This window comes from Dreissena polymorpha, chromosome 2 (assembly GCF_020536995.1).
Source record: "Dreissena polymorpha isolate Duluth1 chromosome 2, UMN_Dpol_1.0, whole genome shotgun sequence".
Taxonomy (NCBI): Eukaryota; Metazoa; Mollusca; class Bivalvia; order Myida; family Dreissenidae; genus Dreissena; species Dreissena polymorpha.
Window position 1 is genome coordinate 132,020,920 of NC_068356.1, and position 60,948 is coordinate 132,081,867.

Genomic DNA, 60,948 nt, shown 5'->3' on the forward strand with positions numbered 1-60,948 from the left:
TTCAATGTTTTTTTTAATGAATTAACTCACCGTACAATAGAACATACGTCATAAGGTTAACAGTGTTATAGAGTAGTTTGCATCAAGTACTGTGCAAGTTAATGCAGACAGTCTGAACCATAAATGCAACTCAAAACACAAGCTGCTGCGTGTGTTGGGAGGAAGCCCGGCATTATGATGGTACAAAAGTTCAACAAAACTATCCATTCAAAATTAAAGGAGTTCCAAGAGTTTTTCAGTTCAACTTCAAAAGAAAGTTCCGGATGAAGCACTTCGCAACATCAACTTTATAATTGGATAGGAGATTTCTACGGTTAACTCTTTCGCAGAAGACATGCAATGTGCGGCTCTGATGCTCGGATTTGTCTTGCCTTCTGCTGTATTTTTATGCCGTTTAATCTATTTCCGTATTGGTTAAAGTCTTTGTTATGACTTATTATGTTATGGTAGTATGTTTGTTTTCTTAAATAAAATGTATTTAATAATTGTTAGATGTGATTTGCATAGACGTGTTTGCCCTATTGTTGATTTTCATTTTGCCATGTTTTATATTTTTAAATGTACCTAATGTTATGTCTTTATTATTGTTTTAGAATACCCTATATAATTGTGTATGCTGACTGCAGGTTAATATTTTTTGTCTAAATAAAAATAGCTTGTATGTAATAAGTAGCTTTTTTAAAAGATTACTCAATTTAAAGAGTTCCGCTACACATATAATATTCACTTTATCTTTGAACAAATCATGAATTAGTTGCGACTATTTGTATCATTCGTTTTTATGTGCTCATTACTGAACAGAATTTTAAATTTTCAGCTTATGATCATTTAAAGTATAAGAACAACGTTCTAGTGCATTTTTCTAATATTACAAATTTAAAGCAATATTAAACTGGTACTGACTTATACATGAAAATATTTAAATACCGCTGCGATCGCTACTTTTTCCATATTGAAAGCGATTAAAATATATTGAACCTTTCCTAAATAAACTTGTTGATCCCGCGAAGAAATGTTGTAACGAGTAAAGTCGAGATATGGAGCGAATATTAATACGAAACAAACGCTAATACCTTTCTTGCTGATATGGCTGGAGTGTAAGAGATATTAAAACATTTATTAAAGTAATAAATGGTATGATACGGCAATTTTTTTTACCTGTCTCGGCATGTACGTCGCCATCGTGACTATCGTGATTAGCCCCTTGACTATTTTTCTTCCGCTTTTGAATAAAGACGAGATGCAATTGATACTGGTGTTGGTGTTATTTCATTTCGCTTCAGTAAGTTCAGTTCTTGTTCTCTGGTCTGTATATGACCATTGAGTAGTAAAAAATATTTTTGAAAACTATTCACTTTAATTTCTATTTAAATTGAATTGTGATTATATGATGATTATTTTATGTACACATGTACACTTATATGTCTGATGAATAATTCTGGTCCAAGTGTTAAGTTTGAAGCTCCTTAAAACCGCTTAACCACTCCCAGTGCTTTTGCAATGACCGTTCAAAGGTGGTTACCCCAGTTTTGTTCATGTTTGTGCTTTTGTTATGTGTGTTTTGTCTGGTGCATTTGTTTGTGTCTTGCTGTTTGGCAATTTGTTCCTTGACTTAAATAAAGGACTGCATTGTATAACAAAGGTTTTCTCTCCAGCTGGTTCATCCGAAGTTTCACGTTATGTGTATGAGAGTACATATGAAGCATAATGAAACGTGTTAACAGTGAAAAAACTTAGCCCCCAAAAATGGTTCAGGTTAAATTCGACTTAACATTTTGCACAAGTTTGAACGTGCTTTGGTGAATAGATGATAGATGCATTCCTACGAAATTCAATTGAATAACATGTTTATTTTTAAGAAATATTTGAAAAGAAATACAGCAACCTTTTAACTTTATTGCAGCTTTATAAGTTATCAAAAGAACCACTACAACCATCGTAATCCTCGCCAGTCATCAGCAGTATTTACTCCTTTAGTTTAATACAATTTTGGAGGCATTCCTATCTGCATACAAAATTAACAGGAAGTTTAAAGATTATTTATAAGAGATATCTTAAATGTGCACTTTATCATCTCCACATATTTACAGAACAAATACCGTTAAGCTTGCAGCGATAAGCATTTGTGTCCCACTGCTGATTGAATTGTGTCGTTTTCGTTTTTTTCGAGTTTGTGAAAGAATAAAAATATGCTTGCAAGTGGAATGGACAGATTAATGGTGCATTCTTTTTTCCTAGAATAGTAGCTTTCAAGTAATGTCATTTGCATATGAGAATGATGTATATAATTTAACATCCAAATTCAAATAATTAATAATAGTTTTTTTGCTGAAGACGAAACATTATTTTGATATATTCTGAGGTAAAATGCGTTGTTACTTAAACAACATCTTTGACGAATTCGTGTCACACAAATATGATAAACCCAACGTATATAATTACGTTATCTTGTGAATTGGTTCATAGAGAAAAGTGTTCTGACACGATGAGCGCCTTATGCCACATGCGGTCAGCTAATGATACCACGAAACCATGCTCGACTTTGAAGTCGAAATGGTAGCTCTTGCCAGACTGGCTGAATGCGTAAGCTGGACTGGAGATTCGTTGGCTTCGTATGGCATAAGACCCTCTTTTGCATGACGTGGCTGATACTAGTTAAAACAAATGCTATCAAAATCGGGACTGACTTTGGGTGTCATTTTGTCATAGGAAGAAGCCATGATGTTTGCTGATCACTTCAATTAAGAGGAAATGGAAACCAATAAAAGTGACACTACAGTATGCAGCGCTCATCAACAGTCTTTCGTTGCTGTGTGTTTCACACACAAAAAGCTGTTGTGCACAGACTGTCTTATCGAGGAAACCCACTCCGGAAATTGCCAAAAGAAATCGTTTTCAAAACAATTTACAGATAATGAACAATATTTCATTGACGCTTTGAAAATAATCCAAAAAGTTGACTGCAACCTTTCTAGGGTAGACCGCCACGTAAATGAAATACGAAGACAAAGGCAAGTAGTGAAGGGCAAGATCAATGAAAGTATGAATGCTATGATACATAAATTAAATGAATCTGCTCGAAACTCGATCCAGATGGTCGACACACAAGCAGATATTAAAGAAAGTACGTACAATAATTTTATCAAATAGGTAAAGGCTTCAAAGTCAAAACTTGAGACAAACTTAGATTTAGCGACACAGTATCGATATGCGGAGTCAGATTTTCAGAATATTGTCAAATTACTGTATGACAAAGATCATCATATGAATGTCAACATGTTGGAATGCGAATTTACCGTCACAGACGTCAAAGAACGTATAGATGAGTTGAAGGAAATCGGAAAAGTAATTTTTGGAGAATTTGAATATTATGAGGCAATTAGCCATTTTGAGGTGCCAACCAGTAACACAGAAAAACATAGCAACCTATCTGTAGCTACAAAGATGCCGAAGGTTAACACGGGTACACAGTCCAAAATTTCTGCAAATACCGAAGTGCAAAGAGCTGACACAGGCACACATACCAACGTTCCTGTCGTCACAGACGAAAAAAGAAATATATCTCTTTCGATTCGTCCAGATAAAAAGAGGTCAATGTGTTGTTCATGTTTTGGAAGCAAATATGCAAGGGAAGACCAGACAGTTGAGTCTGCCGATTATGAAAGTCCATTAGAAGCAGCTAGTGCCGAAGGGTATGAAATAATACACAACCCAAAGATAAACGATATACAAGAACAAATACATAAGAACACAAAAATACAAAATCCATCATTTAGTTCAGAAGTGGATGACAATTTGGATGTTTATAGCGATGTAACATTCACAACTCTTGAAATCCCAAACAATAAAACAACTCTTGTTTTGTATAAAAACAATGACTTTCAACAGAAAGTGTCTTTCAAGTGGGTTACGGATGTAAAGAACGGAATCATAGTTTATGATGAATTTGAACAGACGCTTGTTCTAACGGGCACAGACGGATGCGTTAAAGTCGTCCACCAAATCAAAGAACAGCCTCTGGCACTGATTAGGGTTTCGTCAGAACGGGTGACAACATTGTTTGTCGAAGGAAAAGCGTGCAAAATGAGGTGTTATTTTATAAGTGATACGGCAATAAATTTAAAGTACGCCGAAGCATTGCCAAACGAAATTCAGAATCAGTTCTTAGGTGCCTGGTATGACATTTTAAACGATAAATACGCCGTGGCATGTAATGGTACACTTTATGTACTGACTGCAGCTGGAAAGATAGAATCCAAGCATGAATTTAAAAAACGTGATGGGAACTGGGAAGGCATTCGCGCAGCATACGACTTCCATAAACGTCTGCTTTTCGTATTAGACTCGCGCAAAAAGCAATTGGAATGTCAGAGCATCGATAAAAAGGAAGTGGTCTGGGAAAAAACAAATGATGGTGAGGAATTTCGTCCGACGAACGTGTGCCTAACAAAAGACACACTATATATTATAAGCGGAGATCAGCTTATTCCCGTATCATGTGAGGATGGGACGCATACGGGAGACCCAATTGAGTTAGAAGATTTGGATGAGAACATTTTGGCCTGCCATTTTGTGGAGGGCAAAAATGCTATGATTCTTACCACAACATCTCGTACAGTTGGATTTCTTAAATTGGATCGCAATCAGCAAGTAAGAGTGGTAAAGGAAAGCGCGGATGTCAATTTGACGGACATTAACATCACACAATTTTGATCTGTTACCTGCAAATGTAGCGTAATGAGTTTTGAACGAACTGACAACGTCTCTTGTTTCACGAAAGCATAGGAGATTTGTTTATCAAAGTAGTATCACTTTTTACTGCGTTGTTTGGAGCTGTGATATAAAATAACCAAGAAATATCTTTAAAAAAGATATACGGCGTAAATAGTTTAATGAATGAGATCAAGGATAGCGAATGTCTTTTTCTGTGCAGTTCTTAGCTGCATCACACGCAGTACGGGATGTTACGGGGAGTTTTCGCGGCTTATTTTACATTATAACATATTGCTGGTCATAAACCTATAGATACAAAACAGAAAACCAAAAGAAGAATGGAAGTGAAATTTAAACATATGAGTCAACCGGCCACACGAGAACAAACCTGTTTTAGTGGTCTGTCGGGCATTGCTATTTGATTCGATTATTAACAGTATCGAGAATCATCGTGCTCATGCTTAAAGTGATATTATGGGCATTTTGCACTGTTGAATTGAGCTGAAAAGAATTAATAGGTCAAAATAGTTAGTTAAAATGTGGCTACTGATCAATTATCTGCAACTCACCTTGCTACCAGTTGTTTATAAAAATATATTTTATATTCGATATTCTTACGTGACCCACCCAGTCCTGTAAGCCGAAATGATCCGTAAAACAATATTGTGTCTTTGTGTCGTATGAACAAATCTGCACTAAAACTAAATTTAGGTTCAACTCGTAAACGCATGATCAGTTGTCAAACGAAAGTACGGTTAATATTCAAATGCATTATTTTTCTCTTTCTGGTATATTGTTTTAGTATGTTGATGCTGCATTAATTACTATAAGTGTATATGAAGTAGAAACATCAAAAATAATCAACGGTTGCGATAGACACCTATAAACTGTTACATGCTCATAATATCACTTTAGTACATTAGGCAATATGGTGGAATAATTATTGTTAAATTTATTAAAAATAATATTTATCATTGTATTGTTGAAAACACATTAAGAATCTATTATTGACATACCATAATTATATTGCTGAATATCTTCTTTTAAAGCGAGTATATACGATCTTGTCAAATATTTATTAATTAATATAAAATGTGTTAAAAACTTATTATACATATATTTCAATATAAACTAAAATAAAAGTTAAGAAGAACATGTGTCGAAAAATGCTGAATAAGCCAGATATTTAATTCTGAAATCGAAAAAGGCTGTACAGCCGAATTCGCCAGCATGTATATCATGCATGTACGATGTGAGTCTAAATTTAGTTTAACGGTTCATTTGAAATTCCTGCAGCGATATCGATTCATACGACACACGAACACTAAAAAGACGAATGCATCGGTTATTGTAGGAAAATAATTACGAATTATCTTCGTCACAATCGGCTCGGGGCGCTAATTTGTATTTGCTGTATTTTATGAAATTCGTCTTAAATGTATCATTTTTCTTGCATATTGTGTGTTATTATAACATATTTGTATCAATATTTTACAATTCAGCACATATAAAAATCGTATATACCCGCTTTAACATATTATATTTACATGTTAACATGTTGACAGGAATATGAAAGTAAGTACTAAATATGAGAACATAGCCTTTTAAGTATAAACGCTTTTGCGCTGGTAATACTCTGAAAATAAAAGGTGTACGCACAAACTGTATTGATGTCGAGAATTGAGTGTAAAACTATTCTATCTATTAAGCCTTTTCATTAGAGATAAAATTGTTTCATACAGTAAAACAGTGTTACAAAGACGCGGATATGTTTCCAATGTTCTGGTGGTATACTCAAATCAGCCAATGGAATAAATGAAGTGTATTCATTCGTACCTAGCCGCGGGAAATTTTATTTGAATTTTATTGGACACTTACAAAGGTCAAGTCAGGGTGAAAAGCTGGCTTATGCAGCTTACGCCGAAAAAACAGTCGAAAGGGCTAGTGATGTTGTTAATCTTAATGCACTAGTACATGTAGTTTAAATATCGATTTGTTAAGTATAACCACCAATTTTGTAAAACTGTCACATGAACATTAGTTTTGTCTTCATGTTTAAAAAGTTTTGTGATTTGAGAAATAAAGCACATAGACAATCTCAATATTTTATATAATATTGGCAATTGTTAATTATGTAAGTACAATTTCATTTTTTCAAATTAAACTTTACACATTACAAATGTTTACACGATAACCATTTAAACTAAGTAAAAATAGAGTATCATTTGCATTTCGTAAAAATCTTAATACATGTACGTGTATATAATACTCTAAAACAAAAGAAAAACGTTCTTCTGAATTTAATAAGTTTTTGGATTTCATATTTCAATCCTTATCGCAATATTTTACGAAATCATTCAATACTTATTTGTTTTACAATCTAAACGGACATGGTAAAGGGCAGCATGTACTCTCGAAGTTTGATAAATTGAAAACATCAGACATGCACTTGTTGAGATGATTTTATTACATCTTAAACGTTAGATTCTCTGCTTGACGTTTGATAAATATTGACTGTCTGTGTAGCGCGGTGCATTGATTAGGTTTAAAGATAACTGTGAAAGGTGAAATAAATACAGTATTTGTATACGAGAGCTTTCTTTATTTTAATGCATTTATCAATGTTGCCCTATTCCTTGAAAAAAAGAAGTCGATATGCTGTGAAATATTATCTCGAGCAATCGGTCTCACTGTACCTTTGATGGGTTCGCATTTCGGTTTACCGACTATTGGTTTACACTCAAAATCAAGACGAATCGATATTTAACATTAAAATAATTGTCTAATGAAGAAGGAAGTGAATTTGGTAGTCCATAATTGTGCTGTTAAGGACTCGATTTGTTGCGGGTACCCAGTTTGTCCTTGGGTCTATTGGTTAACATTTACTTTTTCAGAACATCCGAAAAGTTGTCATCTGTCACTTTACTTTGAAATAATATTAAAATTGCTCATCCTTTTTTTTTAATTCCCTGAGCATAACCCAAGATATCAAGAGGAATTAGCTCGAACCTTTGTAAGTGGACAGAGTATCATTAACGAAAGTAAAACTCGCACTAAGTTACTATGCTCTTCATAATTTTGAAATCATGTGCATATCAATTTGTTTATTTTTATCGTTTCACTCGTGTGCATAAATTCCATGTCGTGGTATTAAAATATCAAGTCACTTGTTCTTTAAGATATTGCTCTCTAACTCGAGAACAAAATGATATAGTTAAATGAATATTTACACCTTGATACCTTTTAAAAAAACTTGTAAGGGATTGCTCAAGAGGTGGATGGTGAAATTATCAAAGTCTTCATTACTAAAAGTTGAAAACATTGTCATTGAAACGACTTGTGAATGTTTGAATGGACTTCACAACTTCAGATTGGAGCTCGATCATTTTCTTCATTAAGTAACAAAGCCATTCCGCTTTTAAATAGTATTTATTAAATTTTCTGTATATTTATTAACATTCGTCCTATTTAACTATGGTTATGACATCAACAATGACAATATGGCTTGATTGTACTTTATACATTTAATCACATGCTACACCTTGTTTTATATGCAATATAACCAAGAACAATATGTTTATTTTAGAGATGTGTAATAAAGCTTTTAGAGTCTTTTCATTGGCTTTTCTTTGACTGACCAATCGTGTTAGGTATTTTTCCTGAAATGAGATTGCAAAATCAAGTGACGTCACTCAAAGCAACTTTCTGGTTTTAGCACGTTTGCGTAAATATTCAAAGCATGCGACAAAGTGAGAAACTTGTCATTTTATAGAGCTCAAATCCAAACATAAATTATTCAACCCCATGTTGCGTCCATATGTATGCCCACCAAAGGCGATTTTAATACACGTACTTTTCATCATTGAAAAATCGTGTAAAAAATAACTTTTATAGTGAAAACATGACACAGAAACCATTGACATTACTGTGATTTACTAACACAATCAGATTCCATTCAAATTAATTTCTAAATTGTTAACATAAAATTTCTCTACATATTTGTATCAGACAAGTATGCTTAAGTGTAATTAACAATAGTTTTTTTTCTTGAAAAACTTATGCATTTCATAATTCAAACATATATGTCATATTAGTAAAACAATAATAGATAGTTTTAATTGGAAAACATTTAAAATAATAATCTTAACAAGAAATTTACAAAACTAAAACATGATAAAATTAATTTTTAAAGCAAGCATGACAGCAAGTGAATTAATTTAAAGGGGCCTTTTCACAGATTTTGGCATTTTTTAACTTATTCATTAAATGCTTTATATTGATAAATGTAAACATTGGATCGTAAAAGCTCCAGTAAAGAATCAAGAAAAAAATTTAAAATAGGAAAAGAACATTGCCCGGAGCAGGTTTCGAACCAGTGACCCCTGGAGTCCTGCCAGAGTCCTGAAGTAAAAACGCTATAGCCTACTGAGCTATTCTGCCGAGTACACATACTCGACGTATTTTATACCTTATATAAGCAATCTTCGTAGTTTCACAAAATTTAACGACAAAAACAGAACTCTCCAAATTATTCAATCGTTTCGCGTTGCAACGCTTTATAATTTTTAGGTTTTAAAATTGTCAAAGGATGCATATAATGGCTATATTAGACCATGGTAAATGTTCAGTATTACTGTTTCCTCACAAATATCATAACTAAAACGAAAATGTGCGAATCTGAAACAACTTTTTTCAATTTTGTCAATTTACCAAAGCGTGAAAAGATCCCTTTAAGATAAAAGTCATTATCATATTTATACAGCAGTATACACATACCAGTTTTTCTACATATGCATATCAATGTAGGTTTCTTCTTAAGAACTATACAAAACTAGTCCTCAACATCTGATCGCAATGAATTAGAAACTGTTAAATGTTTTTAGACACAGAACACTTAATCAAGGTATATTTTATAAAAAGCCTTAAAGGCTCTATAAAGTTGAAGATACGTAATTATTTACAGATTTTTAAATATTTTTTTCATATTTTATTTATAAAGGTTATAAAAAAACAATATATATATGCTATTGGACATAATAATAACTTGTTTTGAGCTCAAAATAAAGTGTCCTCCAAGTCAATTGTGTTTACAAACAATCAGTTTATTTACATCGCTGTTTACTCGCGAAAGAGAAAGTGAAAGTGACTAAGGTCACCAAAAATATAACGATGACTTTTAACGTTTTCCGGTATCACTCACAAAGTAGGTCTCTTCTAAATGGTTAAAACGTTTGTAGTGATCTAATAAGAAACTTTCTGCTGGTAAAAAGTTGTTAAAATAGAATTAAAATTGAATTTTCTTTCGGCTGTTTTTAGCATATGTCAACGCTCTGAGGCTACACATCACGTAAGTTGCAAAAATGTAAACATTTCTTCCAATTATGAAACGGGTTTATCTTCCATAATTCTTGACAATGTTGCACCTGAGCTGTGTTATTAGCAGTTTTTATGCAAGAGTAATTGTATTCCGGTAAAAATTAGACCAGTTGATATGCATAATAATTGGATTTGTGACCTTTATAGAGCCTTTAAGGATAATAATTCTCTTCACGATGCAGCTTTTCCATGTTTTTGTTATGTTTTCTTCTATTAAGTTCCCTTTTCCTGTGATATTGACATGAGAAGCATATTTCATCCCACATCATATCTTCGTTTGAATTAACGTTCTCTTCTTTGTACCATTCTCTAGTGACAGTCAATTTTTGTTCAAGTTAGCATCATGCTGACATTCAAATGAAAAAGATTGTATTCAAGTGAAATTACCACCGTATTCAAGTGAGAATCACTCTGTATTCAAGTGCAAGTCACGCTATATTCCTCTACCGGTTGAACTTCAAACAAACACAGACTGTCCAACACCCATTCTCGCGTCACTGTTACCAGTCCGAACCGGCGCTTGAGTTCTGAAATATATGTGCCTCACTCTGTGAAAAGGGGTTTAATGCATGTGCGTAAAGTGTTGTTCCAGATTAGCCTGTGCAGTAAAACACATGCTATCCAGGGCCACTACTTTTTGCCAACACTGGATTTTGCAAAAAATATCATGAAAGCGGAAAGTGTTGTCCCTGTTAGCCTGTACGGACTGCTATTTGTATAAGCCCATAGGCTTATCTGGGATACACTTTACACTTTACGCACATGCATTTAACCCCGTTTTCTCAGAGATCTTCAATTCTGCAATACATAAAAACATGCATTTGAAAATCGTAAAACTCATGAAGAGTACAAACACTGTCATTTCAATCAATTTACAGTTATTCAGTTCAATATTTCATGCGCACTTGTTGTCACTGTGTAACAGTAAAATTGTGGCCCTGAGAAAAATGGGATTAACTGCTGAACTTAGTCTGCATTTATGTTAAAACAGTGTGTTTTTTAATTTGTCATTTGAATCAACTACGATTAATTTGTCCATTTTGCAAAGTAATAATCACTTTTTCAATATCTACATGCATTTATATTTGTACATCTCTTATGTAACTGTGACACTTCAGCAGTTTCATTTTGGTTGGGTACACATGACACATGACAAGTGAGGTCATTTATATTCAAACTGTTAGGATTAGAAATGTCTCTACTTATGCAATTGGTTACTAGCTAATTGATTATCCAATCATTATGGTCGTATGAAAAAACAGACAGAACTAGGAGTAATACATTGTACATCCTATTATGACAGTACTTATGCACAAATGATTTAAAACTGCGGGATATGCTTCATCTGGGGTGTGAGTTTTGTCTCTGTTTCTGTACCACAACAGTTTTACAATTAGTTCTTTACTTTACTTAATCTATTGAAAAGTGGTTTCGTCAAGTAAGTACAGTATCACAAACATAATTAAGTCAATATTCTGAATCAACTTTGCATTTTTTCTTCATTTTTTTTACGAGTTTGACCATCATGCACAATTTGGCATCCACCAAAGCTTTTTTAAGTTTTGAGAGTGACTCAACCATGAGTTTGAGGAAGAATATGTGAATATTCTTAAAGCTGAAATTTGAGATTGTCCGTGACCTGACTGACATTCTCAATACTCGGCTGAGTCAATAATCTCATCGTTTGATGTGAACAAATTTAGAATGAGCTGAGTCAATTATCTCATTGTTTGATGTGAACAAATTGAGAATGAGCTGAGTCAATTATCTCATTGTTTGATGTGAACAAATTGAGAATGAGCCGAGTCAATTATCTCATTGTTTGATGTGAACAAATTGAGAATGAGCTGAGTCAATTATCTAATTGTTTGATGTGAACAAATTGAGAATGAGCTGAGTCAATTATCTCATTGTTTGATGTGAACAAATTGAGAATGAGCTGAGTCAATTATCTCATTGTTTGATGTGAACAAATTGAGAATGAGCTGAGTCAATTATCTCATTGTTTGATGTAAACAAATTGAGAATGAGCTGAGTCAATTATCTCATTGTTTGATGTGAACAAATTGAGAATGAGCTGAGTCAATTATCTCATTGTTTGATGTGAACAAATTGAGAATGAGCTGAGTCAATTATCTCATTGTTTGATGTGAACAAATTGAGAATGAGCTGAGTCAATTATCTCATTGTTTGATGTGAACAAATTGAGAATGAGCTGAGTCAATTATCTCATTGTTTGATGTGAACAAATTGAGAATGAGCTGAGTCAATTATCTCATTGTTTGATGTGAACAAATTGAGAATGAGCTGAGTCAATTATCTCATTGTTTGATGTGAACAAATTGAGAATGAGCTGAGTCAATTATCTCATCGTTTGATGTGAACAAATTGAGAATGAGCTGAGTCAATTATCTAATTGTTTGATGTAAACAAATTGAGAATGAGCTGAGTCAATTATCTCATTGTTTGATGTGAACAAATTGAGAATGAGCTGAGTCAATTATCTCATTGTTTGATGTGAACAAATTGAGAATGAGCTGAGTCAATTATCTCATTGTTTGATGTGAACAAATTGAGAATGAGCTGAGTCAATTATCTCATTGTTTGATGTGAACAAATTGAGAATGAGCTGAGTCAATTATCTCATTGTTTGATGTGAACAAATTGAGAATGAGCTGAGTCAATTATCTCATTGTTTGATGTGAACAAATTGAGAATGAGCTGAGTCAATAATCTCATTGTTTGATGTGAACAAATTGAGAATGTTCATGATACTTGGCCCAGACATTTCCTCCACAAAGATGTTTTCCAAATCACACCCCAATTCTTTTCTTTAAACACATTTATTGTACGCGCAATTCAATCCAAAGCCTAAGGCTTAGTGGAATGCTCTCGGGTCTGTTTGCTGGATAGAACCAGTACTTGGTGTTTTTATGGGAAACCTCAAGAATGCTCCAACTGTGGGAATGAAATCCTTCTGGTCGCTAGGCAGACGCCCTATCTGCTTTTATTCCTCTGCAAATTTATTAAAAGCCCATGTCTCAGTAACAAATATAAACAGTAACTTTGCATCCATGACAATATAAATGCGAGTCTCTACCTGCAGCCTTATGTCTCGTCTGCTGCTGAAGTTCCACAGCCTCGTCGCCCTCTTCATCATCAAAGTCTGTGCAAGCGACGCATATTGACCGTGACCCATGACCTTTCAAGGTCAAATCACTTGGTACGCAACCCCCCGCAGCTAGTATAAGCTCGGTAAGTGACTCTGTAAAAGAACATGACCGAGGTGAGTTATTTTTTTTTCTCTAAAGGCGGTACTGTGTGCCAAATAACTTTGCTGTGGTGCGTTCTGCTTCTTGTAAGTGACTGAATGATGTTCTTCCGGTAAGAAGATTGTGTGACACAATGTAAAACAAGACTAAACAAGATAAGTATTGATGCAAAGCATCAAAGGGCGTTGGGAATTTCAGTGTAAAAGGCACTCAATGAAGTTACATGGAACACTTCTACTGTAAATACTAATATATTGGCCGATTATTTAAAAAAAAATAGAAAAAGATACTGGTATAACCATTATCTATGATTTTGTGTTATAACTCCCAAATAACCATTATTTATGATGTTGTGTTATAACCCCCAAATAACCATTATCTATGATTTTGTGTTGTACCTCCCAAATATTTCATAGTTCATTTTATTTACATTGGTTTCCTGTTTATTACTGGTATCCATGTGCAGTTTTCATTAATGGAACAGAACTGTGTAGGTTTTAAAAAATCTGCTTCGTCTTGTAAGCGCAATTTCATATTTTTCTCAACTTCTAGGGGAGATAATTCTGAACTTATTCTTAAGTTGCTCATTTACGATAGGGGTTGAGTACTCATTAATATGAAAACACTGTAAAAGTTTGAAATTTTTTTTTTGAATGAAAACTGTAATTTGTATAAAGAAGCTGCATTTCACAATACTTTGAAATTCAGTAAAAGATCATAATAGATTTATTGCTCCAATATTCATCATTTTCAATAGGGTTCGAGTAATACTGATATAAAAACACTTAAAAATTTGGAAAGATTCAGACAAAAGTTGTGAAATCTTTTAAACAAGTGGAAAATGTTTATTTTGTCAATTTAATAGAAAAAATTTCTGGACTTATTGTCCCGATGTTTCTCATTTAAAATGAGGTAAAAATGCTCATTGATATGAAGACACTGTAAGTTTGGAAAGAATCTGATGAAAAATGTTGACATAATCACCTAACCAAGCAGTTTTTCACTTTTATTTTTAAATTCAAAGAGACATAATTCTGGACTTATGGTCCAATATTGCTCATATAGAGTTTGGGTTGGGTCCTCATTAATAAAAAAACTGTGAAAGTTTGGGAACAATCGGATGAAAATTTTGGACTTCGAACAAGGATTTCAAAATTTCTCAAATTTTAAGGAAGATAGCTATGAACGTAATGGTCGGATAATGCTAAAGGGCCCATACCACCTGGATAGTAATACGTGTCGCCCTTCACGCTCTATATGTGGTTCTTAAAAAAAAAACTCCTAGGAGTGCTTGACTCTAGGGAAACGGGCTGCTGGGACACAGCTCCTCCTTGATAAGCGACTGCTTCCTTTATCGCAACTCATTGTTACAATCAATAATACGTGTCGGGCTTCGCGCTTTATATGTGGTAGGGATAGGCCTATGATAGACAACCATAAAAATACATGGATAATAAATGTGTTAATTGCATTTATTTGTTAATATAACTGAGGAGCTGCGCCATGAGCGCATGATACGCCCGTCGTTCGCCAATGAAGTAGTAAGGTAATAAATAACCCTTTGAATCATTTTTTTACTTCAGTTTATTTGTATTTGAATACATGGTTTATTTTATAAGTACATGAGCATGGAGCGCCGTCTCCTTGACATTCATACCATATCTTTTTTTGAGTATATGTATGCATTTCTTTAGAGGATATGGAGTTGAAGTAAACCTGTTATAGATATTTTGACCAATAATAAAAGAGAAATGTAGATGGGTAAGTGGTAGTGTACAATCGGAATAGAAAAAAGCTCACCTTGTTCAATTTTTCAGGGATACTAAAAAAAAAAAAAAAAAAAATCCATCGAAGGATATTTGAGCTACAGTAGGACATTCAATGAAATCACGAAATTTTGACGAACAAAGTCCCATAACTCTGGAACGACAATTAAGAATTCCGTCAAAAACGAAAGGGGATCAGGGTTTATCAATATTAAGATTGTGTTAAAATTTGAAGAAAATCTGTCAAAGGATATTTGACGTAGCGTACGACATTAACAGACGGACGGACGGACGGCTACGGTAGGACATTCAATGAAATCACGAAATTTTGACGAACAAAGTCCCATAACTCTGGAACGACAATTCAGAATTCCGTCAAAAACGAAAGGGGATCAGGGTTTATCAATATTAAGATTGTGTTGAAAATTGAAAAAAATCCATCGAAGGATATTTGAGCTACAGTAGGACATTCAATGAAATCACGAAATTTTGACGAACAAAGTCCCATAACTCTGGAACGACAATTCAGAATTCCGTCAAAAACGAAAGGGGATCAGGGTTTATCAATATTAAGATTGTGTTAAAATTTGAAGAAAATCTGTCAAAGGATATTTGACGTAGCGTACGACATTAACAGACGGACGGACGGACGGACAGACGGACGGACGGACGGACAGACAGACGGACGGACGGACGGACAGACGCGGGGTATACCATAATACGTCCCGTCATAGACGGGCGTATAAAAACACGTGTATTTTTTATAAGATATTTAAGTGATGTAAGAAATTTTAATTAACATTGTCACCACGTTGGATCCATTAATTTTTATAAAAATGTCCAATTGTAGTAAAATGGATTTTAAAATGTCTACATAAAATAAAGCTTTATTATATTTATTAACCTGACTGAAAAAAATGTCAACCGCCGAAGTGTTCCGTTCGTGCCGGAACCCGGGATTGAACTGGGGGCCTTTAGATGACTGTTGCGTAAACAACTTCAGTCTAATGCTCTCCTAACTGAGCTATTCTGGCTGACATTCACTTATGTACTTCTATTTGGTGAAGATGTGTATAGTAATCGTTATTATATGTCTATTAATAAACTAATACATTGTACGTTTTCGTACCACTACGCCTTCCAATAAACTTGCTTGCGCGATAGGTCGTCAAATATCGTACTACATTGATTCTCCCCTAAATAAGCAAATTAGAAAAACCACAAAATAAATATATTTTGATTATGTTTTGTTTTTATACAAAACATCATTTGTTTTTATACAAAACCAGAAAGTTTCGCGAATTTGCCCAGTCCCTGTGATCTTTCCCCTGTGATCAGTTGTGGATCAGTTATTAATTAAAACAATTAGCTTTGCATTATTGGCAATAAATGTTGTAATAAATGTAATAGGCAAAAATGCAGTACTTATTTACACTAATTTACACAAAAAATCACCACTATGCAAGATATTCTTAAAACAAAAATATATACATTGATCCGTAAAATAACTTCTCCTCCCATAAGCGAGAAAAAAATGCATTACATACTAGTCCCCCCCACCCAGGGCGATGCCAATGACATATGTGACCAAAGCTGGGAAAATCAGTCTTGTGATCAAAAAATCACATTTTGACTTTTTGGCAATTTTGGATTCTCTGAACATTGTAGTTCACAAAAATGATATAGATTTTTTATTTATCACATTCAAAACTAATTTTATGACCTTCCAAAGTGACCAACCCTACATTTTACCGTCACTAAAAGTTATCATTTAATACAAAAAAAACAAAGAAAATTTTCAAACAACAAGCACATTGTTTTATTAAAACAATAATCTTTCCTTTAGTCAAATACATATTTATAGTGCAATAAACTGACAACAGCATTATGGACATTTAAAATGTACCATTTGTGTTGCTATGGTAACCAATCTACATGTAAATAATCACCAGAGCACACAATCACGCCTTTTATAAATCTACGAATTGTATTTTCAATCAAGTGTTTGTTTAAAGGCAAACACAGCATTAATTTCACTGTTTTGTAACTAGTTAAACGATAACAATCAATAATGTGTGTGTTCCATGAACAATTTCCTTTTTTTATTCAGTTACATGTGTATTTAAGTATAATGTAACCTCAAACACAACAGAATGGAAAAACACAGCATTGAAACGTGTTGGTTGAAAGTACACTTGGATACTAAATGTTTCAGTAAATGAAATAATCATTATTATCATTATTTCTGATAGAGAAAAATAGAAAAAATAAACAATAACTCAAACATAAAAATTGTTTGTTTTTGTTACTATGGAAACAATGTAGCAAACAAACAAAAATATAGGATTTTCATTGTAAAACATAAATAAATACAATATTCACACTGATTTTTTTCCAGTTTTTCTGATAGGCAGTCTGTGTCCATAAGGTGAAAACAATTGCATGGTTAGATCTACATGGAACAAATGATTTTTGTTTTGTAAATATGAGATATAAAAAACTTGAAAACAAGCTTGTGCAATTAAAACAACAAAAGTTTGCATTGAACATTTCAAAACCTGTATCAACTGACACATTTAGCAATCATATACATGTTTTAGCTTTCCTAGGAATAGAGGATTGTTTGCATTGTTTGTGGGAAAATATATCACCCAATACCTTGGCCAAAATAAACACTGATACATGATGTATGTAATTGTTGTGGCACCATCAGAGAAGATCAGATGCGCATCTTAATGCATCTTCTTTTTTGGGGGGGCACAGTCTGTTTTTTGTTGCTCACCAGTAGCGCGTTTCGGACATGTCAAGTTTTTGGTTCATCTATGCGACAGAATTCACGAATTTTTTCAAATAAATACCACTGATGGTCCAGATCAAGCCCTTTCGCAAACATTTCTTATGGCAGGTTGTCACAGCTCACATTAACATTCACTTTCGAGACCTTCCTGAGAGTGATTCTGACTACTGGTGATTCACTCAATTCCCTGCATTCCACAACACCGGGATGCTCCGCTGACACATGGAAATTGATGAAATTTGGTGACATTCTTTATGTGGTGAAACAATGTCGTAAGGCAATCCTTCCTGTCTTAGATAACAGCAGGATTGGAAGAGTCCCCCACAAGCTGGGGGATGTTGTGGCCCGTCCTTGACGATAACCCCACAGACGCAGCGACATCAGACAACATTTCTGCATTGAAGTTTCTGTATCAAGATTACCATTTAATAAAGAAACAATTGCAAAATATAGTTTTCCTATTATCAAATTATTATTTAATTGTTGTTGTTGATGTAATAGAAAACTACAAAGTTTGAAGGATGATTTTGCATGGGATTTTGTTTGCCATATCAAGAATTTCATACCAATAAAACAGCTGAAACCATTAAAATGAATATTTATTTTCCTGTTACAAGACATAAAGTACCTTCACACTATTTTTAATTGATTAATGTTTTATTATTTTTATATTTTTATTAAGGTTTATCAAGAAGGATCATGCAGGTCACATACACCATACTGTGATAAGGAATTTACCTCCACTTTGACTTCCAGATGCCAAAGTGCCAATCCGGTGTAAACTTTGTATGTCTTATCAACATAAAGCTTAGTGTGATGATTCTGTGTAAATCTGAAATGTTAAAAAATAATTATTAAAAAAGGTCAGGCTACAATTTAGAATATGTATTTTGTAGTAATTGACTGACTCAAAAATGTTGACTCATTTTAATATATTATTTTAAGAGAATTTTCCTTTTGGGATTGATACCAGAGTAATTTTTTTGTTAACATATTTACTACATATCAATATGCTTTACCATTTTGCAATTGCATTACTGCAAACAAATATTTTTAACAATAGGTTTAGCTAAATTAATTTCTCAACATTAAAAAAAGCTATCAGAAACACAATAACTAAGGGCTTGTTATTACCTACAAGAACACTCCACAGAAGGTACCAGATGACTATGTTGTTTTTATTTTGGCCGCAACAGTTGTCACACTGAAAGTGAGAATGCTGTTCGCCAAGACCGTAACTTCCCAACCTGTAGAATATCAAATTATTGGTTATTTATCTACATAACACTTTTTTATAATAATAATTATTAATTAAATTTGTGCTTAAACATATTTAAAAAGTCAACCTTAAATTTGTTTTGTTTATCAGCTTCTGCCACATGAAGTTCAGACTTTTCAATTAACGCAGTATCTGATGTTTTTTTGACAGCTTCTATATCAATATCAATATCAGACTCATCATGGTTTGACTCAAGGTCACTTTCATCACAGGAGTTTGAAATTCTATCAATATAGCTAATCTAATGGCTAAATAAAAAAAATTATACTCCTATATAGTATAAAGACTAGTCTTATACTATATTGGGGTATATTTTTTTTCTTAAGCCATTATATTAGCTATATTGATAGAATTTTAAACTCCTGTGCTTTCATAATCATGTACCACATCAAACAAATCTTGAGTAGCGGGGTGAGAAGTTTCAAAATAAAGTTCATTTACATTCGATAAATCATTTAAATTTAAAAACGAAGTGTCCTGGTTTTGTGAAATTTCACATGGAATAGTGTTGGTGTTAATAAATTGAGACATGATATTTTAAAGTCAAATTTAAATCTTCCACCATTTCATGTAAACAATTCAGTTGCTATCGTACAGTTTACTTCCGGGTCAAACTTGCGAGTCGCGAAAATTAATCACAAAGCCAAAATACACATATATATTTCACTTACCTATTTTAAGCATGTGGAAATATCATTTCCGAACCTTCTTCGATTGAAGACATCCATTAGTACACGATGTCATTTTGATTTACAGCGTTTAATAGCCATTGAAAATGAACACTACGAGACAGGTTGCGCTACCTGTGAACTGCACAAACGAAACAGTGTCTTTCAAGGGGAATAATTTGAATTAAATAAGCGGATTACAAACCACCAATTGTGCCAGTGTTTAAAGGACATATTCATGCTATATTGTGGAAATTTTCAAAGCATGTCATAAATTATGAGCCGAGAAATTGTATGAAAAAGACGAAATATCCAGCGCATTTTCGTACAAGATTTTTATCTCGCGATTTCCCGACATAAACGTCAGCGTACACAAGACTGATTTTCGCTGACGACGTCACATATATTTATTGCAATCAAGAATTAGAAGTGTAGAATTTTTATATTAAAAGAATATGGGTTTCACATATACATTTTGTTGATTTATAGTGTTATTGAAATCAATAGTGTTTACTTTTAATGCTGGCCAACAACAGAGAAAAAATTGATAAAAGAAAAACTTGAAAGCTTTCTTTTATGTCCAGGTATCAGTATCGGAAGCATCAAAAAAAGAAAATTTGACAATTTCTTTAGAGCAAAAGGTGTTAAAATAAGTGAGTATTAACATGTTGTACCTTTTGATAGGCTGCTGTTTTCTCCAATAAGCATGAAGTTGATATTTTCAAAGAGGCGTTTCTTGGACTCCCTTGATTTCCTGGGCCCGCTATGCAGACGACCAAGTGCTGTGTCACCCTGGATCTCGTATGGGCCCTAGCATTTATAAACAATTGAGCCTTGTTTTGGAAAAACTGGGCTAAATGCTTGTTTGTAAAGTGTTGTCTTGTTTATATTCTATTTTGGGTTCAAAGGAAGTCTCTTCTTAACCAAAATCCAATTTAGAAAGAAAGTGTTGTCCCTGATGAAATTGTGCAAACTTCACAAGCTAAGCTGGGACGATACTATTTTGCAGATGCATTAAGCCTCATTTTCCCAAAGCAAGGCTCTTTTATAAGCAAAAGCTCTAAGGGGATTAACAGGGAACTGTCCAGATTATTTTAAACATTTTTATGTAGTTTTTTTGTTATTAAACAGTTCATAAGCTAACATAGTAGTTTAATTGGTGTTATGTATGTATGAAAAACAGGTCATATAGGCAGATTATGCAATAAGAATGCATTATTTACACACACATGAAAAAAGTTGTAATTTATCACCTATTAAAACTTAATTCACTGCACAGGGAAAGAAAACCTGTTCACTATGGTACCGGGACTAACTGTCTAGCCCAGTCTTTTTAATTGGCATAGTGGACAACCATATGAGCCTTAGTCTGGAAAAACAGGGCTTAATGCATGTGCATACAGAGTAGTCCCAGATTAGCCTGTGCGGACTGCAGACACAACACTTTTCATTTTAACTGAATTTGGGCTTAGAGACTTCCTTAAAACCAAAAATACCATACAAGGGGAAAGTGTCAAAACTGATTAGCCTGTGCAGACTGCACAGGCTAATCTTGGAAGACACTTCACACACATGCAATAAGCCCCATTTATCCAGCGCGAGTCTCTTATGTAGTTGTACCTAAAACTTGAACATACCTCGTGCAGTAGGCGTCCAAGTTGCAAGGAGTCTGCTACCCAGAAAAAGCTGACAATCCAGCATTTGTGGGCGATACCATGGAAAAACTTTAAAGTTCTCTCACACAGTCGATCATCATCATCCACTGAAAATATACAGTTAAGCCTCGGTCTGGGAAAACAGGGCTTAATGCATGTGCGTGGAGTGCTGTCTTAGATTACTAGTAGTCCGTGGAGTCTTCACAGGGTAATTAGGGACAACACTTTCCGCATAAAACTGGATTTTGGCTATAAAGAGACTACCTTAAAACAAAACAAGAGCACCGCCTTGCGGGTGCAGACCGCTCATCTATTTTCTTTTTAAAGGTGAAGGGACTCTCATTTTCAATCACAAAGGAGGGAGGGGTGGAGTGAAGAGCGGTGCATTGTGTGGGGGTGTGGACATTTATTACATTTTCTTCCAAAAATGCAAAAAAAAGGAAAAAAAAATCGGGGGGGGGGGGGGGGGGGGGGGGGGGAGGGGATATCCTGGGTGCGATGGTTGGACGGTATTTTCAAACATAAAATAATAAAAATAAATATTTGTGTTTTTTTAACAGTCTCATAAAAAAATTGGGGGGGGGGGGGGTGAGGTGGGGGGGTATAGGTTGTGAGGGTTGTGGTGGTTAATTGTGAGATGATCTTAAAAAAAAAAAGGGGGGAGGGTGGGGGGTGGGGGGGGAGGGATTCTTGGGTGCGATGGTTGGACGGTTATTTCAAACATAAAATAATCAAAATAAATAGTTTTTGTTTTTTTATCCGTTTAAAAAAAAATTGGGGAGGGGTGGGGTGGGGGGGGGGGTATAGTGTGAGGGTGTTGTGGGTCATTTGTGAGATGATCTTAAAAAAAAAATAAAAAAAAAATAGGGGGGGGGGGGGGTGGGGGGGGGGGGGCACGGGCGATGGTTTGGGTGGAGTCTATGGTGGTATGTCAGGTAAGAGTAGTTTTGTCAAAGTATCAATCAAATCTAATCATAAATAAAGAAGTTATGGCAATTTTAGAGAAATTTAATAATTTGACCTTGAGAGTCAAGGTCATTCAAAGGTCAAGGTAAAATTCAACTTGCCAGGTAGAGTAACCTCATGATAGCATGAAAGTATTTGAAGTTTGAAAGCAATAGCCTTGATACTTAAGAAGTAAAGTGGATCGAAACACAAAATTTAACCATATATTCAAAGTTACTAAGTCAAAAAAGGGCCATAATTCCGTAAAAATGACATCCAGAGTTATGCAACTTGTCCTTTTACTGTACCCTTATGATAGTTTGCGAGTGTTCCAAGTATGAAAGCAATATCTATGATACTTTAGGGGTAAAGTGGACCAAAACACAAAACTTATCCAAACTTTCAATTTTCTAAGTATAAAGGGCCCATAATTCCGTCCAAATGCCAGTCAGAGTTACATAACTTTGCCTGCACAGTCCCCTTACGGTAGTTAGTAAGTGTTGCAAGTATGAAAGCAATAGCTTTGATACTTAAGGAATAAAATGGACCTTAACACAAAACTTAACCAAAATTTTCAATTTTCTAAGTATAAAAAGGGCACATAATTCTGTCAAAATGCACGCCAGAGTTATCTAACTTTGCCTGCCCAGTCCCCTCATGATAGTAAGTAAGTGTACCAAGTTTGAATGCAATAGCATTGATACTTTCTGAAAAAAGTGGACCTAAACGCAAAACTTAACCAAAATTTTCAATTTTCTAAGTATAAAAAGGGCACATAATTCAGTCAAAATGCACGCCAGAGTTATCTAACTTTGCCTGCCCAGTCCCCTCATGATAGTAAGTAAGTGTACCAAGTTTGAATGCAATAGCATTGATACTTTCTGAGAAAAGTGGACCTAAACGCAAAACTTAACCGGACGCCGACGCCGACGCAGACGCCGACGCAGACGCCGACGCCAAGGTGATGACAATAGCTCATAATTTTTTTTCAAAAAATAGATGAGCTAAAAATCATATGAAAGCTTAAAGTGTCGTCCCTGAAAGAGCCATGCAGGCTGCTATTGCTTCTAAAACAAAATTGTTTTTCTCACAATTGTATTGTATTGCCTTAAGGGGCAGGCATGGAGGACACCAAAAAGGAGCAACACGCTGTTTTTTTGCAGGACATCTTTCGTTCAACCTAAGCATTACCAGTTGAAACAAGAGCACCGCCTTGCGGGTGCAGACCGCTCATCTATTTTCTTTTTAAAGGTGAAGGGACTCTCATTTTCAATCACAAAGGAGGGAGGAGTGGAGTGAAGAGGGGTGTATAGTGTGGGGTTGTGGACATTTATTACATTATCTTCCAAAAAAGCGGAAAAAAAAAATAAAAAAAAAAAAATCGGGGGGCGGGGGGGGGGGGGGGGGGGGGGGGGGGGGGGGGGGGGGGGGGGGGGGGGGGGGGGGGGGGGGGGGGGGGGGTTTGGGTGCTATTGTTGGACTTTATTTCAAACATAACAGTTTTAAAAAAAAAATAGGGAGGAGGGGGGGAGTTATAGTGTAAGTGGGTGGTGGTGTAATTTTGAGATGATCTTAAAAAAAAAAAAAAAAAAAAAAAAAAATTGGGGGGGGGGGGGTGGGGAGGGGGTGGGGGGGTATAGTGTGAGGGTGTGGTGGTCATTTGTGAGATGATCTTAAAAAAAAAAATAAAAAAAAAAAAAAATAAGGGGGGCGGGGGGGAAGGGCGGGGGGAGGGCACGGGGGATGGATGTTGGGTGGAAGTCTATGGTAAATGGTCAGGGAAGAGTCAGTTCACATCAAGTATCAATCAAATCTAATGCATAAATAAAGAAGGTATGGCAATTTTCGCAAATTAATAATTTGACCTTGAGAGTCAAGGTCATTCAAAGGTCAAAGTAAAATTCAAGTTGCCAGGTACAGTAACCTCATGATAGCATGTAAGTATTTGAAGTTTGAAAGCAATAGCCTTGATACTTAAGAAGTAAAGTGGATCGAAACACAAAATTTAACCATATATTAAAAGTTACTAAGTCAAAAAAGGGCCATAATTCCGTAACAATGACAACCAGAGTTATGCAACTTGTCCTTTTACTGTACCCTTATGATAGTTTGTGAGTGTTCCAAGTATGAAAGCAATATCTATGATACTTTAGGGGTAAAGTGGACCAAAACATAAATCTTAACCAAATTTTCAATTTTCTAAGTATAAAGGGCCCATAATTCCGTCCAAATGCCAGTCAGAGTTACATAACTTTGCCTGCACGGTCCCCTTATGATAGTTCATAAATCTTGCAAGTATGAAAGCAATAGCTTTGATACTGTAGGAATAAAGTGGACCTAAACACAAAACTTAATCAAATTTTCAATTTTCTAAGTATAAAAAGGGCACATAATTCTGTCAAAATGCCAGTCAGAGTTACAATACTTTGCCTGCACAGTCCCCTTATGATAGTTAGTCAGTGTTGCAAGTATGAAAGCAATAGCTTTGATGCTTAAGGAATAAAATGGACCTAAACACAAAACTTAACCAAAATTGTCAATTTTCTAAGTATAAAAAGGGCACATAATTGTGTCAAAATGCATGCCAGAGTTATCTAACTTTGCCTGCCCAGTCCCCTCATGATAGTAAGAAAGTGTACCAAGTTTGAATGCAATAGCATTGATACTTTCTGAGAAAAATGGAACTAAACGCAAAACTTAACCAAAATTTTCAATTTTTTAAGTATAAAAAGAGCACATAATTCTGTCAAAATGCACGCCAGAGTTATCTAACTTTGCCTGCCCAGTCCCCTCATGATAGTAAGTAAGTGTACCAAGTTTGAATGCAATAGCATTGATACTTTCTGAGAAAAGTGGACCTAAACGCAAAACTTAACCGGACGCCGACGCAAACGCCAACGCCGACGCCGACGCCAAGGTGATGACAATAGCTCATAATTTTTTTTCAAAAAATAGATGAGCTAAAAAGGGTCTTATTTGCTACAATTTCATATGGCTTCTAAAATTTATGAATAATCTGTAGCCATAAAATGTAAAATATCATAATATGTACATGCTATAGAAATTCTAAGTTGAACAAGAGATGTGTTTGTCAGAAACACAATGCCCCCTTATGTGCCGCTTTGAAGCCATTTATGTGACCTTTGACCTTGAAGGATGACCTTGACCTTTCACCACTCAAAATGTGCAGCTCCATGAGATACACATGCATGCCATGTATCAAGTTGCTATCTTCAATAATGCAAAAGTTATTTTAAAACTTTAACCAAGGTTAAAGTTTTGGGACACACACAATGAATGACGGACAGACAGACCAAAAACAATATACCCCCGATCTTTCGATCCAGGGGCATAAAAAGAAACATCAGGTTTGGTAATTTTAAAAATAGAATAATACAACATGAACATACACAACTTCATGTAATTAAAACAATGTCTGAAATTTTAAATGTTGTCCTTATAAAAAGTGTGGGACAGAGAAGTAAAACCTACAGACTCACCAACAGACTTCCATGGAGAATGTAGAATACCATTCTGCCCTGTTGCAGGAGGTATTTCTGTTAACCCTTCACCCAGTAGATACGTATTTTGACGCATTTGTAGTCCTTTAGAAAGTTGAATTTAGTTAAAGACCTTTCTAACTAGATTCAAGTTTTAAATGCTTCATTTCCAACCCTAAGATACTGATGAGCAGCGAACAGCAACAGCAACTCGCAGGCTGTTCTGGTAACTCGCAATCTGTTCAGGTTTGATGCTGGTTGCAAAAACCATTTTCACTTTGTTTCTTATGAGGGAAAAGGTTAACACAATGTCTGACAAGAGCACCACATAGCGGGTGCCAACGCCTGGCTGCGGGTTCAGTAAAAAAAATATTTTTTTTGGAGGTTACAGTGACCTTGACCTTTGACCTAATGACCCAAAAATGGGTGTGGCATTAACTCATCAAGGTGCAGCTACATTAAAAGTTTCAAGGTTGTAGGTGGAAGCACTTTGATTTTAGAGCCAATGTTAAGGTTTTAGCATGACGCAGACGGCAGACGAGCTGGCTATGACAATACCTCGGGTTTTCTCCGAAAACAGCCGAGCTAAAAATGATATTAAATAATCAGATTGAATTCTTTTCATCAAAACTACATTTTCACCATGGCAGTTATTCAATTGAAACAATTACCTGGCTTGACTACAACGTGAGTAACCGTGTTGTTGAATTTAGTGAAGAACTTTACGTCCATCTGACTGGCCAGCTTCTTGGTCTCTTTCTATGAAAGAAAATAAGAACTGTGTTGTTGAATTTAGTGAAGAACTTCACGTCCATCTGACTGGCCAGCTTCCTGGTCTCTTTCTATGAAAGAAAATAAGAACTGTATTGTTGAATTTAGTGAAGAACTTCACGTCCATCTGACTGGCCAGCTTCCTGGTCTCTTTCTATGAAAGAAAAGAAGAACTGTGTTGTTGAATTTAGTGAAGAACTTCACGTCCATCTGACTGGCCAGCTTCCTGGTCTCTTTCGATGAAAGAAAATAAGAACTGTGTTGTTGAATTTAGTGAAAAACTTAACATCCATCTGACTGGCCAGCTTCCAGGTCTCTTTCTATGAAAGAAAAGAAGAACTGTGTTGTTGAATTTAGTGAAGAACTTCACGTACATCTGACTGGCCAGCTTCCTGGTCTCTTTCTATGAAAGAAAATAAGAACTGTGTTGTTGAATTTAGTGAAGAACTTCACGTCCATCTGACTGGCCAGCTTCCTGGTCTCTTTCTATGAAAGAAAATAAGAACTGTGTTGTTGAATTTAGTGAAGAACTTCACATCCATCTGACTGGCCAGCTTCCTGGTTTCTTTCTATGAAAGAAAATAAGAACTGTGTTGTTGAATTTAGTGAAGAACTTCACGTCCATCTGACTGGCCAGCTTCCTGGTCTCTTTCTATGAAAGAAAATAAGAACTTCACATGGACCTCGCTCTGGGGAAACTGCTTAACCCTTTGCATGCTGGGAAATTTGTTGTCTGCTAAAATGTTGTCTGCTGAATTTCTAAAATTAGCATTTTCTTCGATTTTTTTCAAAGAATAATATCAGGATAGCAAACAGTTTGGATCCTGATGAGACGCCATGTTCTGTGGCGTCTCATCTGGATCCAAACTGTTTGCAAAGGCCTTCAAAATTCGGTTCCCGCACTGAAAGGGTTAAAGCGTCCTCTAAGACTATTGGTTTACAGGAAGTCTCTTATAAATGAAAATCCATTTTAGTTGAAAAGAGTTGCACCTGATTAGCCTGTGTAGCCTGTACAGGCTAATCATGGAAAACACTTTAAGAACATGCATCGAGCCCTGTTTTCAGTATTTTCATCAGTAGCAAAGCTCATATTACATTGAACAAACTGGACATGATGGCCCTTAAGCGCCTACCTGAATTCAAAGACACATGCACTATGCACAACTTTAAATCATAAGGAGCAAGAGGGCCATGATGGCCACTAAACGCTCACCTGAGTTCCAGGACACACGAACCATGCACAACTTCCTATCAAAGGGAAATGCACATGAATGTTGAAAGGTACCTGAGCACGAGTTACTGTCTATGAACAGCAGAAAGCAGGGGTTTTTACCTGATTTTGGGGAAAGGGCCCTGGCCTTTTTTGAGGGGAAAAAGATCGCGCGAAACGCCAGAATTTGGGGGAAAAAATCACACGAAACGCCGGATTTTGGGGAAAATAAGGAAAGTCTTAAATAATCAATTAAGCATATTTTACTGTTTTTAAAACAAATTCCAGGAAACAGAAAATTTAATTATGCAATATTTTTCTTTTTTCTACACTGGATCAGGTTAACTTATATATTTATAGGTTAAAAAAAAAAAAAAAAAAAAAAAATTTTTTTTTTTTTTTGAAGGGGAATATGAAATCTAGGGGAAAATTTACCAGCTGAGGGGAACAAAAAATCGAAGGGGAAAGGGCCGATGATCGGCGGGTCACAAAGAAGGAAAAAAAACCCTGGAAAGACAGAAGGACAAAACTTCAAACATGTATGACAGTAACATGTTTGACAAGTTTATTTCAATAGACAGACAGAAAGTCACACCGACAGACAGCCTTGGTGATTAAAAGTGTCGTGTTCTGTGAAAATTGGGCAAAATGTATGTGCGTAGTGTCGTCCCAGATCAGCCTGTGCAGTCCGCACAGGCTAATCAGGGACGACACTTTCCGCATTAATGGTATTTTCCGTTTAAAGGAAGTCCCTTTTTACCGAAAATCTAGTTAAAGGGGAAAGTGTTGTCCCTGATTAGCCTGTGTGGACTGCACAGGCTAATCTGGGACGACACTTTCTGCACATGCATTATGCCCAGTTTTCTCAGAACAGGACACAATAGATAAACCTTTCGTCTCAGAGGCGGGGGTCTAATTATTAATGTTTCATACAACAATCTTTTGCAATAGCACATACAAAGTATGACGTAATACTTCTTTCATCACCTTATTACCTAAACACCTTCAATATGTGTTAAGCTAATCTATGTTAGTGTTACCAGTAGCAAAAGCAGCCTATGGCTACCATAATCTCGAATAGGCTACTTAGTTAATAAATTGTCTACTTAAATGTACGTAAATTATTTATAAAACAAGAGATGTTTTCGTCAGAAACACAATGCCCCTATTGCGCCGCTTTGATTTTTTTTTTTTTTTACCTTTGACCTTGAAGGATGACCTTGACCTTGAACTTCCACCACTCAAAATGTGCAGCTTCATGAGAATGCCGCTTTGAAAAATATTTTTATTTTTTTTACCTTTGACCTTGAAGGATGACCTTGACCTTCCACCACTCAAAATGTGCAGCTTCATGAGATACACATGCATGCCAAATATCAAGTTGCTTTCTTCAATATTGAAAAAGTCATGGCCAATGTTTAAGTTATTGGACAGACAGACGCCATATATTTGACATTTGACCTTGAAGGATGACCTTGACCTTCACCTTTCACCACTCAAAATGTTCAGCTCCATGAGATACACACGCATGCCAAATATCAAGTTTCTATTTTCAATAATGCAAAAGTTATGACCAACGTTAACGGACAGACTGACATACACACATACTGACTGACGGACAGTTCAACTGCTATATGCCACCCTACCGTGGGCATAAAAATAAGGCTTTTTTTTCAATTTATGAGCTAACATTCTAAATAAACATGAAATTTTGCAATAGGATGAGATTTCTTAAAGCCAACCAAGACAATGCAAGTCTTACAAAGGTAAACAAATCTTAAATCAGTTTCAAAGCTTTGATCATCAAGTAATTACCTAGACATCTGCTGATTCTGTAATGATACATTTAGTCTCACAAAGGTAAACAATCTTACAATTTGGGTTGCAGTCAGTCCAGTAACCACAACTCCAAGATTACTCTTCCGACAAGCAAGGTTGTCTCCCCTGGCATTCAGACTGTTTGGGTCAAGGGTAAGCAATGGTGTTCTTGATGGTTGACTGGGGTCAGAATCTGGGACAGTCTGCACATCTTGTGAAGCTGTAACAGTTAACTGAGGTTGATAAACTTTATAATAATACAGGAAATATAGTAATGCCACAAAAACAGGTTTTCAAAGCTGTAATAATTAATTTATCTTTATTTAAAGAAGGTTGTCCAAGAGACAGCTATATTTTGCTGCCGAGATTTTTTATCTAGCATAAGATCACCTTCACAGATTTGTGGAACAGCTCGTCACATATTTGAGAAGATGGAATTAGGCCTGTCAAGAAATTATTTATTAGTGTGGTTATCAGGATCAACATTTATTAAATATATGGATTGCTTTTGGTGATAGATTAAATACATTTTGGTTTCCTTGACAGATACATTTATCTGCTTTATTTTTATGATTTTCTGGTTACTTACTGGTTTGCATTTTACTGACGATTATTATTTTTATTAGTTACTGATTTGTATAACAGGTAATGTCTGTTTTTTTACCTTTCACTTGCATTACGGAAATGTTGGTGGGGGAATGTAAAACTGAATCTTGCTAAGAAATTACCTAGATGAGTGGGTGGGGAAAGTTGATAAGAATCTTGCTGAGTCACAGTGGGTGGGGAATGATTGAAATCGAGATCCATTCTGTCTTCGTCGTCATCCTGGTCAGAATCATCAGCATCTATCATTTCATCATCAGAGTCATCAACTTGCAAGGACACTATGTTAGCTGTTTTCTTATCTGTGGAAAGCAAGAAAAGCAAACAATTACATGTGCACAGGATTGCACATCGTTCTGAGAAAACCGTGCTTAATGCATCATGTACATTAAATGTCATCCAAGTTTAGCCTGAAAAGTCGGCACAGGTTAATCACAGGTTAATCAGGGACAACACTTTCCGCCTTCATTGGCTTTTTGTTTAGATAAGACTTCCTTTAAAGAAAAAAATCCACAAAATGGAATAAATATATGCACTTAGCCCAGTTTTTCCAGAACGGGCTTAAATACACAACAGGATCATCTTCACTATTGGAGTTAAGAAAACTGAAACAGTATTTAAAATGTTAAAAACCTTACTGTTTATCCTATCAATGATTAATGCCTTGTCATAACATTTGTCATAACTGTATAGGCAATCCACGTGTTGCCTTTAATAAAAGACTTGTTGATGGTAAAAAGAATTCAAGTTAAGGTGGTTTGTCAAAAATTGTTTCAAAGAAGGAAGTTTATATTGACATGTATAATTTGCCTGCCTGTTGGACACATGAGTTAACCCTTTGCATGCTGGGAAATTTGTCGTCTGCTAAAATGTTGTCTGCAGAATTTCTAAAATTAGCATTTTCTTCTATTTTTTTCAAAGAATACTATCAGAATAGCAAACAGTTTGGAAACGTTCTGTGGCATCTCATCTGGATCCAAACTGTTTGCAAAGGCCTTTAAAATTCGGTTCCCGCACTGAAAAAAGGGTTAATTGCTACTGCTTTTTTGCCTTTATAGAATCTTGATGCCATTTAAACAACAAACTTATTGTGATATGAAAGCCACTGTTAATACTTTCGTTTTAGTTAATAAATGACTTTGGCTAATAATCACTTTACTGAAATGTGTATAATTTGAAGAAAAATAATATTAAAGCATGGACTTTCAACCACCTGTAAACACTTCTTTCTTGGCTTTAAGTGTTAAATCATAGATTAGTTCACCAGTGGGTTGATACAAATACTATTGCATCTTCAATTGAAATCCAAAGCTAACAAGGGACAAAATTGTCACAAAACCAGGTTTTCATTGTGAAAAAAAAATCTGATAAAGGGAGAAAACTCAAACTGAACTTTTGATAACATTGTGAAAAAAAAATCTGATAAAGGGAGAAAACTCAAACTGAACTTTTGAAATGAACAAACAAAATTAACCCCCTTTGTAAGTTTGTTTAAAAAAAAATAATCTATTATTAGTCGTGGCGACCTTGACATTGGAGATATTGACGTGATTCTTTCGTGCGACACACCGTACCATGATGGTGAACAAATGTGCCAAATGATTTTAAAATCTCACAATGAATGACATAGTTATGGCCAGGACAAGCTCATTTATGGCCATTTTGACCTTTGAACTCAAAGTGTGACCTTGACCTTGGAGATATCGACGTAATTATTTCGCGCGACACACCGTCCAATGATGGTGAACAAATGTGCCAAATGATTTTTAAATCTGACAATGAACGACATAGTTATGGCCCGGACAAGCTTGTTCCGCCAGCCCGCCAGCCAGCCCGCCAGCATTCGCCAATCTAATAACCAGTTTTTTCCTTCGGAAAACCTGGTTAATAAAACAGTCTTTCGCTGAATCATTGAATACACGTTATCATGTGCAGCAAATGTTATACTATACCTTGTGTTTTCAACATAGATTTCTTCCTCAGACGTTCCTCTATAGCTTTCTTTTCCCTAGCTAGTCTCTCTAGGTCTCTCTCCAATGACTCCCTTTCCTGAAAGTATTCAATGTAAGGTAAAGCTAAATTCACAAATGTCTTAAATGTTATTTAAATGTATACTTTATAATAAAACTTAAAGACTGCGCTTTGTTCACAGTTTGGGGATGAAGACCTTAACCCTAATTTGGGGGGAAAATAATAGTTTTTTGCATTTTAGGGGAAATATTATTAATAGGACAGGAATAAAATTTAATGGGGGGGGGGGGGGGGGGGGTAAGATTAATTAAAGGGAAAACAATACCATTTGAAATAATTGTTCAGAGGGAATGACACATTGTAACAGCTCATTCTATATAAGGAAAAAGGCCCTCAGATCTTAAGGTAATCTTCACCAAAGTTGACCTTTAAGTGATCATTTGAATTATTTTTGTGCTTTGTTTAGTTCTAAGATATCCATTTCTTAAAGACTAAATTACATAACATTTAAGTAATATTATCATGTTTTTAAATTGCTATTGAAAACAGTCATAAAATGGAATTATATGAATTGATTACATTTAAGTGTTTTTCTAATGACCTTTCAGCACATGGGGCCAGTAAGTCAGACCTTTATGTCACAACTCTACATTATATATTACTTGAAGGATGATGTACCATTATTTCAATGTGCAGTTTTATCCTTATGGTTATGATTTATTTGTTTTTACCGTAGTTGGAAATGTAATTACCAAACAAGAGGTGTGTTTGTCAGAAACACAATGCCCCCTATTGCGCCGCTTTGAAATAAAATTTCAATATATCATTTGGCAGGTTTAGAAATTATCTCCCTTTTCAAGCTTATTACTTCCCTTGGATTGTATTTTTTTTTACTTTTGACCTTTAAGGATGACCTTGACCTTTCACCACTCAAAATGTGCAGCTTCATGAGATACACATGCATGCCAAATATCAAGTTGTTATCTTCAATATTGAAAACATTATGGCCAATGTTAGAGGGACGCACAGACGGACTGATGGACAGTTCAACTGCTATATGCCACCCTACCAGGGGCATAAAAATTTATATTATTAATATATTTTTAAAAAATTGTTTATTTTTTTTTTACAAGCTGTGTTTCTTGACCAAAAACATGAACATAAGATGATAAATAAGAGTTCTTGGGTTAGATCATCCTTCAGCGAGTATTTTTGGGATCCCTGCTTATGACACCAAGCACTGGTTCTACTCAGGAAACATACTTGAGTGTCTCAACGAGCCTTAGCATTTTGATAAAATCCAGTCAAATAAATAAGCTCCAACTTCAACAACACTGTTTAGGTCATTTAAAAGTTCTGTCTTCTGCCCAACAAAAAGCATTACAAGAGATGTGTTTGTCAAAAACACAATGCTCCCTAATGCGCCCCATTTTAAATATATATTTTTTAAATTTGACTTTAAAGGATGACCTTGACCTTTCACTACTCAAAATGTGCAGCTCCATGAGATACACATGCATGCCAAATATCAAGTTGCTATCATCAATATTGCAAAAGTTATGACCAAGGTTAAAGTTTTGGGACACATACAATGACAGACAGACACAACAATGACAGACAGACAGACAGGCATGCCAAAAACAATATACCCCCGATCATTCGATCAGGGGGCATAAAAACAATATAATTGTGGCCCAATATTTATACCTGTGTATTCAAAATTTCACTCTGACTGGAAAAAGCAGATGATGATGTAAGGTTACACATTCTGCTGCTGTCATCTGTAAGAAAAGCATTGGAATCATATGTTAACCCTTTGCATGCTGGGAAATTTGTCGTCTGCTAAAATGTCTTCTGCTGAATTTCTAAAATTAGCATTTTCTTCGATTTTTTTCAAAGAACACTATCAGAATAGCAAACAGTTTGGATCCTGATGAGACGCCACGTTCTGTGGCGTCTCATCTGGATCCAAACTGTTTGCAAAGGTCTTCAAAATTTGGTTCCCGCACTGAAAGGGTTAAAAGTAAAGGTACCAATCAATATAACTATAACTGGAGCAACATGCTTCTTTACATCAAGTCTGGTCCTGAAAATATAGAATGGACCTGCATAATTTATTTTACAATAGATCTGTTTCTAACAAATTATAAAGACATCAAGTTACTAACAAGACAGAATTTTCTTTTTCGAAGTTTAGTTTATTTTCAGGTTTTTCACAGTCACTATTTCACTCAATAATTTACATAAATGACCTACATAACTTTTTGTATCGTTATTGAAAAATACCATATAATATTCATAAGACACGTATTTAAAAAAAGATTTTTTTTTCTTCAACACAGACAAGTTGTCTATATGTTTATTTGTTGTTTTTTTTAAACACTTAACATTCCATAATGTACAAACATATTAAACAGTGTTTTTTCACCATTTAGGGAATGGGGCCATATCCCTTTGGATTGGGAAAATTCACGGCTTTTGACTTATATTGGGAAATCAGTATTGTTGTTGTTTTGCTTATAAATGCTTCATAATTGAGAATTAAAGTATTTTCTGCATTATATGTACTAAGGTTGAACTTATATAGCTGTTCCATAAAAGATGGCATTATAGTTCAAGATTTATGTTATTTTTGTTCATAATGAGCCAACAATTTAATTCATCGTATATAAAAAAAAGCTTATTCCAACTTTTGACTTCATGTTCCTCACCTAACTATGACATTCATACAACTTATAATAGTCAATGACATTAATTTAATATAGTTTATTAAATGTTTGTTATTAATAATAAGACAGGATCAACTGACATATAATGTTGCAAAAAAAGTAGTGACAATTTTTTGGGGGCCAGTGAAACCCCTGCTTACCATCATTGTCACTGCTGTCGTCGCTGATGATGGTACGCTTCACTCTTTTCCTGTGTACCACAACATCATCATCATCTTTATCATCAACTGAAAGTACAAATGTGTCATTAAATGTCTTTTTACTTTAAAAAAAAAAAACATACTCAAAAGACTTCCATGGCTGTTTCTTTTTAAACTAAGTCAACAATATAAGAATATTGAATACTGATTAGTTATGTTGACTACATCAAATTGAAAGGCAAACTTTAGCCTAAAGCACTGACTAAGGTTGTTCACCAGAATAACAATAGAAAAACTATACATGTTCTCACTCTTTATTGTAAATAATGTCCTAAGCAAAGAAAAATCTGTTCAACAGTGATAAATTTCAACATAACTACCAATACTTTAACCCTTTCAGTGCGGGAACCGAATTTTAAAGGCCTTTGCAAACAGTTTGGATCCAGATGAGACGCCAAAGAATGTGGCGTCTCATCAGGATCCAAACTGTTTGCTATTCTGATAGTATTCTTTGAAAAAATTCTAAGAAAATGCTACTTTTAGAAATTAAGCAGACGACATTTTAGCAGACTACAAATATCCCAGCATGCAAAGGGTTAAAGAATGTCGCTATCATGAGCCTTATACTAGTATATGTTTAAAATTATTTTATCAAATATATCGAACAGCCGGGTTTGAACTTTTTAAAGCCCAGAGGAAACCCTGTCGAACAGCAGCATCTGTTTAGGTTACTTATGAACGAAAAATATCTTTGTTTAGGCCAACTGTTCAATTTCATTCACTTATCTTCCCTTAAGTGTACAATCATTTACCCCATAATCAATAGCAGAACAAAGCTCTTAATAAATTGAATATATTTTGCTTTCACCTGCTTTCACTGTTACCAACAGGTCCTGCAAATTTGTCTTCCTATTTTCAAATCTGACTTGCAATAGTTTCCTTAATTATAGCAGAACAAAGCTCTTAATAAAAAGAAATAATTTTGCTTTCACCTATCCTTACTGTTATCAGCAGGTTCTACAAATTTGTCTTCCTATCTTTCAAATCTGTCTTTCCATTGTTTCCTAAATTGTGCAATCATTTCCCCTGTTGTTTAATAGAATAAAAAAAATAGGAAACAAGAGAGCCATGGTGGCCCTGAATCGCTCACCTGACTAACCTTGCCACATCAACTTAAATTCTATCAGCCCATATACAATCCCAAGCCAGATTTCATTAATTAATACATTCTGACAAAATTTCATTAAGACGTGATGAAAACTGTGACCTCTTTCATCTTCACAAGGTTTTACTGGCATTGGCCCAGTGACCTAATTTTTGACCCCAGATGACCCATATACGATCAGGGCTCCCCTGGCCCAAAAATTTCTATAGCCAACATTTTAGCCAAATGCAATTATTTGTAGCCAAATTTTAGAAACTGTAGCCAAAGTTTTAGCAAAGCATTAGGAACCATCTGTTGTAAGTCTAGGCTAAGGGGTGTAAAAGAAGAAACTACAAAACAAAGCTTTAATATGTTTGTTACTATAATCATCATGTGTGCATAACAAAAATAAACAGTTTACAACAAACCATTTATAGAAGTACATACATCATAACTCAAGCACATGTTCATAAAATAAGCATATGATAAATTTACATTACATGAGCACATGATATCCTGAACATACATTTTAGCAGAAGGCCATAATCCACATCATGTGTGCATAACAAAAAAACAACAACAGTACAACAAAACATTTATAGATATACACACATCATAACTCAAGCACATGTTCATAAAATAGGCACATGCTAAATTTACATTATCCGCCTCAACTTCAATCCAGCCCAAATCTTGAAAAGCACATTTGAAATCAAACTTTTCCATTTGTGGGCTGTCTATGGACAAAATCAACAAGTTCTCTAAGTTTTCAATTTTATTAGAATTTCTGAGAGATGTTGAATGTCAATTCCATATCTACCAAGCAAATTAACTACATTGTCATATATGCTCTCTGCATTTGCTCTTTGAAGTTCAGCCACACCTAAAAAGTAAGTATGTGGCAAAGCCATTCCAAACTCATCAGTTTCCAAAAGTCACACATAGGTCACAAAATTTTGCTTCACTGAAATGTCTGTACTCTCATCGATCATGATATTGTAATTGCATGATGTCTGTATCTTCTGGAGAAGATCACTCCTCAGAATGTGTGCCATACAGTTTTGAAATTCAGACACACTGGAGCTGTGTTCATATGACGTGTGGCTGTCAACTCGAAGGTCATTGAGCTGGGATGCACCCTGAAAATATATTAATACAAATTTGCATCCTGAAAATATAATTTATGATTTCAAGTATATTTTGCTCAATATTTGTAGCAAACTTAAACAAAATCAAATTTTATATATCAATTTAAAACAAATCAAATTTGTTTTAAAGATGTTTTATTTATTTCTTTACCTGCAAGACACACAATCTGTTCAGGTCTGGTACCAGTGATGATGCGAGAGTATGTTGTGCAGCAAAGTACACATTAGTCATAGCCAACACTACAGCCGCTTTACTTTTGGATATTGCTGCAGCCAGCACATTTGTCATTGATGTTTTCAGACTTTACGCTTGTGAGGCCTCTTTGTGATCTGAAATAAACAAAATTAAATATGCTAAATTTCAAAAAAAAAAAACCATTTTGAAAAGTGTCAATATACATTTATTATGAACATTACAAAATATTATTGTTATTTTTAATATATTATTAATAATATAAAAAAATTTCATGTACCGGGTATATTCATTTTAATATTGATTGTCATTCTTTTTTATTACCTTTTGATTTTTCATGTTTTGAAATGTTGTCTTTTTTCAACATACTACACCCAAAGTGAATGAATTTGATTTTTGAAACTGTATGCATATTTTGCAATACATCGTTTTTGATTTTGCATTATAGTCTAACCACTTGAATTCCAAAAACCAAAAATCTTTGAATGATCTATTATCAGATTAGATTTTTTTTTCGACCGTGTCATTAGATTCGTCAGAGTCCAAAGGACGCTTATTGCCTATGGGCGCCATAATGGCAGTCCCAATTTCCGACACTTTCGCCAGAATGTCAAGGGTTTTATACCCGTTCATCTATCGTCATTCACAATTGTAACACATTTAGCCTTTAATCATTACAAACATTACGAACTTCTCAAAATTAAAATCAAATATCAACTTCTTTACTTACGTTCATTGTGTGACTAAGTTGATAATTCGCTAATGGTTTTTACTCAAATCTTTAATCTTTAATCAGATGTAATTGTTTCTTTAAGCCGATAAGATGTACGATTACACTATTGTTTTGTTTTGACACCAGTCATTTTCCTTTGTCTCAATGACCGGTTCTGACCGGTGTTAATGGCGACTGCGTATCAATTTTTCGGATCAATAACATGGCGATGTACTGAAGCACAGTCTACAGCTGAAAGAGTTTATTATCTGGGACGGCATTTGTCAGGAAATAATCGTTCGCCGAACGTTTTCGCTTAACGATTATTTTATTCGCTGAATTTGCTAAATTTTCGCCATTGGCGAATCGGGCGAACGGCAGCGGGAGCCCTGTAACGATTCAAAATCAGTTATTATCAGGATAAACATTCTGACCATATTTCATTGATTAAGATCAGATAAAACTATGACCTCTTTTGTCTACACAAGGTTTTTCTATGATTTGACCTAGTGACCTAGTTTTTGACCCTAGATGACCCAAATACAATCCCAACCCAGATTTCATCAAGATAAACATTCTGACCAAATTTTATAAAGATTGGATGAAAACTGTGACCTCTAGTCTTCACAAGTTTTTTCTATCATTTGACCTAGTGACCTAGTTTTTGACCCCAGATGACCCAAATACAATCCCAACCCAGATTTCAACAAGATAAACATTCTGACCAAATTTCATTAAGATCGGATGAAAACTGTGACCTCTACTGTCTACACAAACAAATTGTTGACGGACACATGCACACACGCACGCACGCACGCACGCACAACGGACGCCGGACATCACACGGTCACATAACCTCACCATGTCACTTTGTGACAGGTGAGCTTAAAAGAGAGTTGCTTTCACCTACCCTCACTGACACCAACAGGTCCTGCAACGTTGTCATCCTCATCTTCCAATTCTGACTCAAGCACTACTGGCTGAGATCCAATCTCACTGTCACTGCTGTCTAGAATGGTCGAGTACTTTTTAGCGGAATAGTGTAAGCTATTTGCTTTTTTATCTTCCTGCCTGGATTCCAATGTTTTCTTGCTAGTGTCAGAGCTCTTTTTATCTGTAAGAAATTTACTTTTCCTGTCATTTTTGGTTTTCGTTTCACTGTTTACACCATTTCTAGCACATGGTTGAGTTAAACATATAACATCTGAGGAACTTGTGATTTCAATGCTCTTTTTAATTTCATTGAACTTTGCTATAGTGTCTAGAGCTTTCTTTTCTACACTGTCATCTTCTTCATCAGAACTGTCAAGTCTAAACTCTGAGCTTGTACTTGAATAATTGTCATCACTTTTGGTATGTTGATCTTTCTTTGACTTTGCCACATAACGTTCAGTATTTTCTTGTACACTGTCTTCATCAAAATTGAGATCACTTTCATCACTCACTTTATCTACATATTCTTCATCTCTTTTATTATCCCTTTTAAGCTTGTCTCCATAGTTTGCTTTGGATCTTGCAGCTACTGAATGATCAGTATTTCTTTTCTGTAACTTTCCAGGAGTCATATCATGAGGAGATTCATTCTTGGTTTTATTGGTTACCCTAGTTGCCAACTCTTTTTCATTAACGTTTCTTTTAAATATAACAGTATCAAGCTCTGGAAGTTCATCTTGGGACAGCATACAGTCATCTTGTTCACAAGTTTGACTTTCATAATTTTTATTTTCTACAATAGTGACATTTTGGTCAACAAAACAATCAGTTCCAAAGTTATCTTTTTCATTGGTCTCAACATACTTATGATGGCTCTCAGAGATTACATATTTGGATTTATCTTTCTTTGTAGTTGATTTGTCTTTGTGCTTTTCATCTGATTTCATATCAAAGTCCACAACTTCAGGTTCTAGAGTCCCAAACTTTGTAAACTGCCCTTCAACTCTGTTCATATGTGTTTTCCTTACAGATGGACTATACTTTGAGACTCCTCCAATTGGAGTTCTTATTTTATTCAGATCATTACTTGTTGGAGATACGTTACTCGCTGGAGTAGATTTACTCCCTGGAGTAACTTTACTTGCTTGAATTAAATTACTTTTAATACGAGTTGAAGGACTCACCATATTTTCTTCTTCCATTCTCATTCTGTTAGGCCTAAAATTCAACAATTCAACTTCTTCCACAACATTCTCCTCAGCAGGTACACTCATCTTAGGCAAACTAGGTGAAAGCATTTTATCTTTTTGGGCTTTGTACTTAAGTTTATCCAGCGCATGTCCTTCTTTTAAGGTTTTAATGCCCAACACTTCACTTTTTTGAGTTCTTGCTCTATTCTGATTATCATCCATGTCATTTACTTCATCAACCATGTCGATTACTTCACATTGCCTTTGACAGTTGGTAACTTTCTTCCGTTGCTCTAACTGGTAATTATTATCACTTTTACCATTTTCCCAAGATTTACATTCTTGTGCCTTTGTGGATTTAATCACTTCATTCACAGCATGTGCATCTTTTTTCTTCTTTCTCTTTTCTTGTCCACTGCTCTTTATTTCCAGCACCTTTTCAATGTAAACTGAATTTCCTTCAGAATCGGGCGAAAGGAAAATTCTCTCAGTCAACTCTGCATTTGGGCTTTGGTCAATTTTCGGCATTTCTGAATCAAGGCAGAAAATGTCATCAGGAGAGGGCTGTATTCCATGGTAGGTGAAACTGGAGTCAGGAGACATAAGCAATCCACTGAGATGACGTGATCTGTCCATCCCTGAACAACTGCTGCCCTGACTTGCATCAGTTTGCACATTTTCCCTTTGTGTCACTTGGTTAGAACTTGGCACATTGCTATTACTTGACTGAGCAACAAATGTTGATTCTTGTGAATGTTCACGCTCATTTAAATTGTCTCTGCTTATTTCATGATTTCGCTGGTGTTTCTTCTGTTTCGAAGTATGAGCAGTGATCTGAATTGTTTCGTAATCAGGTTCAATATATTTTGGATCAACTGTGCTCATTTGAGAATCCACACTTCCGGGTATGTTCATTATTTCATTATAATCATCAGGCTGTTTATCAGCGTTCATAACATTTTCTTCCCGTCTCACTGAAGCAGCATGGCCTTTTAAGGATCCAGTAAAGTAAGAATTACAAGTGTCTGCAATCATATCCACACTGCTTTCTTTAATTTTTGTTTTACTGCCTTTGAGAGAATCCTGAGAATTTTTAGTATTTGTTCCACATTTCACACTGCTTTCAGGTTCTGCTTCTGCAGGACTATTGTTGTAACTTCTCTGTCTTTTGAACTTTTGTTCATTTTCTAATTCTTCGAAGTTAGCTTCCTTGCCTAAAATCAAAGACCCCTGATCCAATAAATCTTCTTTATCATCTAGCATGAAACATTTTCGCTTCCTTTTCTGTTTTCCACGACTACCAAAACTGGACATAACCGAATCTTCACTGCTGACAGGTACACACTGCTTGGAATTCTTTTCATCTCTTTTGTCAATTTTACCTATTTCTTCTTCTTTGACCAGATGTTTGGTCTGCTCACAATTAGAGTTACGAAGGTTTTCTATGACTTCTGGTTTCTTAGCAGACTGACCAACAAGTCTGGCAGGAGAAGTTGTTGACTTGAGAAGCGATTCACTGTTATCAGTGTTCTGAGTACAAGTGCTAGTGGATGATGATCCACCAATTACCCTTTTGTTTTCTTTATCATGATAATATTCAATTCCTGGCTTATTTTTACCAGACTTTTGCTCATTATTTTGCCACTGAAGCTCATTTTCAGCACTCGGAGTTTGTGTAACATCAGAATCACTTTCAATAGGATTTTCATTTGACTCCTGATGCACCTCTGCCAATTCATCTATACCATTTTCCTCCTGTTGCTTATCACCTGAACACTTTTCTTTCTCAGTTATGTCTACTGGAGTCTCTGGAATAGTTTTTACAATTGTTATGAGTGGAGTTTCTGCCACAACATCCAAATCTTGGTATAACCTTTCAGCCTCAGCAATTGTTCCTTTTCTACCATTCTTTGATTGCTCAGATATCTGTACCTTGTTTTTCTTACATCTAGGGCTAAGCACCATCTTGTCTGGTTCTCTTTCATGTTTATTATGGTTCAATTTTTCATCACTCAAGGTATTTTGATGAGTAGATTTTTCATTCTCATTTTTCTTGCTTTCATAAGTGTTGATTCCCGTAAGGGGTTTCCTGAAAGTTGTCTTGAACATAGGAACTGTGAAAAGAGCAGGAGTTGCCCTTACAATATCCACATTCTCTGAATTGCTTTGTTCTTTTGTCTGTGTTGTCTGCAAGGAAGACCCTTCATAATCTATTTCTAACAAGCTTTGCTCTGAAAGCTTTTGTTTGACCTTGTCTGGTTGCAGATCTAAAGTAAAACATTAAATGCATTTAGCCGTTCATACATTTTAAGTCCTGATAAAACAGATAAGAGGAAACATTCGTCAGAAAATGTTATTTTATTATTTCCCATAGGCAACCGTATAAAGGTGCTTATCAATATTTTAAGTTATGTATTTTTTACCATTTGATTGTATAGAAAATCATAACAGTTTTTGTTTGTGAATTTATGTTAAAATATTCCTATGGTTGCATGAAATCCTTGAAAAGGGTATTGAATATTACACTTAACAATTGTTCAAAGTGTACACATTCTTTAAGTGACTTGTGTTTCACAATATCACATTAGATATTATTATTAATAACCTTCTGTACATAATAAATCAAGGAGGGAAATGTTAAGAACTGGAAATAAGTAGCAATATTTTTTCATTGAAAATAGATGGAATATTGGCAAGTGAATCTCACAGAAAGAAACTAGACAGTTGAATAACAGTTTAATAACGTCTATAGCATATATGTCTATATCAAAAATACCTAGATCTGGTTTCTCAAACTGCTCAGGAGTGGCGACAATCTCAAGGTCGTCTGTTCCACTGCTGTCGTCCTGGAAACGATAATCCTCTGAAATGTCATCTGGAAAAGAAAATGAAATAAGGTCATTGACAGAAATATATGCCTTTCATAAAAAAATTAATCCCATATTTGGTACATGTTAGTTGTGGAAAAGATTGATTGAAAAGTTAATAAGTAAATACAGTTAAACTATGAGCAATAACTGTAGTTCCTGGCTCAATTTAGCTGTGGTCAAATTTGACTCCTTTAAAATCAACAAACATTTGAAGACATTTTGGTGATTATTTGATAAAAACTGTACTTGTAAGGGTATGGACATGGAAATATTTGCATTCTTTATATAAACAAAGGGCAATAATTTATAAGTGCATTGTACAGTACAATTTGTACTGCTTATTGATCTTGGCATCCAGTTTTAAAAAAAAATATAAAGAACTAAAATTTAGCATGTTTCATAAAAATAAAGGGCAATTACTCTGAAGTGTCTGATGCTAATTCGCTGGTTATTGAACCAAATTTTATATCAATTTTTTTTCAAGAAAGTTTGGTTTTGATAAAAACTGAACGACTTAAAGGGACTGTCCAACAGATTTTGGCATGTATTAAAGCTTGTCATTAACTGCTTTAAATGCTTTATATTGATAAATTTAAACATTTGAACTAAAAATCTCCAGTAAAAATTAAGAATACAATTTTAAAAAAGAAAAAAAAACGTTATCCTCCACAGGGATCGAACCAATGACCCCTAGAATCATTGAGTTTTGGAGTAAAATGCCTCCCGACTTTACCACTCGACCATCCACTCTCACGTCAAGTGCGGAGGTATTTTTTAGCTATATAAGCAATTCTCGTAGTTAGCCAAAATATTGATTCGCGTCGAACGACGCTTTTGACTGTTGGACAGTCCCTTTAAAGGGTGCCCATCCCTCTGCAAAGGTCGTTCCCATAAAAAGTCCTATCAAGAGACAGGTTTATAGTCCCATCAAGACATGGGAGCAGAAAAAGTCTTATCATAAGAAATTATTAGGACCAGCTTACCTAAATGTATTGCTTTAAAATACAGTTGATAAGAATAAATTTAAGTAGAAGATAAAAAAAATCATATTTTACCAATGGCCTTATGAACCAAATACTAGAATTGTTAACACTTAGCAATAAACTGGAACAAGCTTTAAATACCTGTACATTTAAATACAAACCTTCCAATGAGGAATGCATTGTTACTTTTTTTAAATATAAAGACATTTTATAAAGTAAGTATGCTTCTTTGACATGTTCCTGTCTTTTACCTGAACTGTTGTCATCTACGTCACCAGCTGCTGCAATATACTTTCTCAAGTATTCCTCATATTCTTTGGCTTTCGCTGACTTTTGAAACTCTAGCTTTGTTTTTTCCAAATCATCAACTTTCCCACTAGAGACGAAATTGTTCAGATCTGGTTCCTGAAATCTCACTTTCTTCAACATTATGTCACTGTTTTTAGTATTGTTTGGCTCAGTGCTTGATGTGTTTCGAGTTTTGCCATTTGTGTCCAGTTTGTTGATAGCTTCTCGGGTACAAGTCAATAAATTGTATTCTTCAGCAGCTGAAATTGTTTCAGTTATTTTGTTGATATCATTCTCATTGTTCTGCTGATCAGGCAATCTCTTTCCAGGGTCTATATTCCACATTTTATTCATCTCGTTGATGTTTCTTTTGTTTGGCTGAGCAAAGACGACTCGGGGCTTAACATTATTTGGCACCTTTTTCTGTACAGTTTTCTTTATTCTTTTTCCTGCTTTTTTTTCCAATGGTTTATTGGGCGTGTTCTGGCTCGATTTGAATTCATAAGGATCAGATTCTGGACTAAAATTCGTAGTTTCATCAATTAAAAGCTTGCTCTTTCCCACTTGCGAAGAAACATCTGTATATATTGCATTCTTGCCTTCAACATGAGGAGGTCTTAATATGTCTGAATTTAGAGTACTTGTCCTGGTCTTGAAGATCTTTTTCTTTTTCACTTGGACATCACCATTGTTTTCACATTTGCTCTCTTGTTCAGCTATATTCCCATTCATGGTATGTTCAGAGCTTGGTTTAGGTAGGCAGGTTGTATTTTTGTCAACTGTTTTGTTATGCTCATCAGCATCATTTACATTCTTTGGTAACTTCTGATTAAATGTTTGTCCATCTTTTGATAACATCAGACTGCCTTTAGGCTGCTGCTCAGCACTGTCATAGTTATCAGTTTCAGTATCTTTTACAGCTTCATCTTTACCTTCCATCTCCAAATAATTATTCACATGAGTTCCAACATGTTCAGTTTTTCCTAATTCAACAGATTCAGATGCCAATCTATTATGTCTTCCAACATTTTCCTCACCAATTGTATCAATCTCTTTCTCATTTCTCTCCGCAAAATCATCAAAAGCAAACAACAGTTCCTTACTTGTTTCTTCAACCTGTTTTGCTAAGTGCTTCATTTTCAATCCCATTGCTTTTTCATCTTCCTGAAGTTTTCTAGACTTTTTACTCTGACGTTTTCCTGTTGTGGCAATTGTACCACTTTTTTTATCATCTAAAACTGATTCCACAACTAGTTTTTCAGTTTTGGATTCTTCAACATTGTTCAGCCACTCAAACACCTTTTCTACTGACTTACGACTTTCTTTAGGCAAACTCTTACCCTTTCTACTGTATGTTCTTTGAATGTCATTTCCATGAGCTAGTTCCATATCTACGTCTGGTGTAAGTTTTGTATCAATCTCGTGTAATCCAGATTCCCCCAGTGCGTTGCTTTTCTTCGAATTTGATCTTGAAGATTGTCTATTTGTTACAAACTCAATAGCAGCCTTGCTGATTTTGCCCTTTCCTTTCTTCGTTACAATCTCTACAGGAGTTTTAAACAATGGACCAGTGGACTGACTTGAGTTTATAGAAAACGATGCACTACTTAGGATGTCATTATCAGTATTCATTTCAATATGGTTATCAATTGCTTTCTTGTCCAACTCTTTTAATGATATTTTCCCAAGTTCCAAATTGTGCAATTCTTCTTCATGTTCCCCATTTTTGCTTGATTTTTCATGTACCTTTCCATTCTTTTCATTGTCTTGACCAAAAGATTCTTCAATAACATCAGTGCTAGCACTTTCACTTAATCTTTTTGCAACATAGTACATGTCCTTATTCTTTTTGCTCTCTCTAGTGTCATTGGAAAGTTGCCGTGGACTGATACCCTCACAGTCTGTTGTATCAGTCTGCTGGATATTTTCATCTTCATTATTTCTTTTTAAATGTTCACCTTCATTTTTCTCTTTTATATCACCAGAAGCCACAAGTGAAGCTTTCCCTTTAGCTTTTGATGCTGGCTGTATTTTCAACTTCATTGCTCCCGCTTTTATCTTTGGAACAGAATCATTTCTTGCATCGAAGTTCCCGGATTCAATGAGATCCAGCAGCTGCTGCTGTCTATCACTGCTTGGATGAATTTCTTCTGGTGGACATGAAGTGGTTTCTATTGGCGACAAAAAAATATTGTTACTTAAGTATTACAAAATTATGGATAAACATTAATACAAGATTACATGTATTAGAAATTAGGTAGATAAAAAAATCGATACATGACACAATAAAGATGGCAATTCCAAAAAACCAGGTGTTCAACATTTAAGGCAATAATTTAACTTCACAACACATATATCTCTTACATTTCTAATAATTGGGCATATATCATTTAATTTTTTTGTAGTAAAAGTGATCATGATTTAAATCACACTGTCCCCAAATGCAACCCATGCTATGTCTAAATGTAAGCTTGCTTAATCCACAGTTTCGTAAAGATTGGTGGATTTTTACTTAAGATATTGACTGGATAACACCTGTTTAAAGTTTGTCTATGTTTAGTAGGGCTGCAACAAATCCAAACAAGAGCACCGCCTTGCGAGTGCAGACCGCTCATCTATTTTCTTTTTAAAGGTGAAGGGACTCTCATTTTCAATCACAAAGGAGGGAGGGGTGTAGTGAAGAGGGGTGTATAGTGTGGGGTTGTGGACATTTATTACATTATTTTCCAAAAAAGCGAAAAAAAAAAAAAATAATTCTGGAGGGGGGGGGGGGGGGGGGGCTGGGGGGGGGGGGATGGGGGAGGGAGTTTTTGGGTGCGATTGTTGGACGGTATTTCAAACATAACCATTTAAAAAAAAAATTGGGGGGGGGGGGGATGGGGTATAGTGTGAGGGTGTGGTGGTAATTTGTGAGGTGATCTTAAAAATAAAAAATAAATAATAAAAAAAAAATATATAAAAAAATTGGGGGGGGGGGGGTGGGGGTGGGGTGGGGTGGGGGTATAGTGTGAGGGTGTGGTGGTCATTTGTGAGATGATCTTAAAAAAAAAAAAATTAGGGGGGGGAGGGGGCGAGGGGGGGGAGGGGGCGAGGGGGGGGAGGGGGGAGGGCATTGGGGATGGTTTGGGTGGAGTCTATTGTGGTATGTCAGGTAAGAGTAGTTTTGTCAAAGTATCAATCAAATCTAATCATAAATAAAGAACTTATGGCAATTTTAGCAAAATTTAATAATTTGACCTTGAGAGTCAAGGTCATTCAAAGGTCAAGGTAAAATTCAACTTGCCAGGTACAGTAACCTCATGATAGCATGAAAGTATTTGAAGTTTGAAAGCAATAGCCTTGATACTTAAGAAGTAAAGTGGATCGAAACACAAAATTTAACCATATATTCAAAGTTACTAAGTCAAAAAAGGGCCATAATTCCGTAACAATGACAACCAGAGTTATGCAACTTGTCCTTTTACTGTACCCTAATGATAGTTTGTGAGTGTTCCAAGTATGAAAGCAATGTCTATGATACTTTAGGGGTAAAGTGGACCAAAACACAAATCTTAACCAAATTTTCAATTTTCTAAGTAAAAAGGGCCCATAATTCCGTCCAAATGCCAGTCAGAGTTACATAACTTTGCCTGCACGGTCCCCTTATGATAGTTAATAAGTGTTGCAAGTATGAAAGCAATAGCTTTGATACTGTAGGAATAAAGTGGACCTAAACACAAAACTTAACCAAATTTTCAATTTTCTAAGTATAAAAAGGGCACATAATTCTGTCAAAATGCCAGTCAGAGTTACATTACTTTGCCTGCACAGTCCCCTTATGATAGTTAGTAAGTGTTGCAAGTATGAAAGCAATAGCTTTGATACTTAAGGAATAAAATGGACCTAAACACAAAACTTAACCAAAATTTTCAATTTTCTAAGTATAAAAAGGGCACATAATGCTGTCAAAATGCACGCCAGAGTTATCTAACTTTGCCGGCCCAGTCCCCTCATGATAGTAAGTAAGTGTACCAAGTTTGAATGCAATAGCATTGATACTTTCTGAGAAAAGTGGACCTAAACGCAAAACTTAACCAAAATTTTCAATTTTCTAAGTATAAAAAGGGCACATAATTCTGTAAAAATGCACGCCAGAGTTACATAACTTTGCCTGCCCAGTCCCCTCATGATAGTAAGTAAGTGTACCAAGTTTGAATGCAATAGCATTCATACTTTCTGAGAAAAGTGGACCTAAACGCAAAACTTAACCAAAATTTTCAATTTTCTAAGTATAAAAAGGGCACATAATTCTGTCAAAATGCAGGCCAGAGTTATCTTACTTTGCCTGCCCAGTCCTCTCATGATAGTAAGTAAGTGTACCAAGTTTGAATGCAATAGCATTGATACTTTCTGAGAAAAGTGGACCTAAACGCAAAACTTAACCAGACGCCGACGCCGACGCCAACGCCGACGCCAAGGTGATGACAATAGCTTATACTTTTTTTTCAAAAAATAGATGAGCTAAAAATGTGTTCGGATCCGAATCCGATCCAAATATGGTTTCTTACAGTTTTTCGGATCCGGATCCCTCAGATAAGAGAAAATAAGAATTTTCTGTCTAAATTAAAGAAATCAATGTTTTAGAAGTATAATTTGACTTAAAAAACATTAAAAATTTATTAACAAACAAGGGACAAAATTGTCACAAAACCAGGTTTTCATTGTGGAAAAAAAATCTAATAAAGGGAGAAAACTCAAACTGAACTTTTGAAATGAACAAACAAAATTAACCCCCTTTGTAAGTTTGTTTTTAAAAAAAATCTATTTTTAGTCGTGGTGACCTTGACATTGGAGATATTCGTGCGACACACCGTCCCATGATGGTGAACAAATGTGCCAAATGATTTTAAAATCTCACAATGAATGACATAGTTATGGCCAGGACAAGCTCATTTATGGCCATTTTTGACCTTTGAACTCAAAGTGTGACCTTGACCTTGGAGATATCGACGTAATTATTTCGCGCGACACACCGTCCAATGATGGTGAACAAATGTGCCAAATGATTTTAAAATCTGACAATGAACGACATAGTTATGGCCCGGACAAGCTTGTTCCGCCCGCCCGCCAGCCAGCCAGCCCGCCCGCATTCGCCAATCTAATAACCAGTTTTTTCCTTCGGAAAACCTGGTTAATAATAAAAACATAACAAATTTCTCGTTTAACATTGTAGCAATGTCAAAATAAAACGAAACCTTAACACTTATTCGCGAAATTATGCAAAATTTACCTAAATAACATTCCAGCCACACTGGATCCACTACCGTTGTTTTTAATACAACTCAGACAGACAATAAGGATTGAAAACTTACTTATTGCCATTAGGAATTGCATTTGTAATGTGTAAATCCTCCATGACTTCGAATAAGTTTTGCTTTACGTAATGTCCAATGACACTATTATACAACAAGAGATTGCCAGGCAATATGGTCCCCTACCAGTGAAACTCCACCATTGTCAGCATTTTTTTATTTTTTGTATATATATATATATATATATATATATATTTGTTGCCATAGCAACCATAATTATTGACGTAGGAACAAAATGAAATGATGTGCATAATCTCCATATTGCCATCTATCCATGTTTTAAGTTTCATGAAAAAATATGAAGAACTTTTAAAGTTATCGCAGGATCAAGAAAATTGTGATGGACAGACTGACAGACAGACAGACCAGTTTCACCGGCAGGGGACAATAAACGCCAAAGGATCTCGAATGATCTGCTATTTGACTGTCACACGTTAATATTTATAGACTTTTATACGTATCTTTTATCTTTTAAACAGAACCAGTCTGTATAAAAAACAATACTCGTGAAAACAGCGCTAGGACTAAGGTTACATACAACTATGAAAACAAATATTCGGAACCGAAATATCCAGGGATGGATCCGTAACCGCGAATCTGAAGTTGGATCCGATATCATCAGATATTTTGGGTACCCGTTGCAGCCCTAATGTTTAGTACTAGTGACCTTGAGCTTAACTTTCCTGGCCTAAATTGTAATCTCAACCTAGTTCTTCATGTCAGCTACCTACACACACAATTTCAGGTCAATAACTGCATCTTAACTCAAATTATCAAGCAAAAACCATTCTTATATTTTTAGTCACAATGACCTTAACTGCAAATAAAATGCCGAGCTAGATCTACATGCAAGCTTCCTATATCAAAAGTTTCATTAAGTTTAAAACAAAGGCAGTAAAATTCTGGGGCATGTCTTACAAACGATCATTAGTTACAACAAATTGGGTAGTGAAACCAGCATGTGACTAAAAACACAGACGCACACTAAGCACACTTCAGTTTTATTTTGTTTACTGGTAATCAAAACAGTTCTGATGACATAGTGTTTGATGTAATTCATGTTGTTGACTTCACTACATGTACATATCTCTATGACGACATTCAATAAATAAACATTCACAATAGTGTTTTTCTCACAAATTTGTAATCAGGTACTTCAAAACAGGTTTACTAAATAGATTCTGCTTTTTTTAGTTAACTTTACCTGCAGCTTTCGCCTTTAGTTTTGTGCTCCTAACATTGGTCTTCCGTTTGTCTAAAGCAGTTTTAGCCCTGATCACATCTGGAGAGCCAGGCAGGACGCTAGGCTGAGGACCTCGTAGTGGCGAGACTGAAATTAACAAAACTCGTCTCCATTAACCCTTTCCCATTCAGAAGCAAAGTGAAAATGGCTATGTGCAACCAGCATAAAACCAGAACAGCCTGCGAGTAACTCCTACTCTGTTCAGGTTTCATGCTGTTTCTATCTCAGGGTTGGAAATGAAGTCTTTTAAACTTGAATGTATTAAGAAAGGACTTTAAATTGGTTTTTGTACAGGACTTCAAATGGTTCAAAACACATAGCTAAGTGGTAAAGGGTTAATAGAGCCTCACTCTGAGAAGACTGGGATAAATGCATGTGCGTAAAGTGTCATCCCAGATTAGCCTGTGCAGTCTGCACAGACTAATCAGGGATGATACTCTTCGCTTTTATTGTATTTTTTGTTAAAAGAAAGTTATTTCTTAAGAAATATCTCATTTAGGTGGACAGAGTTTTCTCTGATTAGCCAATACATACTGCACAGGCTAATCTGGGACAACACTTAAGACACAGGCATTCAACAATGTTTTCCTAGAGCAAAAACTGAAGTTAACAAAACACATCTTCGAGGATTTCAATTGAAGCAGAATCCTGCAATTTTGTCGCTTTTGACGCCTCCAAATTATCAAAATTTTTATGAAAATGTTACCTTGACACTAACATAAAATGTATCTATCTAGACCTCAGTATTTGGACGATAGTGAGTAAAACCACTGACAAGAACTTACACAAGACGCCCGTGTCCTTCTGGAAAGCAGCTATGAGAGACTTCACACCCAACACCATTTCACCCAGCTGCTCTCGTTCTATTAGACTTCTAAAACACATGAAATGCATATTCTTATCTTAACCAATTTCATATTTCATGGCATGCACTAAGAGTTAGACTTCAGTTTGTTAAGTCCTCACATAATATGAAATTATGGTGATCACAACCAGTGTCTACTGGTCATGTACGTAATTCCGGCCACTTTTCGGACTATTTAAGAAAAATCTTTAGTGTTAGGCAACTGGTTGAAACTAAACTTCACATATATAATCCTGGGTTCAAAACTCACCTAGCATGAAAATTTAAATAGAATTAGATCGGTGGATTTTACTTAATGAACAGAAAATGATGACATGTAAACTATCCATTTTCATAGGTTAAATGTACCTAGAAAATCGGCCACTTTTCAGTTTGATCTGCAGATAAAATTACAAAGCAATATCTTTTGACAAATGTCCTCAATTTCAGAGTATTAATCAATGTTTATACTATTAAAATTTTTGACTTGAAATTTAAAATAAATGCGAAATTTTTATACCAGTAACTCCCCCTACCTATTTTAATAAATATAAACAATGGGAAACTGCTAATACATTAAAAAATATTTCTTTATAATGTGTTTAATAAATTTTTTCAAACATAGCTAAACAAGTAAACACATTTTGTTTGAAAAGTTGACTTCAGTGTTGATTATTAGTAAACGCTTATATATAATATTAAAACATGTAATCTAGTAATATTCTTATAAAGGGAGGTAATTCATATATTAAAAAAATATATTTAGGTTCTGACTTTTATGTTTTGAATATAATTTTTTGTACAATTAATTGGTAAAACTTTAATTTAAGTTTATTAGATAAAATAAAAATAATTTTATCAAATATATTTGTTTCTTATATGAATATAATTGTTGCAACTAATGATGACATCACTTTCCCCACGAGCCAAATATTTCCTGCTATATTTGTGACATTTTAACACAAAAGTTAACAGTGATGTGGTTCTAACATTTGCAAAATATTGAGAGTAGGGATAGTTTTCATGTTGATTTTTTCTAAATAAAAACAAAATATGTGCGTTAAGATCATGAAAATGATTGTACATAGGTGGCCGATTTTTTACGTACAGGCCGGAATTACGTACATGACCAGTAGGCATGAAATAACTCAATTTTTCAAAACTAACCCAGTATTATACATCAATGTCCAGACCTATATAAAACACTTATAGACATTTTAGACATAGGTGTGGGCCGTTGCTCTTTTCCACAAATGAAGAATTTCTTGTGGAAATTTATGTGGTTCACATTTTTCAAATTGGGACATATAACCTTTACAACTCAGAAATGCACTTTGACACATTTGAAGTCCTTTAGAAAATCAAATAAAATTTAAGTCCTTTCTTAATATATTAATGTTTGAAAGGCTTCATTTCCAACACTAAGATAATGAGGAGTAGCAAACAGCATAAACCCTGAACAGACAGTGAGTTACTCACAGGCTAGGTTAAATGCTGTTTGCACATAGCCATTTTCACTTTGCTTCTGATTGGGTAGTTTTTTTTCATTCAAAATCGGGTCCGGTAGTATATATTTTTCCCAAATGGGAGCTAAAAATTCCCAATGGAAGGTTTAAACAAATAAAAATTTTTTTTTTTTTAGTTCTCAATATTTTGATCATCTCCAATCCATATAAGATCAACCTTAGTAAATATTATACTGGACACACTTGTATCCTCAATTTTGAAGCATTTGTTAGCAAAACAACAACAACACTAATTTCCCAATTTTAGTAAAAACGCCGCGAATTTTCCCAATCCAAAGGGACCCGGCCCCATTCCCAAAATGGTGAAAAAAAACACTGGTGGGAAAGGGTTAAGAAAGTAACTTTGTTTTTTTTGTACAAACACATAAATTAGTACGATTGAATTTCATTTTATATTTAATTTCGCTTGATAAAAACATTTATGAAAATGTTTGCATTCTTTGTTTTCAAAATAAAAGCGATGAGTATCTCTTTATAGTACCTCTTGGTTATCATTTTCTTGCATAATGGGCAGGGAACTTGTTTCTTTCTCTCAAGGAATTCTATCAGACAAAACCTGCAATAAGTACACCAGAGAAAACATACAATTAGTTTATTAAACAGAACCAGCAATTTGAATATCTGACAAAACATGCAATAAGCGCATTAAACAACAACTGCATAAACATTATCAGACAAACTTGTAATACATGTATGTGATAAAACCTATGCATGCCATTATAAGGTTCAAGCCAGGGCCCTCGTTTTGCACTTTTTACCGCCAAATATCGGTGGCATCCCCCATGAGAAAAGTATACTTTTTTCCCCTTTTTCAGCTAAAATCCCCCCCTCCAAAAAAAAAAAAAAAATCTTTTTTTTTCTTTTATACCTATGTTTCCAGCTTGTATCATGCTACTAACCTTTGATTAAATGTATATTTATGTAAATCACATTAAAATATAGCAATTTTAGGTGTTGAATGGTTGGTGAAAATATCTTCTAAAATTCCCCTTTTCGCCCAAAACGACGCGAAATTCCCCCTCATGAGGGATGTGGGTGGCTTCCCCTGGCAGCAAGAGAAGGCCCTGCAAGCTACATGTACTCACAAGAAATTGTAATGAGAATTGGATGAAAAGGATGCACTAAAATAACATGCATTAAAGCCATAAGTGAATTTGATGGCTTAAAAATACAACATAATTTGCAGGGCACAATAATATCTTAAATGCACTTGTTTTGAAGGGCAAGTGCTAGGAACTTTCAACTGGTCTGATTGTGATTTGTAATTACATGTATCTTTTGTAAAATTGGGTTTCTTAAACAATGTGAATTTGTCACGTGTTATTAGATTTAATATGATATATATATATCTATCTATAAGGTATATAATAGAAATATAAAACAAGATATTGAATTCTAAGCCACCATTATTTTTACACATCAATTGTTAAACGTTATAAGGAAGATACACTTGTACTGTCTGACGACCAGCCAGAATATTTAATTTAGCTCATCCTGGGAAGGACCTTTTCCTGGTGTATCTACAGGTCCATTTCACAATTTCAAGAAGTTCGAGACTAATTTTCACAATTTTAGAAAGTTCATGACTCATTTTTTCACAATTTTGATTAGCTCGAGACTCATTTTTTCACAAAATGGGGGAGGGGGGGGGGGGGGGGGGTCAAGGCCGCTCCACAAAAACAGGGAAAAAGCCCTGAATACATATACATAATATACAAATAAATTGTGATATTGTCATACACAAGAGAAAAAGAAGTTAAAATTTACCAAAATGCTTTTTACATCATGGCACATTTGCATGTAACATTTAATTGAGAAGCTCTTGTCTAGAATTTTTATCAAACTCAGCTTACCGGCAGAACTGATGACCACAAGAGGTTGACACTGGATTGGTCATCAATTCCAGACTGAAATATACATGTATCATGAAATAATAAATAAATCATGCCTTTAATAATAGGGCTTACCATATTATCAAATACATTCTTCTTTGGCCACCATTTGAAAGTTTTTTACCGTCCTTTTTAAAAGATTTGCATATTAATTTCTATGTTTTCTATATACTTTCCTCATATTATTATTAGACTTGCAGGTGTTGCATTACATGTAGGATAAAAAATACTAAACTTTGTCAACTAAGCAGAATTGAGGGAATGGCAGTAAAATTATGTAAAAATAAAAGTTAAACATGAAATGAAAATCAGACTTATTGTGACTAAAAGATAAGAATTTGCACATGAATGTTCTAGAAGGTCCAAGTGTGATATCAAAGGATAGTAATGGCTACCATAACATAAAATGTTGCTTTTACATTTTCGGACACTACATGACATAAAGTTGTGGGAAAACAACCAAAACAAAGTCTACCAGAATTTGACAGCAGATTGAAAGTCACCATAAAGACTCTCCAACTGTACTTTTTAATGCAGAACTTACTGAAATAGGCAGCATATTATGATAATTGATACTTTTTACACCTATATATCTTCCTTTGACAAAGTACCGTCTAAACACACCTCAAAATAATTTTTCGTTTTACAATAAGGCCATTAAAAATATTGGCTAAATCTAAATAATTTGTGAAATGATATTCTTGAGATTTTTTAAATAATAATGTGACTTTAAACCTACTTTTAGTAAAAACATAACATAGTATAACATGTGCTCTTTCTGTTGAACTTGTAAAAGAGAACATAATTCAATGGAGTCCTCTCTCATGCCCGTTCTATAAACACACTTTACTTTTCACAAATAGACATGGAATACTTGAATACAAATAAACATAAAAAATGTGTGAGCTGGTCGAACTTGAACAATTGGATTTAAAAAAATCAAAACGCAAATCAACGGTTTTGTTGACGAATCTGATGAGTCTATGTGAAAATATTCTTCTTCCGGGTAGTGTGCTGGGCTCCTATGGAGCATTGTCGCACAATTGTGACAATGTACATGCCTAAGGGGAAACCTGTACAAAACGACTAAAAACCCAGATAAAAACAAGATGCTCCAAAGTTAAGGCCTTAGCATGTCCATCCTGGTCTTAGAGACGTCGAGGGATGGTGCCATGATAGTCACATCTGGTAGGCTGTTGCAGATGCGGATGCCAGAGGAAAAGATGGAGTATTTGTAGGCATTGACGCTGGCAAAGGGTACATGGTTAGGAACCTGTTGGCCTGGCCTCTTGTATGAACACCAGCTGGTAGTAGGATGTGCTGAGGTTGGATATTCAAATAGAACCCTTGACTTGGTCAAGCATCAATGATGGCCTTATTGTACATCATTGTCATCCTTAGTCCAAATTTTTGACGCTCTCAAATATTAAGCTACTTTTTATATGGGTAATATTTGGAGCGTACAAAGGGGGAAATACCAAATTAATGGCGGGAATTTTTCCTTCTTTGTCTATATTGTTGTGCAAGGATTTTGTGCGCAACATTCAAGCCCCGATATAAGACACTTACTATCAACGGATTGCAATAATATTTACATACCTGTGCAGATAATTCATTTCTCGATAATGTTCCGTAGAAATTATGTAATGACACTTTGAATTTTGCACGCCTGATCAATTTAAATCCAACCACTATTCAATTTTTCAATATCTCTCGATTCGCTCACTGTGTAGATATAAATCGATAACACGACCTCGATGTAAAGCATCTGGTTTAAAGTGGGAGAATAAACAGCGGCAAATACCATTTGCGTTCGTCTGTTGTGGTGCAGAGCGTTACATAGTAAACCGATGTTATACTTTTCTGGATTAATTTAGCATTGTTTTTTTCCTAAATTGACAATTAAAAAGTTCTTAAATAAATTACATCTTTTATTTTTATACTGTACACAAATAATTTTGCTACAGATCGTACAGTATACCCTCCTCCTATGTAACGTAGAATGTAAGTAAATAAAACAACACAGACAGAGGTGCGAAAAAGACATGCATAAAAACTTGCTGAAACTTAGAACAGTGAATAGAAACTGCGCCATATCTGTTTTGAACATATGCTTATTAAATCAACAAAGATTAGCAAACTAGATCTAGTTAGGTAAAAGTCGGTGTTAAAAGCTCATGTTAAATAAAATTACGCGTACACGTTACACCGTAATGCCTTCTTCTGATTGGTTCATATTCAAATCAGTTTCATGACATGGCTACAGGTCAGTGATTCGTTTGCAATTTAAGCAGAAGTTTAACTGAAGAATTTATGCCTTTCCAACTTCAATTCGACGATATTTGAGGTAAAAATGGACTTCTGAACTAAAACTGAATGAGTTGGTAATGTTATTTTGCAATTTTACGCAAATCGATGAAAATTTAAACTTTTTGGTTTCCAACACATTTTTGACTTTTCCCCGGTAAGACGTTCCAAAGAATTTAGCCTATATTAAAAGTATCTCTAAATTCGTTGCGCGTCTTATAAATAAGACTATGTCATCATATGCTGATGAACTGTGCATGTCAAGAATTTCTATAGATATACATGTATATATATTGATTACAATTATTGATTTATTGTGCGACATATGTCTTGTAGACTTTCGACACATGACAAGCATCAGAAAACAAATCTACTCATTTCGCTGAAGTTCATATAGCAAGGCTAGCTGAAATAATTCGCGTTCAGAATAAATCTGAACGCTGAAACTCCGGTCTGTAAAAACCATAACGAAAAATAAATACAATATTATTATGGGAATTACAGTATTTACAAGTGTATATATCTGAAATCTACCTTTTGTTTGACAAATATGAACTTAGATCACAAAAATTACCTGTATTACATTTAAAATCAAAGACATGGAGCGATCATTTTCTCAAAGGCAGCCATTTTAGCATTGTTGTTTTTGTTGTTATTTCGTACCATAGCTATTTCGTACCTTTTACTTTTTGGGTATTTTGTTACTGTCGATTCTAATATTTTGAGTTATAATAGTTATAATTCTTTTTTTGCTTCATCTTCTTACTATTTTCAATTTCATTTCTTACTGTTTTGCGCATATTGCACACTTTATTTTTGTGTTCGAACTCAGTTACAAACATAGTTGAATTTAACCTCCAGTTCAAGGGAGATAACATGAACCCTTTACTATACAAGGATTTATATTGGATGAAACAAACTCGAAATATAGTTTATTTACAGGTAAATTTCGATATATTTTGCTCAATAAATACTATTTAGGCAACGTTCTTTCATAATAATAAGATAGAGTGGACTATTGACGCCAAGAGTCTGCCAAAGCAAAAATCATCAAAAGACTCTAAGGCGGCAATTTATATTGACTAATAGCAAGGCAAATACATTTTCAATAATTACTCGTTTATTCGCTCTCTAATTAAGAAGATAACGTATTTAGGGGTCAACTAAAGGACTTAACTAGGCGTGTACATTATCACAATTGTTATGTAACTGTAAGTGGGGAATAGGCCGTATGGCCAATACGCTTTACGCTAATTTTTAACTTTGACAAAAGGACGAATTACCATATTGAACATTCCAGTGTCTTCTGCATTTGGCCAAGGATTTCTTGCACTTTTTTAGAAGCTTCCATATTTAAGACTTTTTCAACGTTCTATTATTAAAAAAAAAATATCACTATTATTGGTCTTGTTTTGTTTACATTTGCGCCTTAAATTTCCCGCAAAATGGTCTTTATTTACTCTTTCTTTAAAGAGTATTATACGGGCATCTGTAGAATTTAATTCAAACGAAAATATAAAATACGGGTTACAAACCACTTTAAATATTAATATTATAGAAATGAAGATGTAATTTTTTTTTCTTAACAAAATATATGTACATGGGGCTATCAATTATTAACCCTTTCATACTCAGGACAGAATTTAACAGACGTTGTTAGTACTCTTGAAGAAGATAGCAAAACACTAATAGCTTGGTTTTCAAACAATAAAATGCAAGCCAACCCAGATAAATTTCAAGGCATTGCCATTGGAAAAAAATCTAGAGAACATATTACATCCTTCAATCTTGGAAATAATCACACTATTAAATGTGACGAAGAAGTAAAATTATTAGGTGTCACAATCGATTTTCAACTTAAATTTAATAGCCATATATCTAACATATGTAAAAAAGCCTCAAGGCAATTAAATGTTTTGAAAAGAATTGGAAAACACCTTTGTAAATTAGGTAAACTTACCATCTATCATTCTTTTATCCTATCCAGTTTTAACTATTGTCCTGTAGTATGGCATTACTGTGGGGAAGTAAATACAAAGAAAATGGAAAAAATTCAAGAGAGAGCATTAAGATTTATTTATGACGATTATGTTTCAACTTATGACGATTTATTGAATAAGTCAAAATTGCCTTCATTAAAAATTAGGAGACTAAGATCAATTATTTTGGAAACATTTAAAATAATCAATAATCAAACTCCAATTTATCTTAATGACCTTGTAAATATTAAATCTAATTCCTATTCTTTTAGATACACCAGAACTGCTGAAATCCCCCAAGTAAGAACATCAAGTTACGGCATCAACTCTTTCCGTTTCGGGGCTGCCAAACTGTGGAACTCTCTCCCCCAACATTTCAGGGACCAAGTACATTTCAACCAGTTCTCCAGTTTGGTTAGCTCTTGGGACGGTGAGAGCTGCCGCTGCTCCTATTGCATGTATCAAACATAGCTGCTAAATTTTTGCTTTTTGTTGTTGCTTGCATGCTCTATGTTTTCATGCATACTGTGATATAAGCTTATCATTGTGTATTTAAAAAGTGCTTAAAGTGATTAATAAGCCAAATACAAGTACTTTTGAAAAAACTTTTTATTTGGCTTTTTGTTGCTAGCTCGTTTAAAGTGCTACATTTTTTAGATTTTGTTGCTTGCTTGCTTTTGTGTTGCATGCACACTGTGATATACCCTTTTCTTTTTACTCATGCAACGAACCTGATTTTAATATAAATATGTAAGTTAAATCATTATAAGTAAAATAAACTTTCATTGAATATGTAAGTGCTTAAATTTTGGCTTTTTGTTGCTTGCTTGTTTAAGTTGCTAAAATTTTGGCTGCTTGTTGCTTGCATGTTTCTTATGTTTCATGCACACTGTGATATATGCTTTTTTATAAATAAGCTTAATCATTATTAAGTAAATATACTTTCATCACAACTATTGAAAATGCTTTAAGTTAAATCATTATAATTATTTAAGTAAATAATTATGTTTTAATTACAAGCTTACTTTTTTATGTGTTTATATCTTTTATATAGCTGCTTAGTTATTATATAGTTGCTTAGTTATTTTATAGTTGCTAAGTTATTATCATGTGCTTTGTTAGTAAACTAAAT

General features: G+C 34.7%; 1 protein-coding gene and 1 long non-coding RNA gene across 2 annotated transcripts; both read right to left on the minus strand.

Moving 5' to 3' along the window:
* Window positions 1-9,760: 9,760 nt before the first annotated feature.
* Window positions 9,761-59,253, minus strand: LOC127870084 (uncharacterized). Its single transcript, XM_052412744.1, has 18 exons — window positions 59,121-59,253; window positions 55,492-55,545; window positions 54,120-54,194; window positions 52,054-52,142; window positions 51,230-51,355; window positions 44,638-46,845; window positions 43,310-43,408; window positions 39,321-42,800; window positions 35,214-35,300; window positions 34,052-34,125; window positions 32,326-32,422; window positions 30,499-30,675; window positions 29,827-29,990; window positions 26,643-26,730; window positions 21,509-21,633; window positions 20,546-20,681; window positions 13,190-13,354; window positions 9,761-10,616 (listed from the first exon to the last, which is right to left on the minus strand). Exons 1-18 carry the CDS (start codon window positions 59,186-59,188, stop codon window positions 10,507-10,509), a joined length of 7,422 nt encoding a protein of 2,473 aa, XP_052268704.1. The 5' UTR covers window positions 59,189-59,253; the 3' UTR covers window positions 9,761-10,506.
* Window positions 17,463-18,758, minus strand: LOC127869036 (uncharacterized). The gene is made up of 2 exons (XR_008044381.1): window positions 18,663-18,758; window positions 17,463-18,331 (listed from the first exon to the last, which is right to left on the minus strand). It is a non-coding gene; the product is annotated as an uncharacterized LOC127869036 (long non-coding RNA).
* Window positions 59,254-60,948: the final 1,695 nt, after the last annotated feature.

What these genes read in the sequence shown, in the direction of transcription:
- LOC127870084 (XM_052412744.1), bottom strand. Translation starts at nt 59,188, where the DNA reads ATGGAAGCTTCTAAAAAAGTGCAAGAAATCCTTGGCCAAATGCAGAAG. An exon ending in ACACTGGAATGTTCAATATG is followed by an intron (nt 55,546 to 59,120) that starts GTAATTCGTCCT and finishes TGTATATTTCAG; the next exon opens with TCTGGAATTGATGACCAATC. An exon ending in GAAGGACACGGGCGTCTTGT is followed by an intron (nt 51,356 to 52,053) that starts GTAAGTTCTTGT and finishes TGTTAATTTCAG; the next exon opens with TCTCGCCACTACGAGGTCCT.